The 72,089-nt window shown below is 41.9% G+C and overlaps 1 protein-coding gene across 2 annotated transcripts; it reads left to right on the forward strand.

Moving 5' to 3' along the window:
* Positions 1-10,515: 10,515 nt before the first annotated feature.
* Positions 10,516-56,205, forward strand: ATP2A2 (ATPase sarcoplasmic/endoplasmic reticulum Ca2+ transporting 2). Of its 2 annotated transcripts, XM_073676301.1 has the most exons (21): positions 10,516-11,072; positions 13,274-13,291; positions 13,372-13,454; positions 17,983-18,087; positions 21,889-22,027; positions 23,703-23,783; positions 24,230-24,315; positions 24,402-24,866; positions 38,400-38,488; positions 39,901-40,003; positions 40,377-40,508; positions 40,887-41,009; positions 41,225-41,443; positions 41,742-42,077; positions 42,311-42,531; positions 42,673-42,875; positions 43,078-43,163; positions 43,318-43,451; positions 44,356-44,473; positions 44,869-44,989; positions 55,494-56,205. In XM_073676301.1, the coding sequence occupies exons 1-21, from the start codon at positions 10,955-10,957 to the stop codon at positions 55,505-55,507; spliced, it is 2,994 nt and encodes a 997-aa protein (XP_073532402.1). In that variant the 5' UTR covers positions 10,516-10,954; the 3' UTR covers positions 55,508-56,205. The 2 variants fall into 2 exon arrangements, with proteins under 2 accessions (XP_073532402.1, XP_073532401.1); XM_073676300.1 differs by lacking the exon at positions 55,494-56,205 and having other exon boundaries at positions 44,869-46,454.
* The last annotated feature ends 15,884 nt before the right edge of the window (positions 56,206-72,089 follow it).

Here is a 72,089-nt window from a genome sequence, read left to right on the forward strand (position 1 = left end):
ACGTATATGTGATCTGTGTGACAGAGAAAACAGAGTTTTAAATACCTGGCCTGTAGGTAAGTAGTTTGCCTAAGTGCATTACCTTACATGTATCCCCATTAAAGCTCATTTGCCAATTATCAGCCCAAACTTCTAGTTTACATAGATCCTCCTGTAATATAAAATTGTCCTCCTCTGTATTGATTACCCTGCAGAGTTTAGTGTCATCTGCAAATATTGAAATACCACTCTGTATGCCCCCTACAAGGTCATTAATAAATATGGTAAAAAGAAGCGGGCCCAATACTGACCCCTGTGGTACCCCACTGTTAACTGAGACCCAGTCTGAGTGTGTTCCATTAATAACCACCTTTTGTTTCCTATCACTGAGCCAGTTCTTAACCCACTTACATATATTTTCCCCTATCCCCATTGTTCTCATTTTATGTATCAACCTTTTGTGTGGAACCGTATCAAAAGCTTTTGAAAAGTCCATGTACACAACATCCACTGCATTTCCTTGGTCCAGTACGGAACTTACCTCTTCATAGAAGCTAATCAGATTAGTTTGACAGGAACGGTCCCTCGTAAACCCATGTTGATATTGGGTCATGAAGTTATTCTTCTTCAGATACTCTAGTATAGCATCTCTTAGGAAACCCTCCAGGATTTTACCGACAGTAGAGGTTAAGCTTACTGGCCCATAATTTCCAAGTTCAGTTTTTGTCCCCTTTTTGAATATTGGCACCACATTTGCTATACGCCAGCCCTGTGGTACAGACCCTGTTATTATGGAATCTTTAACCCCTTTGCAACCCATGCCGTATTAGTACGCACATTTGGCATCCCCCTGTTCAATGAGGGCTGCTGCACTGAACCCGCACTGAACCGAGCACGTCAGCTGATTCTTACAGCTGACATGTGCCCGCAACAGCCCCGGGTGGAATCACGATCCACCCGCGGCTGTTAACATGTTAAATGCCACTGTCAATCTCCGACAGCGGCATTTAACGCGCGCTTCCGGGTAGCGCGTCATAAGCCCCGCCCATTGGCGACCCTGTCACGTGATCGCGGGTCACCGATGGGTGGGCATGACAACCCAGGGTCTGCAGCAGACGCCTGTGGTTGTCATGAGCTGGTTGCTATGAGCGCCACCTAGTGGTCGGCGCTCATAGCACAGGACCATTTCTGATGCATGCAGGGGATCTGCTCATCCCCTGTATGTAGCAGAGCCGATCAAACAAGTGCTGCTTCTAGTCTCCTATGGAGACTATTGAAGCAAGCAAAAAGTGAAAAAAAAACGTTTTTAAAAATATAAAAAAAATTAAAAAAATATAAAAGTCTAAATCACCCCCCTTTCGCCCCATTCAAAATAAAATATTTAAAAAAAAACCCTACATAGACATATTTGGTATCGCCGCGTTCAGAATCGCCCGATCAATATTAAAAAAGAATTAATCCGAACGGTAAACGGCGTAACGAGAAAAAAATTCTAAACGCCAGAATTACGTTTTTTGGTCGCCACAAAATTGCAATAAAATGCAATAACGGGCGATCAAAACATCGGATCTACCCTAAAATGTTATCAATAAAAACGTCAGCCCGGCGCGTAAAAAATAAGCCCTCACCCGGCCCCTGATCCCGAAAAATGGATACGCTACAGGTCTTAGAAAATGGCGCTATTTTTTTTTTTTTTTTTTACCAAATTTTGGATTTTTTTTTCACCACTTAAATATAAAAGAACCTATACATGTTTGGTGTCTATGAACTCGTAATGACCTGGAGAATAAGAATGGCAGGTCAGTTTTAGCATTCAGTGAACATGGTAAAAAAAGTAAATAAAAAACAACTGTGGTATTGCACTTTTTTTGCAATTTTACCGCACTTGGAATTTTTTTCCCGTTTTCCCGTACACGATATGGTAAAACTAGTAATGGCGTTGAAAAGTACAACTCGTCCCGCAAAAAATAAGCCCTCACATGGCCATATTGACCAAAAAATAAAAACGCTATGGCTCTGGGAACAAGGGGAGCAAAAAACGAAAAAGCAAAAACGACAAAACCCAAGGTTGCGAAGGGGTTAAAGATTAAAAATAATGGTCTATTTATGACTTTACTTAATTCCTGCAGTACGCACGGATTCAGCTCCCCCTTCATGTGTCCAGCCTGCTCCCCCTTCATGTGTCCAGCCTGCACCCCCTTTCATGTGTCCAGCCTGCACCCCCTTTCATGTGTCCAGCCTGCTCCCCCTTCATGTGTCCAGCCTGCTCCCCCTTCATGTGTCCAGCCTGCTCTCCCTTCGTGTGTCCAGCCTGCTCCCCTTCATGTGTCCAGCCTGCCCCCCCCCCCCTTCATGTGTCCAGCCTGCTCTCACTTCATGTGTCCAGCCTGCTCCCCCTTCAGGTGTCCAGCCTGCCCCCCCTTCATGTGTCCAGCCTGCTCCCCCTTCATGTGTCCAGTCTGCCCCCCCCAAATACCCACTGCGGGAAACGAGGAGAGGTGCGTATCTGAGGAGGAGGTGGGTGAGGTAGGGGTTCTCGTTCTCCCTCCGGGGGGGGTTGGAGGGCTCTCTCTCCCCCAACTGATGGGCCCAATAGTTTGCCGGTGTCCCTTCCCCCCGGGGCCCCAGCATTTACCTGGGTGCGCCAGGTGGTGACGCGGCCGCCGCCCCTGCCTTCCGCACTTTTAAAGGGTCGGTGTCCCTCAAAAAACAGGCATTCCACCAGTACCCCGCCAGGCCAGTCTGACCCTGTGTGTTTGTCTATTTCATGAAATAAAGAATTCCTTTTTAATATAACGGCTCGGGCCCTTTAAAAGCGCTGGCAAAGTATATGCAGGGACACTCGCACACGCCGTTCATTACCTGAAACGCCGCGGCTCACGTCCCGCTGAAGCTGAGCATTCGATGTCACTAGCATATGACATCATCGTCATGTATCTGCTGCGAACGGCGCACGCAAGTCAGCTGCCGGCCTCTGCAACAAGCACGCCAGATCTAAGCTGAGGAGGACACCGGACAGCGCCAGGGGCCTGGAAGGATACATGAGGGGGGGCAGGCTGGAGACATGGGGGCCTGGATGGATATATGGGGGCGCAGGCTGGACACATGAGGGCCTGAATGGATATATTGGGGGGGCACACTGGACACATGGGGGGCAGGATGGACACATTTGTGGCAGGCTGGACACATGGGGGCCTGGATGGATATATGGGGGCGCAGGCTGGACACATGGGGGCCAGGATGGATATATTGGGCAGACAGGCTGGATACAGGTGGGCTAGGATAAATATATGGAGGGACCAGAATGGACATATGGGGGCCAGGACAAATATATGGAGGGGCCAGACTGGACATATGAGGGCCAGAAGGGATATATGGGGGGGGGGTGGCAGAATGGATATATGCGGGGGGGGTGGCAGGATGGATATATGCGGGGGACGGTGGGCCCAGGATGGATATATGCGGGGGGAGGAGGGGCCACGCTGGACAAGGGACATGGGGGCCAGGCTGGACAAGGGACTTAATTATTGTTTGGGGGCAGATTGAGGAACATACATTAGTTTATGGTGGGGAACATTATCACTTTAGGGTCCAATTAGGGACATTATTATTTCTGTAATAATATTATGTAATATAATTTACTTTTTAGGAAACTGTTTTCCATGGGGGGGATAAAAGGGGGTCCAGTTACTGAGCAGAGCTGCACTATGTCACTTTTTTTCTTCAACTGGTGTAGTGTAGAAGTCGGGGGGAAAAGTGTGAATGTGCTCTAGAAGAGATCACTTATTGATAACTGTGTGTTATTTTCTGCAGAGATGAGTCCTTACTGGAAGAAGTGATGGCGGTCTGTGCCAGATGAAGAAGAAGAAGAGCGAAGATGAAGGACTTCACCTAGAGACGTCACTGGTGAGTCAGTGTATTACATGTACACTTACACTATATAGCATATACAGAGTTCCTGTGTATGTCACTGGTGACCACTGTATTATCTATACACTATATACAGAGCTCCTGTGTATAATGTCACTGGTGATCAGTGTATTACCTGTACACTATACACTTTATTCAGAGCTCCTGTGTATAATGTCACTGGTGATCAGTGTCTTACCTCTACACTATATACTATATACAGAGCTCCTGTGTATAATGTCACTGGTGATTACTGTATTACCTGTACACTGGCACTATATACAGAGCTCCTGTGTATAATGTCGCTGGTGATCACTGTATTACCTGTATACTGACACTATATACAGAGTTCCCATGGTAATAACAGTGTTAGTATTGTGGTTTGTATTCATGATCAGTATTGTAGTTGTAGCGTCGGCGTCCCTGCCTCCTGCTAGGCAGGGACGCCGTTCCCCTCACCTCTCCGCTCCGTGCCCGGCGTCCTCCTCCCGCTCTGCTGGCAGCGCGTGCTGCTTCCCAGTCACCGTGCTTAGGGCGCGCGTGCTCCCTCTCTCTTAAAGGGGACACGCGCGCCGTCCTAAGGAGTCCCCGGCCAATGGCCGGAGGATCTCACCATATGTAAGGCACCTCCTCCAAAATGGAGGTGCCCGAGCAATGTTGTTGCAAAGCCTTTCAACTCTGCTTCAGCCCTCAGGTCCCGTTGCCAGCTTGTTTTCCAGTGCTGTCTACCTGCTTGCAATCCTGCGGTCCGACAGTCTGCCTACCAGCATCTGCCAGTCTGTCTATGGATCAGTCCGCCTGCGGACCAGGAAGCACCTGCCAGATACCTGCCTGATACCTGCCTGATACCTGTCTGCCTGCTTGCAATCCTGCGGTCCGACAGTCTGCCTACCAGCACCTGCCAGTCTGTCTATGGATCAGTCCGCCCGCGGACCAGGAAGCACCTGCCAGATACCTGCCTGATACCCGCCTGATACCAGCCTGCCTGCCAGCCTGTCCAGAGACTCTTACCCGCTCACCTGGGAGCACTCACCTGCTACCCGCCTGCTAGCCTACCTGGAGGCTTAGCCGTCACTTGCTGTGACCACCTGCCTTTCCAGAGACTCTTACCCTGCTGTCACTTGCCGTGACCACCTGCCTGTCCAGAGACTCTTATCCTGCTGTCACTTGCCGTGACCACCTGCCTGTCGAGAGACTCTTACCCTGCTGTCACTTGCCGTGACCACCCGCCTGTCTAGAGACTCTTATCCTGCTGTCACTTGCCGTGACCACCCGCCTGTCAAGAGACTGTCCCCGTCACTCGCCGTGACCTCCTGCCCGTCTACCCAAAGACTATCCCTGTCACTTGACGTGACTGCCTGCCCGCTTTCCCTGGGAGCCACCCGCTTCCTTACAAGGACTGCCCCTTTGTATAGTAGCTCAGAGGTTCCACCTCCCAGACCCGTTACAGTAGTATTTGGTCACTATGTGGTTGTAATATGTGGTCTGGTACTGGTGTCTCGGTTTTTGTTCCTTGTATGTGGTATTATTCGGTCACTATGTGGTGGTAATATGTGGTCCGGTCATGGTGTGGCAGTATTTGTTCCTTGTATGTGGTATTATTCGGTCACTATGTGGTGGTAATATGTGATCTGGTCATGGCGTGGCGGTATTTGTCCCTTTTGTATGTGGTATTATTGGTGTTGGTATAGTGGATTGTGTTGTGTATGGCGGTAATTTGTTCTAGTATTAACTAGGAGAAGGTTATTTCCATTAGGCCACAGCTCCACTATCAGTATTTGCTCAGTATTTTTTCTCACGAGTGGGAGCCAAAACCAGGAGTGGGTGATAAATGCAGAATTGGTGACTTGTTTCTATTATACCTTTTCTCTGATAGTTCCTCACCTGATTTTGGCTCCCACTCCTGAGAAAAAATACTGACCAAATACTGATAGTGGGGCCTTGGCCTTAGAGATTAAATACTTGGACCAGAGCCGCAGAGATGCATTTACAAGGGTTCTCTGGTGAAAAGTCATCACCTCTCCACAGGATCAGTGATAATATTGATTGGTGGGGGTCTGACTGCTGGGACACAATCGGCAGAATGTGGAGCTTTTTTCCCCATTAGACTGGAGCGGCAAGTACGATTCGACCACTGATCCATTCATTCCCTCAGTGGCTGTGAGCGCTGCTCTTTTTTGGAAGCCCCCAAGAGAATGAATGAGGCTGCGGTCAGATACATCTGCAGCTCCATTTTAAAATGGGGATAAGTGTCCTGTCAGGGATAAAACTTCCCAATTTTTCTAATCGGCGCGGTTTCCAATGGTCGGACCCAAACGATCAATAAGTTACCACCTATCCTGTAGAGCCCATGGATCGGTGATAACTTGTTTTAACCAAACAAGCCCTTTAATGCAAACTCCCGTAATTGTACACCCCAGTTACGGTGGCGCACAGTAGATGTGCAGGAGCCGCCTGTGTTTTACAGTTAATGCTCCACTATAACAGGGATAACAGATATTTGCATATTGCTGTAGGGTGGGCCCTTAGAGTCAATTTTCCCTGTGGGCCCCAGACACCCCAGTACGACAATGTGCATAATCAGATTAAATGGAACATTATTATGTAGAATCGTCATATTATATATAACTGTGTACTTACAATTTGCCCTTCTGCCCTGTTAATTATTCTCTTCTTCATTAGGCAATTGTAAGTACACAGTGCTATATAATATGATGACAGCAATATATTAAAAGGATAAAAATTTTGATGGGAGTGCTTCTTTAAATATCAACCCTGAAATGCACTAAAGAATACAGAATTTCATAGAGCATGACACTGTTTTTTTTCACAAGTCCTCATAGAATGAAAGAGTGAAAAAAAAAACTCCATATTAACACTATACAAACGCCTATGTTAAATTTGAAGCACCAAACAGATTGGTACAATTCTCTGGTCACCTAATCACATATCTGTACTGCATGGATATGTAATACAGCCACGTACAGTACATAAGCCCATATGTAATACTCTTTATATTAGCCTGTATCCACATAATACAGCTGGAGAGGTATTTTTGTCTCCTAAAATACTAAAAATCAATATATCTGGTATCTGATTGGAACAATTGATTTTTGGGGCATTAAAGGGGTTGTCCGGCCTTAGGGTACAGGTGTGAAGTCACTTTTATGTGACTGCAGACTTGTGAATCCTCACATGGCGCGCTAAGCGGTCTATAAGGATGCTCCGGTATCGGGACCAGGCCGTCATGTGACCACTAGTATGCGATTTGCATACTACCAGCCACATTCCGACTAGACGTGTCCGACCTCGCTCAATACATGTGCATTGAGAGAGGCCAAGCACATCTACTGGTCACGTGACCTCATATATGCTAATCACATACTTACAGTCACCCACCCATCGCCCCTGGCATCAGAGAATCCTCACAGCTTGCAGTGCATGTGATGTGAGAATTCATAGTGACAGCAGACTAATAGCCTAAGGTTGGACGACCCCTTTAAGTGGGAACTATTTTCAGGCATTAAGTCGGAACAGCTTTTTTAACAATCCTGCCCTTATCAAATTTTACATTTATGAAATATATTCATATTAATCCTCATTACACCACAGCTATTACCATCCTACACAACTGAAGCACAGTCCTGTCTCACTGAATATTTGCTTTCCATGGAGAAGTTCCCATTACTATAGCATGAAGCGTTCTCGTCCTCCATTACTTTGCTCCACACGAGTTGACCTCCTACCTCCAGGCAGCACTCCGCATATCTTCAGGAAGAACATTGCTTAGCGAGTGCAAAGGTCTCTTTTCGTCAGTGTTGCATAAGAGCTGAAAGTAACGGGTTACTGCTCTTCCTTCTACTATTGTGGGAGGATTAAATGGAAATGGACAGACAAGTAGAGACATCTGTGTTGTATAATGCACTTTTAGTCCTCAGCGTACAGCACATGAATTAGATTTCTCTATGTCTCTAATTCACAATGGCTTTAGTTTACAGATAATATGGAGACACTCAGTGTAGGGTTGGAGAGCCTTGGGTCCATCAGAATAAATGATCCTGAAAGCCTGTCCTCCAACCATTCAGGTCAAGTGCTCGGCTACTGTATATGTCTCATTATGTACCCAGAGATCAAAGGTCAGAGAGATGATTTGTGAGACTAAAAGTGATAAAACCCAAAAACAAATGATTCACTCTCTGCTGTAAGCGGTTGAAGGGGTTAACTGCATTGTATGGTTATTGCAGTGGTTGAGCTCCATTACCACGGTGGAAGCCGGGCTTACCAAAGCATCCTCTGGTGCAAGACATACTGACCGTAACAGGGCTGGATCACATTAGTGCTAGGGTGGCCATCTATTTCTAATGGAAACCTCACACACACACACACGACTTCTGCAGAGCGTGCATGTGTTTTCACTAGGGAAAGGGGACGGAAGATCGGTTTACACAGACCGACCAGTGGCACTAGACGACCGCCAATCGGTAAACATTTACAGTCATTTTATAGTCTCTTTACACAGGCAGACTAACGTAAGCAATGCGCATTGGGCAATCTGTAATAGATCGCTGAGGGCGCAGCAGCTGCCATTGTTGTCTGCAGCACAAGTGCTGTTTACACAGGACGATGCACCCCCCACAACGATGATATGTTGTGCTTTGCTCGTTCATCGGGTGATCGGCAGCCTGTTTACACTGAAAGATTGTTGTTCATGATAATCCCCGTAAACGTAGTTTATAGGAGTTATCAGGGGGCTTTGCTTATTTTTCCTTATGGGACTAAGAACTGAGCGGCAACTGTCCGCCTGTTCTGCCTGGTGCCAAATCAGTGACTCTCCTGCATCCATTGACCTCACATCAATAGAGCAGTTTTTCCTCTTCTGGTCTGATCTGTCGACAGGGAGTCACCGCCAACGTCATGCTGATTGACAGCAGTTAGGTAGCGGGGAGCCGGCAGTCAATGAGCATGACATCGGCAGTGCCACCATGACCACTGAGCAGAGCAGAATATGTGACGTCAGCTGGAGCCACAGAAGTCCCGGCAGGAGTGGTCTCTGACCGCCTATTTTACGCAGCTTTTTTCCTGCCAAGAGATTCAGAAATGGTGCAGAAATTTCTGCACCAAATACTTAAAGTGTGCACATACTCTAAGGGGGAGACTGCATGGATGGTGCCGCATGTGATACACCGGTCTCGTGACCATAATGAGTCTAGTCTGCTTTACCGAAGGAAAGGAACTGCACCTCACTCCTACTCGATGCCAGGAGATTCACCCAAAATGGCCCTTTTTCCTAATTATTAGTAAGTATGCATCATTTTAAAAATGATGTCTCATGTAAAGCTGCATTTCAACAAAGCTTTGAGCCCATGAATCACTGCTCCTCAGCAGTCCTTCCTACATGGGGAGTGAGGGGTGTATGCAGCGCCACCTTGTGTAAGGTGTGCAGCTCGCAGTGGCAGCAGCTTCCTGCATGTCGCTGTGATATGGCACCTATAGCGGCATACCATTTTCAAAACTAAAAAATACAGAGAGCATATTCTATCAGACACCGTAACATGGCGGTATTCAGAGCCTCTGTGACACCATGAAGGCTGCCTGAAAACTATAATATGGAGATATATGTCAGGGAGGTGGTAATAACATGGCGGTATTGTGACTGTCATGGGAAAGATGTGGTGTAAATGCGAGAAGAGCGGGCAAGAGGGTCATCACTGGAAGTGGAGACCAGGCAAGAGAAGCCAATGGCTACAAATAGAGAATACGCAGATGTGTAACTGTAGCAGGTGCGGGATCTGGAGACCAGATGGGTCCAACCGCTTCTGATGGCTCAAATAAGACCAGTTCAGTTATGGCCTCTGATATTTGGGGCCCTGTTGGAGAATTGACATTGAGGCCGAAGAGAAGATGTCACGTTTGTCATTGGAATCTGTCACCAGGTTTCTGCTACCCCATCTGAGAGCAGCCTGATGTAGGGGCAGAGACCCTGATTCAAGTGATAAGTCACTTACTGGGCTGCAGTTTTGGTACAATCACTGTTTTATCTGCTGCAGATCTAGCAATTCTCTGAATGTTGTGTACTGTGCATAGGCAGAAAGCTGCTAATCAGTGATGGGGGCAGGGCTATACAGAACTCATATATATGATATGGAGGACTACATGGCAGAAGGTTCACTAGTCCTCCAGCAATGATCTGCTGAAAAACACTGATATTATAAAAACTTCACTAAGCAGCCCAATAAGTGACACATTGCCGGAATCAGGGTCTCTGTCTCTACATTATATTGCTCTCCGATTATGTGGTGAAAACCTAATGATGGATTCCCTTTCACAGTGATCCGCACAGTACAGCGGCAGTACTGGGTCACCACAGCGGTATTATAGCCGCTCTTCATGCACTTCTGTTGGGCTATTATTTGGAGCACTGTTTCTGGAGACGGACAGCATAACACACAGAGAGCAGTGACTATAGAAGGCTGTGCACACATGACGGCTGGTGACACACGAAGGATGGGAGAACTGGGATGCGGCTCCGCCCAGACAACCTCGGCCGAGTGCAGGTCGAGCTCCCCCACCGGGACACTTCATGCTACGTCATCATGATCCGGTATCCTGCTGAATACAAAGGGCGTGGCTTGATGACGCGAGCCTCGACCAATCAGAGTCGTCCACATGCAGCGTTCGTGAGCCCGGAGCAGCCTCAGAATAAAATGCTATAGCGGCTGTTCGGCAGTGCCACTAGCAGCGGCGGCAGCACCACCGAGCGCTCAGGCCGAGCACACCGAAGGGAGACACCATAAAAGGGAGGCCGCAGCTCCAGAACCAACACTAAGGGAACCGCCGCTGCCCGGGAAGCTACTGCAGAGACTCGTTGGCTCGTTCTGGTCCGGGAACACCCGAGAGCCGATATCATCGCGGCAGGAATTCTCCGGCATCGGTCGCTCTGTAAGAAGCAATCGTAACACCGAGCGGCTGAGAACGACCGGAAGTGCCCCGAGCCCAGACTGCGTGCCCGAGGCGGGGGGCTCGTATGTGAACACCGCCGGCCAGAGAACAAGAGTACGGGACAACCATGGAGAACGCACACACCAAGACGGTGGAGGAGGTGCTGGCGCACTGCAACGTGAACGAGAGCACGGGGCTGGGCCTGGAGCAGGTCAAGAAGCAGAAGGAGCGGTGGGGGCCCAACGGTACGTGCCCGGGGCTGCCCTGTAGTCGGGTGCCATGGGGGCTCCAGCCGGCGCCGTCACGTGGGCACTTCCTGTCCGGGCCTAGCCCTGCCCTGCCGGCATCACACGGAACATGGCTGCAGCCTCGTGTCTACTCCCAGCCGGTGCCTCCACCTCCCTGCACCTGCCGGTGTGTGCCCAGAGGTGTGCCCAGTGCCAGCACAGGCTGGAGGCCAGGGAGGCACCACAGGGGCTAGACAGGCTGCTGGGTGTGGGCAACCTCCTATTGGCCCCATGTTTGTGCCATATTATATGTAAGTGGTGGCTACATTATTACTAGCCATAGGATTGCGGTATATATTATTTGGTTACAATCTTTCTTATTGGCCGTATGATTGCGGTATATGTGGCGGTTACATTATTATTGGCCGTGTGATTGCGGTATAGGTGGTTACATTACTTATTATTGGCTGTATAATTGCGGCATATGTGGTGGTTATTTCTTATTGGCCGTATGATTGCGGTATATAATAATGTACCCAGCAAATACATTACTTATTGGATATGATTGCAGTATTTGCTGGGTACATTATTATATACCGCAATCATACGGCCAATAAGAAATAACCACCACATATGCCGCAATTATACAGCCAATAATAAGTAATGTAACCACCTATACCGCAATCACACGGCCAATAATAATAATGTAACCTCCACATATACTGCAATCTTATGGCCAATAAGAAATAATGTAACCACCACATTATTGGCCGTATGATGGCGGTATATGTGGCGGTTACATTATTATTGGCCGTGTGATTGCGGTATAGGTGGTTACATTACTTATTATTGGCTGTATAATTGCGGCATATGTGGTGGTTATTTCTTATTGGCCGTATGATTGCGGTATATAATAATGTACCCAGCAAATACATTACTTATTGGATATGATTGCAGTATTTGCTGGGTACATTATTATATACCGCAATCATACGGCCAATAAGAAATAACCACCACATATGCCGCAATTATACAGCCAATAATAAGTAATGTAACCACCTATACCGCAATCACACGGCCAATAATAATGTAACCGCCACATATACCGCCATCATACGGCCAATAATGTGGTGGTTACATTATTTCTTATTGGCCATAAGATTGCAGTATATGTGGAGGTTACATTATTATTATTGGCCGTGTGATTGCGGTATAGGTGGTTACATTACTTATTGGCTGTATAATTGCGGCATATGTGGTGGTTATTTCTTATTGGCCGTATGATTGCGGTGGTATATGTGGCGGTTACGTTATTTCTTATTGGCTGTATGACTGTGCTATACGTGGCGGTTACGTTGCTTCTCATTGGCTTTATGATTGTGCTATACGTGGCGGTTACGTTATTACTTATTATTGATCATATGATTGCGGTACGTTATATGTGCTGATTGCATTACCCATTTCCGGATCTAGATTTAAATTATCAGTTCTGTTATTTCGAGTGTATATTGACCTCTTATTTTAGGGACCATCTCTCTGAAAGACAGTTTTGGGTTTTGGAGTAGGTCCAAATTTTTTTTCCACTCTGAATTTCTGTACATTTGAAAGCAGATGAGATGGCAGATCCATAGTAACTATTTTAACCCCTGATATCAGTAGAATCCTACTCTAAATTTGGCTGCCAACTTGAGTTTTACCACGTTACAGGATGTATTGCTAGTGCCAGGCTGTCCGTGTGGTTATAGAGTACTAAGTATAGAATAAGGCCGGGGTCGATCGCCTGAATCAGGATCTCAACGGATCGTTTCTGGCTCTTTCACTCTTTTCTACGCAAAAACATGGAACTGTATAAAAAAATGCAACATGCTGCCATTTTGGATCAGATGTGCATGGGGATGTGACTGACCCCATAGCCCATCAGGATCTGTTCTTACATCAGAAGATACAGCTGGAAACAAGGCCTAAGTACTGGACTCAGTCCAGAATTCAGTCTAATAATTTTGATAGTAGGTGTTATGTATGAGAGCTATGGCTGCTTGCAGCCCCCCGAGTAATGTGAATAATGCCTTGGATGGTCAGGATATCTCCCTAGCAAGTGTAGTCTTTCCTGGATTATTTACTAAACTGTCTTGTTTTAGATAAACATTGGATACTAATGATTTCCTCTTCTTCACTCCCCGCTCCTCTACGCATGCTCCCCGGATCATCGGCCTCATCAGAATTACCTGCAGAAGAAGGTACGTGCCGCCTATACTGTGGCGAGATCTCCCCGCATTTCGCCAGTCCATGTGACCAGTGTTTCTTTCTCTTTCCTTAGGGAAAACACTATGGGAATTGGTGCTTGAGCAGTTTGAAGACTTACTAGTTAGAATCTTGTTACTTGCTGCCTGTATATCTTTTGTAAGTATATGGAGAAGTTAAAGCTGTTTTTAAGAGTCTTTCTTGTATTTGCAGATTTAGTAAGGGATAATCTACAGGTTATAGGAGCTGCTGATAGAACTTGTATATGTGCAGTTGTGTGAGAGAGACTGGTGGCCATGGGGGAATTTTTGGCGTCTCCCGTCCTGTTGAGTATTACTACCTGGCCTTATTCCAGCCTGCAATGACTATAGTGCCCCAAGACCAAATAGTTGATATGGGGAATGAATATGACGGCTAGACCAGTTGTAGTTCACTCTCCCCTCTGGCATGCGTAAGCTTTTTTTTTGGTGGGTGGGGGAGTTTGCCATGTAATGCCCACAAATGAAAAGACAATTGATGAATAATATTTCTCAATTATATTTTATTCCTAATTTAGCATCTTAAAGGGGTTTTCCAGGCATATACTATTGTTGACGTCCCTCCTTGGGACAAGTCCTCATTGTCAGTTCAGTGGGATTTCAACAATGGAGAATTGATGGTCATCGCCTATTTAAGCGAGTATGGGCTGCTCCACATTAGCCGCTGCGCTGCCCTGTTCAGTGTGTACACCTGGTGCTAATAACAGCTGAGTGATGGGGGTGCTGGGTGTCGGACTGCTACCAGTCTAATATTGATGGCCTGCATAAACATTTAGACTAAAGTTATCCAAACTCGCCAATATCTGTGGGATGAGCCAACAGACTAATGCGTGTGGGGTCTTCCCAACTCTCCATAGACATTGTCTGTTTGGTCGAACATTCTTGGGAAGGAGGGAGAAATGGCTGAATGCCATAAGCGTGCTTGGCAGTCAGCTATCGTTGTGTGTGGCCAGGTATATTATATGCCCCGAGACCCTCTTTAATGAGGGGATATTTGGAATATGGGGTCCAGTTACTGTGCTACAATCAATACTTGCATTTCACCTCAAGATAACAATCTGCAGGCTGCACCAACAGAGCGAGCAGTATTGTAATCAGAGCAGCCCGGGCACGCACCTCTGTGTTGTAATGTAAGCCATTAATAATGGTACTGCCATGGCACGATAGTTGGCATCTGCATTGGAAAAGTTTTTATTCAAGCACTTGGCTTAACGAGTTGCACAATTGCTTTAATCGAAGTTTGAACAGTTCTTCGTTTGTTCCATATTTCATGGATCATTGGAATGTAGGATATGCTTTGTCTAGGCTGTATATTCACTGTCTGGTTCAGGCTCCGCTATATATAGTAGTCGGAATGGAATATACTATGCTGTGCAGCCCTTAAGGAGAAATACCAAGGCTAGAAAGTTGCTGGCCGCTGCAGAGGTGGCTTTGTAAATGTGCAGGATAGTTTTAACTGCCCAGTTGGATGTTACAATGAGTCTAGTATGTAACATTGGTGATAAAATATTGCTGTATGTAGACTCTCATGAAGGGAAATAGTTTTGAATTAAAGACGCTGTAAGTCTACTTTCACTTGTATACCGTAATGCATATCATAGATTACTGCATATAATAAAACATTACCTCCCTTGGCAACTAAAACCCAGCTCTTGGCAACAAGCAGCATTGTGTTCCTTCTCTAGGTATTGGCATAGAAAGGGTAAAGTAGCGTCTGCTTAATGTGGACTTATGCTTCTTCATAATCCCAATTGTCAGTAAAAATCTCGCTGGGAGTAGATGGGAACGTGTTGGCAGCTGTTAGAATTGGGAATTCTGCTGCCTCAATCTGTATTGCATGGATGACTTGATCTATCATCTCCATGAAATTGGATATGAAAATTCCTCGGTTACCGTCCACACATTGCAGCATCTGATGAACTACATAGCTCTTTTTTTGAAGTATAGATGGAAATCCTCACTAGTATGGTGAACATGTTCCATGAATGGGTTGCTATAATCTGCCTTACATGCCCCCATCCCCAGTGCTGCCGGTCTAATGTGTGAGCCTGTGTCATGGGCTGCTGTAAATTGTACCAGATATTTATTGTGAGATGAAGAAATGAAGCTGTGGAGTCAATATGACACCAAATTGTGCTATCTAGTTATACCTGTATTCTTGAGCAAGACTGCAGGCAAACTTGAATCCTGACTGTTGCCTTCATAGGATCTGACTTGTGAAACGCACCTTCCAGACAGTCGGGGGGGGGGGGGGGGGGGGGGGGGACTCAGAGATGGGAGGTGGTGGATCTTGCCAATCCTTTTGTTTGTCAGAAGTTATCAGTGGGATGCCATCCTACTAAAAGAAGCAGTGCTTTACACCTGGAATCCGTCCTCCACTCCAGCGCTGCCGGACTAAAAGTGATAAGTCGGAGACTATTGCAATGGCAACTCTTGAATGGGGGGTGGACTGGGGGAGAGGTGGTAAATATATTTTTTTATTATTATTCCTGGATGACTTCCCATTGGTAACTTTTATTAGCTGAAAATCCCTTTTAACGTGTCTGGTTTTACAATTCATCTCTGCTCACTTAGATGCAATGCGCTTCTATTACTCCTATTTAAGTGAGTAGGGCTGGACTGCAATACCCGGCACAGCCTATATACCAGTGAGCCATTGTTTCTGGGAGACTACAAGCTGGCCCTGTTTTCTAAACCTGGCCAGTGGGTGCAGGCCTCGCTGCTCCTTTTTCCATGGCTTATTGTCCTGGAGCAGTGAGTACCAGTGGAGAACACTGTTTCCTCTAGTTTTGTTTTTCCTCTTGGGAATCTGTAGCTGACTTGCTGAGCGGTGGGAACTTTTAGGTTATGGATATGGGAAAGCTAATCAGAGGAAGAGTCATATGTAATATGTATATTGTATCCTTATGTATAGACCCCAAGCCTTGTATTCCTTTCTAGAACGATTTGTGTTAGTTCTTGCTTGTGCTTGTTTTATGGGAGCCCAGCGAGTGTTCTTTCTCCCCCTCCCCAACATCATTTTTATTTGAGTTTTCATGACACAAATACACAACATCCATCAAATATGTTACATAGAGAGGTAAGGTGTTACTTATCCGGGTGGTGGAACCTCTGTGCTGCGGTGCAAGGAGGGACCAGAGGGGCATAACTAGGTATCAACTCGGACTGACCAAGGTCACACGGCGGCTCAATCGACTCCGTGAAGCAGGGAAGGACCGAGCAGAGCGACCAGGTGCTACTCTGGGCCAGTCCTTGTATGAGAGCAGGTGACTCCCACGGGTCAGAAGGCAGGGACTGACCGGTACAGCAGATGAGCACGGCAGGCAGGTAGACGGCACGGCAGGTAACAAGCAGGAGCCTCCAGGTAGGCTGGCTGGTAGGCACGGCAGGTTAAGGCTCCCGATAAGCGGACTGGCCAGGCCCATAGACAGGCTGGCGGGCTGGACCTGAGGGCTGAAGCAAAGTAAGTACACAGAGCTACAACCTTGCACGGGCACCTCCCTTTTGGAGGAGGTGCCTTTTATATGAGAAGTCCTCCGGCCATTGGCCGGGGACTCCTTAGGACGGCGCGCGTGGCCCCTTTAAGAGGGAGGGAGCGCACGCCCTAAGCACAGTGCCCGGGAAGCTGCACGCGCCGGCAGCAGCTGCAACAGGAGAGCCGGAAGATGCTGGGCCAGGAGCCCGGCGTAAAGGGGCAGAGACGCCGATGCTACATAAGGGTGCCCGTACACAGACTGGGTCTATAACACCTCTATTCATATATTTTAACTAATAGAGTACAAAAAAAAAAAACACATCAAAATGAATAAGTTGACAGTATGTCTTATATCTCATTGAAGCCATCATGGATAATTAATGTATTTACTGTATATCTATGCCAGAAGTCCTGGCCCATTGATTGTTCTCCTCACCTTTCTCTTCATTTTAAGTTAAACGAAGTGGACCTAAGTTGTTTTTGAGATCTTCGAGTATATACCATGCTGTAGATGTAACGGGTTCTACCATTTTCCTTTTGTCCTCTATTGAACAGCAATTTATAATAAACTGTTTCCATTTTAGAACATAGGGCATTATTACATAGGGCATCTTGTTGTTCTACCTCCATATAATGCTTCATTTGTGCTATTAGTTCCGTAATGGGGGGGATATTGGGATCTAGACAATGTTTTAGGAGCTGTGTTTTAGTATGTAGTAACTTGGGGGGGGTTCTGGGTCCACTGTGGCCCTAGATGGCGTTGGCTGTGGCTGGCCATTGTATTGTGGTAAGCACAGTCAGTATATACTTGTGTGGTTTCTTGTTATGATCTTGGCTAAACATAACACTCACATTCCTCGTTTGTTAGGACTCCTATTATTTGGGACGTTTCACTTTGGGAATTTGGAGCCCTCTCCAGCTGTCTGTAACAGAAGGGCAGGCAGCTTACAGAGAAACGCTAATTAATTCATTCTTGAAAAGCCCTGGCCTGACGATAATTATTTTCCCCCGCATTTCTCTTGAAGTTTAGTTGTGCCTAAGGTCTCGTGCAGTAGTCAAAGCGGGCACCAGTCAAGTGTGTCTATTGTGAGTGCATGGTAATGTGGGAAGCAAATTCCACATGAGGGGACGCAGGTCTTGGCATTGTTTTGATTTATTTCCTTCTTTCTTTCAGGTATTGGCATGGTTCGAGGAAGGTGAAGAAACAATCACAGCCTTTGTAGAGCCTTTTGTAATTTTACTTATATTAGTAGCAAATGCCATTGTGGGCGTGTGGCAGGTAAGTAAATATCTGCGGTATGGCACTGACATCAGTCACCCTGTGTCTCCCGGTACGACCTCAGAGCTGCGAAATAATAAAATGATCTGTCTCCAGTGTTGATGTTCTGCCCCTTTCATGAGAAGTGTGATCTCTACCTCTAAATAAAGATTGTCTTAAGTAATCATCCAGGAAAACTCTTCTGTTGGTTTTGGGCATGTGCTGCAATTTCCTGTTGCACAAATCTTGGTTTTGCAAACCGCCGACATATCAGTGTCCCCTGATGTCATATACTATATTTTTTTTTTTTTTTTTTTTTTTTTTTTTTTTTCTGTATGCTGTCTGGAATTACATAAAGCATTATTTTTCCCAGAAGCTGTGACCCGTACAGTATCTATGGGATTTGTCTGGTATCACATCGTATCCCCATTTAAATGAATAGGGCAGGACTGCAATGGAGCATTTAAAGTGTACATGAAAAAAAGTATTATCCCACCTGATTTTCTTTTTGGGATTGCCTATGTTCACACATTGAAGTACAGGCAGTTATAAAACCCTTCCATAATACATTTTTAATGGTAGATTCACCCTAACCTACTGATGTATAGTATAAATTGGGAATGAGACTCTCCCCTGGGCATCAGTTAATAATGATGGCAAATAGCTGGGATTTGCTGTCACTTCTGATTGGTGGGGCCTCCGACTGATCTGAGAATGAAGGGGTGGCCAGCCTTATTCATTGTCATGTTCCCATCACTGTTCTTACCTGCACAGGCGGAGGCCAACAGCGCAGTTCTTGGAAGAACTTCCTATGAATTGGTGGGGTTCACTGAAGTTGTATACCCCCCCTTCCCACCCTGATCATAAAATCATGACATATCCCAGAGATTTGCCATTACTTAGTGAGGATGGGAATAACATTTAAGCTTGTCCTCTTTCAGACATTGATGGGGGGCAGTTTATGTTTGAACACCTTTTAATGAAGGTTGGAGTGTGGTTACAAACAAGGAATTGCCATTTGTATAGATTTTTAATTGAAGTGCTTCTTTTTCCAAAGAAAGCCACATGAGTTGTGAATGGCTGTACGGAGTTAATTATTCATAACTTGGACTTCTTTTTCTTACATTCAATCATGCCATAATGTAATGATGCTCCTTTATGCTGACTGTTCTGCTTTCTGTAGTAGGTTTATCCTACCTGAGTATGTATGTATGTATGTATGTATGCATGTACAGTATAGACCAAAAGTTTGGACACACCTTCTCATTTAAAGATTTTTTTTTGTATTTTCATGACTATAAAAATTGTACATTCACACTGAAGGCATCAAAACTATGAATTAACACATGTGGCATTATATACTTAACAAAAAAGTGTGAAACAACTGAAAATGTCTTATATTCTAGGTTCTTCAAAGTAGCCACATTTTGCTTTGACTGCTTTGCACACTCTTGGTATTCTCTTGATGAGCTTCAAGAGGTAGTCACCGGAAATGGTTTTCACTTCACAGGTGTGCCCTGTCAGGTTTAATAAGTGGGATTTCTTGCCTTATAAATGGGGTTGGGACCATCAGTTGTGTTGTGCAGAAGTCTGGTGGATACACAGCTGATAGTCCTACTGAATAGACTGTTAGCTGCTTTTTTCTTGCCATAATACAAATTCTAAGTAAAGAAAAACGAGTGGCCATCATTACTTTAAGAAATGAAGGTCAGTCAGTGTGAAAAATTGGGAAAACTTTGAAAGTGTCCCCAAGTGCAGTTGCAAAAACCATCAAGCGCTACAAAGAAACTGTCTCACATGAGGACCGCCCCAGGAAAGGAAGACCAAGAGTCACCTCTGCTTCTGAGAATAAGTATCCGAGTCACCAGCCTCAGAAATCGCTGGTTAACAGCAGCTCAGATTAGAGACCAGGTCAATGCCACACAGAGTTCTAGCAGCAGACACATCTCTACAACAACTGTTAAGAGAAGACTTTGTGCAGCAGGCCTTCATGGTAAAATAGCTGCTAGGAAACCACTGCTGAGGACAGGCAACAAGAGACTTGTTTGGCTAAAGAAGACAAGGAATGGACATTAGACCAGTGGGAATCTGTGCTTTGGTTTGATGAGTCCAAATTTGAGATCTTTGGTTCCAACCACCGTGTCTTTGTGCGACGCAGAAAAGGTGAACCGATGGACTCTACATGCCTGGTTCCCACTGTGAAGCATGGAGGAGATGGTGTGGGGGTGCTTTGCTGGTGACACTGTTGGGGATTTATTCAAAATTGAAGGCATACTGAACCAGCATGGCTACCACAGCATCTTGCAGCGGCATGCTATTCCATCCGGTTTGTGTTTAGTTGGACCATCATTCATTTTTCAACAGGACAATAACCCCAAACACACCTCCAGGCTGTGTAAGGGCTATTTGACCAAGAAGGAGAGTGATGGGGTGCTACGCCAGATAACCTGGCCTCCACAGTCACCAGACCTGAACCCAATCGAGATGGTTTGGGGTGAGCTGGACCGCAGAGTGAAGGCAAAAGGGCCAACAAGTGCTAAGCATCTCTGGGAACTCCTTCAAGATTGTTGGAAGACCATTGCCAGTGAATATCTCTTGAAGCTGATCAAGAGGATGCCAAGAGTGTGCAAAGCAGTCATCAAAGCAAAAGGTGGCTACTTTGAAGAACCTAGAATATAAGACATATTTTCAGTTGTTTCACACTTTTTTGTTAAGTATATAATTCCACATGTGTTAATTCATAGTTTTGATGCCTTCAGTGTGAATGTACAATTTTCATAGTCAAGAAAATACAGAAAAATCTTTAAATGAGAAGATGTGTCCAAACTTTTGGTATGTATGTATCTTTTTTTTCTGTTTGCACAAATGGTTACATTTGAATTTGCTTCATTTTTCTATAGATGGGACTTTAAATACTCCTCTTCTAATTCATTATTCCCAGAACATTACGTTGAAGGGGTTGTTTGGGGACGATATACACACGCACACACTTAACTGCATTTATTTTTGTCTAAAAATTATTTTTACAATTGGGCTTCAATAAAAATTTTACTGTTTGCCTTCTATAGCCTTTGTGTCTATTGGTGGCTGTAGAGTCAGTTAAATGAGGGTCCATCAGTGAGCATGGTCTGGTGGAGCTAGTAATTGTTATCTGTGAAACACTACAACATTTTTAATGACGCCCAGTTGAAAAGATGATTTTTAGCCTGAAAACCCCTTTTCAGGTGACTATACACTTTGGAAAATTCTAAACCACACGTGTCAAACTCTTGCCCACACGGTGATTTTATTTGGCCCTCGACACCAGAACCACCACCCCAGTGTGGGGGCCAATAATACTGTATACTGGTTGGCCTGCGACTTTGTTCAAGTTTTTCATTTTGGCCCTCTGTCGGCTAAATGTTTAGAACAGGGATGTCAAACTCAAACACAGTAGTTGTATATTCGTGTTAGATAACTGTGTAATGGGCACTTTTAACCAAACAAAATATACTGTCATCCTGTAAAATTTAAAGGGCTTTAGTATTGCACCTAATTCAAAGGGTTGGGTCACATTTTTAGATGTAGGCTGCAAAGTAAATGTCCCTTACTGTCCTTTTTGACTTTTTTTTTATTAACATTGTCCTGAACTCCAGCCTTCCTATATTTTTTTTTTTTATGCAGTGTAATGTTTCATCATTGCTTGCGGAGTTGTATGGGTTATTGGTGTGAATCTGTGTGGAAATGCGATGTGTGCATGCGGCCTAATTCCTCATGCATTTCACTTTGAAATGTTGATTCCCATTCTTTGCTGCAATCATATCGTTGTCTTTCCCTTAACAGGAAAGAAATGCTGAAAATGCCATTGAGGCGCTCAAAGAGTATGAACCTGAAATGGGTAAAGTTTACCGACAAGACCGAAAGAGCGTCCAGAGGATTAAAGCCAGGGATATTGTCCCTGGGGACATTGTGGAAGTTGCTGGTGAGATTTTATTTGTGATCCTTTAGTGGTGTCATGATAGAAACCAGTCGTGTGGTGATTAATACGTCCCATTTGTAAGCTTTATTTCTATGTGGAAATTTAACCCTTTTTTTTACTGTAGCTGTGATAACTGGCTTGCAGTGTACATCTTCCATTGATGGATTTGCTGTGTGCCGCTGAGCTCTAATATATCTATAAATGTCAGATTGCTTTTAACGAGCAGACATCGGGGCAATTTACTGCAGGTCTACAGCACTCATGTTAAGTAGCTGGTGTATGTGGAGCACGTTACTAATACCTTTTCTGTTTAGTATTGTATGGACTTTGCCATAGAATTTGTAGAGATGTCCATGTAGGGACTTGCAGCACTTCACACAGGGATGCATATCTTGAGATGGAATTCTAGGCCGTATGCCAATGACATTTGTGTGTCGAAACCAGTTTGCCTTCTGTGACAGCGGTGAAAATGACTGACTGCGATAGATTTAGGACTGTCCAGTGTCCTGTTCTTATTGTACATTATTATACCTGTTGGCTGCTGTAGAGGCTCTTCTGATTTATCCCTTAGTGTAGTCTGGCACACATGTAACTGGCAGAAGTCCTTTCTAACCTTTTGGCATCACTGTAAGCTTGGTGCGAGGTATGACAGATTACGTATAATGGCCATACACCGCCACGGACATGTTTTCCCGCTGACTATTTATATGACAGATCCATTATTTTATAGGAGCCTCATAGGTGTTTTATTGAACCTGCTAAGATTTCCTGCAGGTGTCTTAAGAACGCAAAACAAACTATTACTTGTAATTGCATAAGGACTCCCACTAGGGACTGCTCGCACATGCCGCTCCCTGTGGTACCGAGGAGTGCAGCTCACCATGCCAGCCTTTGTATATACCTTGCAGACAACGATTGAGGTCCTAAATGTTGTATTAAAAGCTCTGTATAACACATCGGTGATATCACTTGCTCCCTTTATCAGAGCGCAACATCACTTGGGATAACTATAAAAGTCTGCCTTATCTTTTGCAGACATGCTGTATGCATCTCAGTATACTAGGAATTAAGTGTAGCTTTTCTACTTCAGTCACCGGCCTGTAGTCATTCCTAGGAAACCTGCTATGCCTCAACCATATTCATCCCATGTGCAGCAGTAAACTCTATTTGTAATGCTGATAGGTGGGAAGCTGAGGACGTTCTCGTACATTGTTTGTGTGCATCGGCTGCAGGTGCCACAGCTTACCTAAAATCCAACTCTACAACTGCCTGTTAGTAAAGTTTTAGCAATTTTTTTTTTTTTTGTTTTGTTTTTTTTTTTTTTTGTTTTTGTATAGGGGCCACTATTGTATCACATTAATGTTGCTTCTCAATCTGTATTTTTAGAGCAAACTGTTATTACATCTTGTGGTATTATAGTGGTTGTCTGGGACGTTAATATTAATGGCCTTCAGCTGTATAGTGGTCGGGTACCGCACATTCTCCATCTACTCAAATCAATAGGGGGTGAATTGCAGTACCCGGCCACTATTTCGTTGACTGATCTGTGCTGTGCGGCTCCGCAGCTGAGATGTTCCAGCCCACACTGGGAACAGCTGACTGGTGGGCCCACTGGGTGTAGGTCTTTAATGTTAAAGTCCTGGACAACCCCTGTAATACATAATTTGTTTATTTCTAGTTGGAGATAAAGTCCCAGCAGACATACGGCTAACTTCTATCAAATCCACCACATTGAGAGTAGACCAGTCAATCCTTACAGGTATGTATAATGCAACACACTGGTATGTACCTTAATGAACAGGAATTAATATCTTTAAAAGAAGTCCCTGAAGATTTATCATATAAAATAACTTGGACTTCATAGAATCCCTATAACTGCGAATTCCGACAGCACAGGGGGCCACGTTTTTGGCATGGTGATAGTCACTTCAACCATTGCCAGTGTGGCTCAGGCAGTTGCTTTTATTGTATTTCTTCTGGAAGATTTCCCCCCTGCCATCTGAGCTAACTTCTAGTATGAGATGGGGAAACTGTTTGACCTCCCAGCAGAGGAAGGCCAAATGCTACATTCATATTGTTCGGCGTATTTGTTAGACCAAATAATTTAAACCGTTAAAGGAAAACTTGCGCTGTATTGTCTTAAGATGTATAACGACCAAGTATATATGATGTAAATTATAAATGTACCTTTTTATTTCTCTCTAGGGGAGTCTGTCTCTGTAATAAAGCACACGGACCCAGTCCCTGATCCTCGAGCTGTAAATCAGGATAAGAAGAACATGCTGTTTTCTGTAAGTTGGTCCTCTAGTGCAAGCTCTTTTACGCCATGGATTAGTGTGGAATGATTTTCATTTTTTTTTTTTTTTTTCTTGATCAGGGTACAAATATTGCTGCTGGTAAAGCCATTGGTGTAGTTGTCGCCACTGGCGTCAACACTGAAATTGGCAAGATTCGTGATGAAATGGTGGCTACAGAACAGGAGCGGACTCCTCTGCAGCAGAAGCTGGATGAGTTTGGGGAGCAGCTTTCTAAAGTGATCTCCTTAATTTGCATTGCTGTGTGGATCATTAATATTGGACACTTTAATGATCCTGTACACGGAGGCTCTTGGATAAGAGGAGCAATTTACTATTTCAAAATTGCTGTTGCCCTGGCTGTTGCTGCTATTCCCGAGGGTTTGCCGGCTGTGATCACCACTTGTTTGGCTTTGGGAACTAGAAGAATGGCAAAGAAAAATGCGATTGTCAGGAGCTTGCCATCCGTTGAAACACTGGGCTGTACATCAGTTATCTGCTCTGACAAGACCGGTACTCTAACCACTAACCAGATGTCAGTCTGTAGGGTAAGGAATCGCATCATGTTTACTTTATAAGAAATAGAAATGTCTTATGCAGCTTTATTTGCATACCACAGATATTACACCATTATGCTTGTTTTTTTATGTCCGTTGGGCATGTTTTTAAGAGACCTATTGTTTGGATGGCAGGAGCCCTTACCGATTTAGGATGGAGGGTCCTGGTCTATGCTTATCGGGGTATTCTCAAGTTTAGAAGGTATCCCGTATGCATGGGACAGGGGATAATTTCCCGATCATTGGAGCTATCACCTTTGAGACTCCACTGTTCCTGAGAAACAGTGCTTTGAAAAGCCCCATGTGAGTGGAGCAGTGGTTGATCATGTGCACTGCCGCGCCATTCATTCCTAATAGGACTGACATGGTTATCTCCTATCCATTGCTTGGTTAATAAATTTCTGATCACTGGGGGTCCTACCTCTGGGACCCTTAACAATCTCGGTGTGTGTGTGTGTGTCACGGAGGCTGATTAATTCTTATGGGAATGCCAAAGACCATCTGAGAACAGCGCTCGACTATCTCTGGCCAACCCAATAATAATGAATGGAGCAGCAGTGTGTGTCTATTCGACCACCGCTCCATTCACAGGGGGCTCTCCATAGCCCCAGTTCTTTGGATCAGTGGGGGTCCCAGCAGTTGAACCCCAGAGATTGGGAAGTTATCCCCTGTTCCATGGATTTGTGGAAAACTTCCAAACTGGAGAAACGTTAATGTTGTATATGGAAGCATGAGTGAGATCCCTTGTAGTTTGTCTGGAGCATTATCGGTGTGAGCCCTGCTGCTCCATTCAGTGTCTCTAGGGCTGAGACATTCCAATGGTGATCAGCTGTTTCATTCAGCCCCATAGATATTATATGGAGTTCAGGGTACTACTAAAACTCCTAATCCACTCACTCCTCACTGTGCTGATACAGTGGTGAAAAGCAAGGTTTGGGGTTCATGCTCTAGTAATTAGTGTGCCCCCAGTAATTGGATAATTGTTTCCTACCCTGTGTATAAGAGATGATGCCTTGTGACACATCCCCTATAAGTACTACTTTGCAGTTGTCTTGTGTGCTGGTAGACCTTTTGCTTTAGGTTTCTGGTGGTTTAGTGACAGCAGCGTTTTGCCTGCTGTCAGTGTCACCTTGAATGTCAGCGAGGTGCAGTGCTCTTCTTGTAGACGATTCAGCCTCATCATTCTGCTCATCACTTGTGCCTGTGGTGCATTGCCTTGTTAAGCGAGTCATGGATGAATGGGCAATTTCTCCTTCCATCTCTTGCTGCATTCTAACTAGAAATGAGCCGAGTCTTTGTCAGAATATTAAAGAAACCTAAAATCAGATTTTTCTGTGAGCTGTAGGGGTAAACTGACGTATATTTTTCCTGTTTGCTCCATTATCCATCAGTGTAATGCGCTGCTTTCATGTGGCAGTTCAGCATTGTAAATCTTACAATGAAGAACTCATTAGGCTTTTATAGAATTCCTCTTTGGATAGGACTGGCCGACTGTCTTGACCTAATCTTGCTATGTAGAATTGTAACCTCGCCAGGGAGCGGGCGCTGATCAGTATTCAGGAGGAGACCACTTGCAGTCTTCTTGCATAACTGCTGTAGTTGGGGCAAGGCTTTTTTTTTTTCCCTTCCCAAGAGGTTACACTATATTAGCGTTAAAGGGGGAAGCCACCTGATATTTGTATGGGCCAGCTTCTGATCTATGACTGGGTGCAGCGAGCGTGTATTACTAGTAATTTCTCCATGTATATTCCTACAGCAGCCCTGCGCAGTATACTTTCTTGCATTTACCCTCTGCCAACTGTTCATCATAGATCTCCTCCGTTTGTACCCGGGCTAATGCAGCCAAGCTCTGAGATTAATTGCTATGTGCAGAGAGTGTGTAGCCTCTTACCAAAAAGTCACCGGACAGGAAAGTCAAAAAGCCGCTCATGTGGCCTTCATTATGCCGTCTGTTTTCTTAAGGTCCTGTGTATACATAGGTCTGTCATGTGGAACAATTACTCATCCCAACGCTTTGAAGTATTTACAAAGTCAGGAAGAAGCATGTGAATATTGTGTGTACACAAGACACAATGATAGGAGTACTGTAGACTGCTTACTATGGAGACGGCATGTAATGGGGTTGTCAAGGATTAGCCGGCTTTGTTACCCAGAAACACTGACTGCTCCTGTCCATCTCTATTCCAGCGAATGAGGCTGAGGTGCAATACCAGAGACTGCCTGTGGACAGGGATGGCACTGTTTTTTGCATCAAAGCAACTAGTGACTAAAGATTTTTTTTGTTTTTGCTGCCTCTTCATTTCTATATTTCAATCTACAGTCTTGTGTGGGCTTTTTTTTTTCTTTTTTTTGCAAAGAGTTTGTTTTTAAGGACACCATACATCTTGCCATACAATGTACTGTAAAATATGAGAATACCAAGTGCAGCTAAATTGTGGGGGGAGGGGCACAAACGTAAAAAAGCAATTGTGACGTTCATCCTGAAATAAAAATGAACTGGCAACGTAATTCTCCAGGTTGGTACTATTGTGGCAATACCAATTATTTATCCCCCTCTATGAAAGAGAACTTGGAGAACGTTCAGTCATGACGATACCAAGTATTTTTAATTTGTTTATATTTGAAGAGGAAAAAAGGAAGGGGGGGATTTTAAACTGTGTATGATACAACAAAGATTGGCTGCCATGGTAACCAATTGGTTCCCAACGATAACATGGGAGCCCGTTCGTGTGACAGCAGTATTTAAATTATGCCATTGTACAGATTGACAGCAGGATGTAAATAGTTAAACTACAGTGATCACATGCAAGCTCTGCTCTCTGCAGTTTAACCCCTTAATAACATCTGACGTACTAATACGCGTCTGTGCCCTGGGACTTAAGAGCCAGACCCGTATTAGTACGTCATGGCGATCGCGCGCGCACACAGGCTGTGCGGGCGCGATCGCCGCCGGGTGTCAGCTGATTGTCACAGCTGACACCCGGTACTATGTGCAGGGAGCGGTCACGCACCGCTCCCAGCACATTAACCCCCGCGATGCTGCGATCGAAGTCGATCGCGGCATTGCGGGGGCAAGGGGAGGTGATCGCCGATACTCACCTCCTCTTCCGGCTTCCAGCGCAGTCTGCAAAGGCTTCCCGGGTGTTGCCATGACGACCCGATGTCGTCATGACAACATCCGGGTCACCAGAGAGCAGGAAGATTGCTTGGACATGCGCAGTGCATCTCCAAGCAATCTTCACACTGTGCACTTCTGACAGCCTTCATGGCATAGGGATGGTGCTCCATTCCTGTGCCATGCAGGCGATCAGAAAAAAAAAAGTGAAAGTCCCAGAGTGGGACAAAGTAATAGTGTATAAACTGTGTGAAAGTGGAAAAAAAAAAAAAAAAAAAAATGTGCAAAAATATTATAAAAAAATAAAAAAAATAATACACCAAAAATAAAAATATAATGTACCCATCAATATTATTATAAAAAAAAAACAATAAAAGTACACATATTTGGTATCGCCGCGTCCGGAACAACCTGACCTATAAAACTGTCCCACTAGTTAACCCCTTCAGTGAACACGGTAAAAAAAAACAAGCAAAAAACAATGCTTTATCACCATACCGCCAAACAAAAAGTGGAATAACACGCGATCAAAAAGACGCATATAAATAAAAATGATACCGCTGAAAACGTCATCTCGTCCCGCAAAAAACAAGCCGCCATATAGCTCCATCAGCCGAAAAATAAAAAAGTTATAGCTCTCAGAATAAAGCGATACTAAAAAATATTTTTTTCTATAAAATAGCTTTTATTGTGTATAAGCGCCAAAACATAGAAAAATTATACAAATGTGGTACCGCTGTAAACGTACTGACCCGAAGAGTAAAGCTGCCTCATCAATTTTACCACACGCGGAACAGAATAAAAAAAAAAAAAAATTCCTGAATTGTTGGTTTTTGTTTATTCTGCCTCCCAAAAATCGGAATAGAAAGCGATCAAAAAATGTCACGTGCCTGAAAATGGCACCAATAACAACGTCAAGTCATCCCGCAAAAAACGAGCCGTCACATGACTGTCTGCCAAAATTTGGAAAAATTATAGCTCTCAAAATATGGCGATGCAAAAACTAGATTTTACAAAAAATGCGTCTTTTAGTGTGTGACAGCTGTCAGTCATAAAAACCCCATATGATTCTGGCATTGCTGTAATCACACCGACCCGAAGAATAAAGTCGTCTAATCACTTATACCGCACAAGGAACGGCGTCAAAAATAAACTCTTGAGTTAGGATTGGGCTAGGGTTAGGGCTGGGTTTGGGGCTAGGGTTGTGCTGGGGCTAGGGTTGTGCTGGGGCTAGGGTTGTGCTGGGGCTAGGGTTGTGCTGGGGCTAGGGTTGTGCTGGGGCTAGGGTTGTGCTGGGGCTAGGGTTGTGCTGGGGCTAGGGTTGTGCTGGGGCTAGGGTTGTGCTGGGGCTAGGGTTGTGCTGGGGCTAGGGTTGTGCTGGGGCTAGGGTTGTGCTGGGGCTAGGGTTGTGCTAGGGTTAGGGCTGGGGTTGGGATTTTTTTCAAAAGTAAGAAAAAAAGATGACGATATGGCGACTAGTGTTGAGAGCAAGTGCTCGCTACTTGAGTTTGCATCGGGTGCTCTGGTATGCATTTAGTATCGTGGGTATTTGAGTGACATGCTCGAGTCTCTGCCCCATATGCTTCGCGGCCAAAAAACTTTACGGGGATTGCCTGCCATGCACGAGCGATCCCCGCATGTTTTTTTTTGGGTGTCTAATAACCGTGAAACATGCGGAGCAGGGACTCGAGCATGTCACTCGAGCACACGCTGTACATGGTGCATACCTGAGTACCCGATGCAAACTCAAGTAGCGAGCACTTGCGCTCAAGAATAATGAAAACTTATTCAATATGATGACCTAATGTAAACAAATAATGTGCCGTACCTCTGGGTTCAAAATGTTCACTATACACCTTAATAAAATCTTTGAGGGGTATAGTTTCCAAAATGGGGACACTTGTGGGGGAGCTCCACTGTTTAGGCACATCACAGGCTCTCCAAACGCGACATGGTGTCCGCTAACAAATTGAATGGAAAATCGGCTCAAATTGTTAGCGGACGCCATGTTGCGTTTGGAGAGCCCCTGTGTGTCCAAACATTGGAGCTCCCCCACAAGTGACCCCATTTTGGAAACTAGACCCCCCAAGGCACCTATCTAGATGCATAGTGAGCACTTAGAACCCCCAGGTGCTTCACAAATTGATTCGTAAAAATGAAAAAGTGAAAATAAAACACTTTTTCATTTTTATGAATCAATTTGTGAAGCACCTGGGGTTCCAAGTGCTCACTATGAATCTAGATAGGTGCCTTGGGGGGTCTAGTTTCCAAAATGGGGTCACTTGTGGGGGAGCTCCAATGTTTGGGCACACAGGGACTCTCTAAATGCAACATGGTATCCGCTAACAAATTGAATGGAAAATCGGCTCAAATTGTTAGCGGACACCACATTGCGTTTGGAGAGCCCCTCTGTGCCCAAACTTTGGAGCTCCCCCACAAGTGACCCCATTTTGGAAACTAGACCCCCCAAGGCACCTTTCTAGATGCATAGTGAGCACTTGGAACCCCCAGGTGCTTCACAAATTGATTCGTAAAAATGAAAAAGTGAAAAAAAAAACACTTTTTCATTTTTATGAATCAATTTGTGAAGCACCTGGGGTTCCAAGTGCTCACTATGAATCTAGATAGGTGCCTTGGGGGGTCTAGTTTCCAAAATGGGGTCACTTGTGGGGGAGCTCCAATGTTTGAGCACACAGGGACTCTCCAAATGCAACATGATATCCGCTAACAAATTGTCGGCTCAAATTGTTAGCGGATATCATGTTGCATTTGGAGAGTCCCTGTGTGCCCAAACATTGGAGCTCCCCCACAAGTGACCCCATTTTGGAAACTAGACCCCCCAAGGCACCTATCTAGATGCATAGTGAGCACTTGGAACCCCTAGGTGCTTCACAAATTAATTCGTAAAAATGAAAAAGTGTTTTTTTTTTCACTTTTTCATTATTACGAATCAATTTGTGAAGCACCTGGGGGTTCCAAGTGCTCACTATGCATCTAGAAAGGTGCCTTGGGGGGTCTAGTTTCCAAAATGGGGTCACTTGTGGGGGAGCTCCAAAGTTTGGGCACAGAGAAGCTCTCCAAACGCAATGTGGTGTCCGCTAACAATTTGAGCCGATTTTCCATTCAATTTGTTAGCGGATACCATGTTGCATTTAGAGAGTCCCTGTGTGCCCAAACATTGGAGCTCTCCCACAAGTGACCCCATTTTGGAAACTAGACCCCCCAAGGCACCTATCTAGATGCATAGTGAGCAGTTGGAACCCCCAGGTGCTTCACAAATTGATTCATAAAAATGAAAAAGTGTTTTTTTTTTCACTTTTTCATTGTTACGAATCAATTTGTGAAGCACCTGGGGGTTCCAAGTGCTCACTATGCATCTAGATAGGTGCCTTGGGGGGTCTAGTTTCCAAAATGGGGTCACTTGTGGGGGAGCTCCAATGTTTGGGCACACAGCGGCTCTCCAAACGCAACATGGTGTCGCTAACAATTTGAGCCAATTTTGCGTTAAATTTGTTAGCGGACACCATGTTGCATTTAGAGAGCCGCTGTGTGCCCAAATATTGGAGCTCCCCCACAAGTGACCCCATTTTGGAAACTAGACCACCCAAGGCACCTATCTAGATGCATACTGAGCACTTGGAACCCTCAGGTGCTTCACAAATTGATTCATACAAATGAAAAAGTGTTTTTTTTTTCACTTTTTCATTGTTACGAATCAATTTGTGAAGCACCTGGGGGTTCCAAGTGCTCACTATGCATCTAGATAGGTGCCTTGGGGGGTCTAGTTTCCAAAATGGGGTCACTTGTGGGGGAGCTCCAATGTTTGGGCACACAGGGACTCTCTAAATGCAACATGGTGTCCTCTAACAAATTTAACGGAAAATCGGCTCAAATTGTTAGCGACACCATGTTGCGTTTGGAGAGCCGCTGTGTGCCCAAACATTGGAGCTCCCCCACAAGTTACCCCATTTTGGAAACTAGACCCCCCAAGGCACCTATCTAGATGCATTGTGAGCACTTGGAACACTCAGGTGCTTCACAAATTGATTCATAAAAATGAAAAAGTGTTTTTTTTTTTCACTTTTTCATTGTTACGAATCAATTTGTGAAGCACCTGGGGGTTCCAAGTGCTCACTATGCATCTAGAAAGGTGCCTTGGGGGGTCTAGTTTCCAAAATGGGGTCACTTGTGGGGGAGCTCCAAAGTTTGGGCACACATGGGCTCTCCAAACACAACATGGCGTCCGCTAATTATTCAAGCAAATTTTACAATCAAAAAGTCAAATAGCGCTCCTTCCCTTCCGAGCCCTGCCGTGCGCCCAAACAGTATTTTTTCCCCAAATATTGGGTATCTGCGTGCCCAGGGGAAATTGCACAACAAATTTTGGGGTCCATTTTTTCTTGTTACCCCTGTGAAAATAAAAAAAATTGGGTCTAAATTAACATTTTTGTGAAAAAAGTTAAATGTTCATTTTTTTCTTCCACATTCAAAAAATTCCTGTGAAGCACCTGAAGGGTTAATAAAGTTCTTGAATGTGGTTTTGAGCACCTTGAGGGGTGCAGTTTTTAGAATGGTGTCACTTTTGGGTATTTTCTGTCATAAAGACCTCTCAAAGTGACTTCAAATGTGATGTGGTCCCTAAAAAAATGGTTTTGTAAATTTTGTTGGAAAAATGAGAAATCGCTGGTCAACTTTTAACCCTTATAGCTCCCTAACAAAAAAAAATTTTGGTTCCAAAATTTTGCTGATGTAAAGTAGACATGTGGGAAATGTTATTTATTAACTCTTTTGTGTGACATATCGCTCTGATTTCAGGGCTTAAAAATTCAAATTTTGAAAATTGCAAAATTTTCAAAATTTTCGCCAAATTTCCGTTTTTTTCACAAATAAACGCAAGTGATATCGAAGAAATTTTTCCACAATCATGAAGTACAATATGTCACGAAAAAACAATCTCAGAATCAGGGGGATCCGTTGAAGCGTTCGAGAGTAATTACCTCATAAAGTGACAGTGGTCAGAATTGTAAAAATTGGCCCGGTCATTAACGTGCAAACCACCCGCGGGGCTTAAGGGGTTAAAGGCAGATGCCTACTATGCAACACAGCCGGCATCTACCTGGTGTGAAGCTGGCTCCGCTCTTGAGCCGAGTATGTTAATGACCTATGCAAAAATTTACATCATGTGTAGTTAGCCTGTTAAAGGTATTATGTGGGCGACTTTTTTATTTTTACTCATGGGGCAATGAACGGACAGGCAGGTAGCTACTAACTTTCTGCCCGGTGCCGGTTCAATGCGATCAGACTGCTCCTGCTGGTGATTCTGTTGCTTTGTCGACAGGGCATGACTGCTGACGCCATGCTGCTTGACAGCCGGCTCCCCTTAGTTATGCAGCGTGGAGCTGGCTGTCAATCTGCATGATATTGGCAGTCACGTCCCATCAGCAGAGCGGAAGAAAAGCGGCTGCTCTGTCCACATGATGTCACCAGAAACCGCCAGGGTGGTCCGTGACCGCTCTGACCCGGCAAACCTCAGCGTCGGGCACAATAGGCTTGGCAACTACCTGACTAAGTTCTTGGGCCATAAGAAGAAAAAAAAAAAATCAGATAACCCTCTTTAAGCATAATGTCTAATGACTGTGGGTGGCTGTGTATACTGTGGCTATAAACACTGCTGCTTACATTTAGATTTTCATTACACTTGGGAATTTTACATTTTTGTTATGCCCTGTAACATGCTTTTTCTCTCTGTACAGGGACTGATGCTTTTAATACATTACTTAGATCAGTTGTAGACAACTACTGTACACTTTACACCACAGCAAAATGTCTGTACGCTCCAATAGAAAAAAATGTTAGGTGCCAGCAAACACCTCTAACTACCTGCTCCTGGGATGATCAGATGTGCTGTAGTGTCTGTAAGGCTCAGTTCACACTACAGTGTCAATCGAGGTATAAGGCTGGATGAGCTTGACGTGTGTTTATACATCAGACATGTGCCTCCATATATACAGTGGTGTGAAAGTGGTTGCCCCCTTCCTGACTTCTTATTCTTTTGCATGTTTGTCACACTTGAATGTTTTAGATCACAAAACAAATTTAAATATTAGACCAAGATAACACAAGTAAACACAAAATGCAGTTTTTAAATGAAGATCTTTATTAAGGGAAAAAGAAATCCAAACCTACAGGACCCTGTGTGAAAAAGTGATTGCCCCCACCTTAATTTCTGTTTTAACTGTGGTTTATCACATCTTTGGGAAGCTGAGTTGAATTTTCCTACCCACACACAGTCCTGATTACTGCCACACCTGTTCTCAATCAAGAAATCACTTAAATAGGACCTGCCTGACAAAGTGAAGTAGACCAAAAGATCCTCAAAGGCTAGACATGCTGTGATCCAAAGAAATTCAGGAACAAATGATAAACAAAGTAGTTAAGATCTATCAGTCTGGAAAAGGTTATAAAGCCATTTCTAAAGCTTTGGGACTCCAGCGAACCACAGAAAGCCATTATCCACAAATGGCGAAAACATGGTACCGTGGTAAACCTTCTCCGGAGTGGCCGGCTGACCAAGTTTACAAGAGTGCAGCGACGACTCATCCAAGAGGTCACAAAAGACCCCACAAGAAGATGCAAAGAACTGCAAGTCTCACTTGCCTCAGTGAAGGTCAGTGTTCATGACTCCACCATAAGAAAGAGACTGGACAAAAATGGCCTGCATGGCAGAGTTCCAAGATGAAAACCATTGCTGAGCAATAAGAATATAAAGGCTTGTCTCAGTTTTGCCAGAAAACATCTTGATTATCGCCAAGACTTTTGGAAGAATACTCTGTGGCTTGATGACACAAAAGTTCAACTTTTTGGAAGGTGTATGTCGCATTACATCTGGCATAAAGTAAGACACCATTTCAGAAAGAACGTGACACGAAGAACTAAAATGTGGTGGTGGTGGTGGTAGTGTGATGGTCTGGGGCTGTTTTGCTGCTTCTGGACCTGGAAGACTTGCTGTGGTAAATAGAACCATAAATTCTGCTGTCTACCAAAAAATCCTCAAGGAGAATGTCCGGCCATCTGTTCATGACCTCAAGCTGAAGCTCACTTGGGTTATGCAGCAGGATAATGATCCAAAACACACCACGTCCACTTCTGAATGGCTTAAAAAAAACAAAAGACTTTGGAGTGGCCTTGTCAAAGTCCTGACCTTAATCCAATTGAGACGCTGTGGCATGACCTTTTAAAAAGACGGTTCATGCTCGGAAACCCTCCAATGTGGAGAGGTAGTTTAGATTTTCCCATACATTCTGGATATGTCAACAATCTCTGATCGGTTGGGTGGAGGAGATGATATGTTATCTATACCGGCCTGTTGCCACTTTGAAAATTTGTTTTCAATGCCCTGTGGAAATTCTGGATTCCGCCATAGCGGTAGGTGCTTAGAAATTCTGAATGAAAGGCCATATTTTTTCCTAACCGCCTTCCAAGCGGAGATGGTGTCTTTAAAAGTTACTGATCTTTTGATTTCTAGGGGTAGGGAAGTGTATCGAGTGTAGAAGTGCAATCAAATTGAAGGGGTAAGCATAATCTGATTCCCACGTATAGTCAATCTATTATGTAGTGAAAGAGGCAGGCGAGGTTCTAATTCCTGATGCTTGGAAAATTAACGTGTACAAAGAGGATGGCGAGCGACCTATTTTGATACCCAAATAAGTGATTTAAGAGGGAGCTATAGTTATATTGTTGAAAGATCCTCTTGGGTAAAGTTTTATTCCTTTTTCAGTTAATGGTAGTAATTCACATTTTTTGGCATTTATTTTAAACCCAGAGTAAGCATTGAAATTTTTAAGCAAATCCAATACTAGAGGTAAATGCAGAATGGGATCAGACATAAACAGAGTGGTATCGTCTGCAAAAAAAATGCCTCCTGAATTGATGATTTTATTTATATTTTTTTTTTTTTTAGTAAATTGGATGCCTGAAAGTTTTTGGGTCCGACAGAATACAAACTTAAGGGTTCTAGTGTTATGTTAAAAAGTAGGGGGGACAAAGGGCAGCCTTGTCTCGTTCCCTTCTCAAGGGGGAAGGGAGTGGACAGAAAACCCGAGGTATATACCTGAGCTTTTGGAGACTTATATAAATTGCGTATATAGTTAAAGAAGGGGCCTGATAACATCTTAGTGAAGATCTTATATAACCAATCCCAGCTGATGTTGTCAAAGGCCTTTTCGGCGTCTAAGGAGACAATCGCCGGGGAACCTTTTAAATTAGGTGTATGTGGCTGAATTATAACAATTTTGAAAAGATGAGTGGGCCAAAATGCCTCCAGAGCGTTGTAAAAGACTCATTGCCAGTTATCGCAAATGCTTGATTGCAGTTGTTGCTGCTGAGGGTGGCCCAACCAGTTATTAGGTTTAGGGGGCAATCATTCTTTCACACAGGGCCCTGTAGGTTTGGATTTCTTTTTCCCTTAATAATAAAGACCTTCATTTTAAAACTGCATTTTGTGTTTACTTGTGTCATCTTTGTCTAATATTTAAATTTGTTTTGTGATCTGAAACATTTGTGTGACCAGCATGCAAAAGAATAAGAAATCAGGGGACAAACACTTTCACACTACTGTACATGTAATATGCTGTGCAGTTTTCGTTAATGGTTTCTACAGCTATTCCATACAGCAATAAAGGTAGAATATAAATTAAACTGGTGTCTACTATCCAGGTGGAGGCTGAAAGGGCCCTTAATCTTTAAGACCCATTCACCAAATGAAGCTATGGCTTGACACTTGTGCTGGGAGCTTTCCAACACATACGGTGAATGGACAGTGTTCATGGCTTTCTGGTGTATTCTTCAATCTCTTTGCTAAGGATTAATATGAAGCACATGGACTCTGTTTTGGGTTCTGTAGTTTGAGCTTGCAGGTAATGCAGCAATTTCAGGCTTTGGTCACTTCTTGCTGATCTTTTAACCTGAAATATTGTGATTGTAAAAGTGTGAGATTTGAATGGAAAGTGCTGATATATCTGCTGCTATGGATGTCAGGCCTCGCTGCTTGGATATTCATTAATCAGGAGGAATACGGCGTATTATAGATGCAAATAAAAACAATTTTTATTAGGTATATATTAAACATGAATGGATAAAATACAGACAGAACAGACAGGAAAATTGGTACAAAAAGTGTGCACAGCGATGCATATAGTTATTAATGTGTATATATTTCAATCCTGCACAGACCTATACTAGAAAAAAAATTATTTTCCTTTAAGATACACAGGTGTGTGTGTATATCCCAAAAATTGGCTAAAGTTAGCAGATTAACACCACACAGGGTGATAAGTCAAAATAGCACACCAATGTTTCATGAGTCGGATAGGCATAACCAGGTCATTATGGAACTTTTAGGAGTACATAAATGTCTATCCAATATAATGACCATGGCTCACCAGAGAGCAGGATGAGGAAACCGAACAGTGCAGCAGGCTGGCACACAGGAACCCCCTTGGACCCCAACGCGCATTTCGCTTTTCAGGGTTACTGCTTCATCATGGGGGATCATGAAGCAGTAACACTGAAAAGCGAAACACGCGATGGGGTTTCTGTGTGCCAGCCTGCTGCACTGTTCCGTTTCCTCATCCTGCTCTCTGGTGAGCCATGGTCATTATATTGGATAGACATTTATGTACTCCTAAAAGTTCCATAATGACCTGGTTATGCCTATCCGACTCATGAAACATTGGTGTGCTATTTTGACTTATCACCCTGTGTGGTGTTAATCTGCTAACTTTAGCCAATTTTTGGGATATACACACCTGTGTATCTTAAAGGAAAATAATTTTTTTCTAGTATAGGTCTGTGCAGGATTGAAATATATACACATTTATAACTATATGCATCGCTGTGCACACTTTTTGTACCAATTTTCTGTCTGTATTTTATCCATTCATGTTTTTTAATATATAGGTAATAAAAATTGTTTTTATTTGCATCTATAATACCCCGTATTCCTCCTGATTAATGAATGTCTTAACTTGGAGTTGGATGGGGGTTGCAGGGCTGTGATTCCCCGGCTGTGCCCCCGGTATTTACATAAATAATGCCTGATCTGGGATTATTAGTGTTAACTCGCTGCTTGGATGTCTATTTTACATATGTGCTGGAATATCTGGACCTATATTTTGGCTCTGTCATGGTCTAGCTCTAGATTGCAGGAACAGGACTAGCTTTGTGTGCTGGAAATGCAGTGTGAACAGGGTCAAAATAAACCAGCTCCAGACCAAATGTATCAATTGAATGCTAAAAGTTTTCAGGTTATGTTCTCATGGTTGTCCCAGTGGGCTTACTATAAAGAACTGTAGACGAGTGTGCCATAAAATGCTCCTTACTAATACCATTTTTTTTCCACCTTCTTCCAGATGTTTGTTGTTGATAGAGTTGAAGGCGATAATTGTTTTCTGAATGAGTTTTCGGTCACCGGCTCCACTTATGCCCCCATGGGAGAAGTGTAAGTCTTTCTTTTCTTTTCTACTTTTTTGGCTTCAGTCCCACATCATTTATGTTGGTATTTTCCTTCTTTGCTATTTTCGGAGTACTTGTCATTCTTCTTCTCTTTAGCTCTGTCCCTCTTATAAGCTGAAGCTTTTTTTCGGTGTCATTCCAACTATTTTCCAGTGCGTTTCTGTTGCTAATGTCTATAATAGCTTTCACTCTATAATAATGAGGCGGATATCCTATGTTCTGATCTACCCATAGAATTTGCCATAACTGTCTGATCATGAGACTATGGTTCCTACGTGCCATATCACTACTGTGAAGGTAAAGGGAGAAGGATCATTAGTCTCCATTGACCCAAACATTAAGAGGACTGATGGAAGTGTTCTTTGGGGCTGATTCATCCAAGCTTTTGTCAGAAAACTTGCAAAAGCTTTGAAAAGTCGAAAAAAAATTGTGCAAAAATTTTGCAACTTTTAGCGTTATAACACCAGTTTGAATCTACTCCACAGCTCTGACCATTTCGGGAATGAATGTGAATGTGGTCACGCTAGTTCGCCCGCCAAATTAGTTTACAATGCCCGCTTTTTGAATGCCAAAAAATGCTACTATTAGCATTTCTGGCATGGCACATGTCACTTCATGAATATGGCACTTCTTAATGAAATTGACACCTTGTGCTCCTGCAAGACTGGTGTAGCCCAGGAGTGCATTGTGCCAGGCTTGATTAATTGGCTCCTTTGACTTCCATACAAGACAATTGTCCCCTTCACTTTTGCATTAAGAGTGGATGGAACCTCCTCTGATCAGACATTTTGAGTATGCTATAATAGAGTATTCGTTAAATAGTATGAAACTTTGTAATATATCTTTCCAGTGAATTCTGCTGCTCTCTCAACAAGTCTTGCTCATTCATTTGTATTCAGTGAAGACAGATTTTCCCATTACTGAGACAGGAGATGACAGTTGGTGCTCATAAAGTTATATGGAAAACTAACTTTCATTTCAGGAGAACTTTTCTGCTTCTAGCTCCCCCCTCTCTATGGAACTTTAAATGCATTTTAAATGCACCGACTGTCATCTCCTATCTCAGTTATGGGAAAATCTGTCTTCACGGACCACAGATTTTCTATATTATTTTAAAGGGGGTTTGTAATATATAATATTCATATTCCCCTGTTTTAAAATTCCAATGGTTGTCATGTGGCCGCTCCTATGCAGTTTACTTATCGACCAGTTTCCCTACCTACTTTTTATACCTTCCCTAGAAAACCCCCTAATGCAAACAACCAGCTCATCTGATCCTGCAATGTAAATCTGTCTGAGGCCTAAAATGTAATGGAAATTCTTCCTCCTTCCTATTCATATATCCATATGCTCCCACTAGAACTTGTCTTCTCATACGCTTTTCTTTTTTTCTATTAGGCTAAAAGATGACAAACTTGTGAAATGTCACCAGTATGAAGGATTGGTGGAGCTTGCCACCATTTGTGCACTTTGCAATGATTCCTCCTTGGACTTTAATGAGGTTTGTATAACTGATGATTGAAATCTATTTAAACTGGTGTAATGTCATTGAAAGTATGAGAATTTTTGAATGGCATGGTTGCGTCCAATGTTTCCACTATATGCCAACTAGGCAACGTTCTTATTGAAATGAATGAATCCAACAGATATACTTAAAGCATCACAGCCCCAGACAATGGTAAATGCTGTGTGCAGGACTTTGCCAGTTTTTGGCGCTACATTGGTTTTATGCAATATGCAAACATATCAGACTCTCTTTAGGAATGATTAAAAAAAAAAAAGTCTAGGCACACGGAGTTATTAAAGTGACCCTTATATGAAGTGATTTTCACCTGTTGTAAATTTTATACATTTTTCTTCTCCTTGCAATATAGGTTAAAGGAGTTTATGAGAAAGTTGGAGAAGCTACGGAGACTGCTCTTACCTGCTTGGTTGAAAAAATGAATGTCTTTGACACTGATCTTAAGGGACTGTCCAAAATTGAGCGTGCTAATGCTTGTAACTCGGTAAGTTGCTCTATTTTTATAGTCGAGGACAGATGTTGCAGTAATTTTTTGCGTCTTGTTAAAAAGTAATGAATGATTTCCTCACCTGTTATGACATTTAAGAACCAGGGTCACTTGTCATTTCAGAAATGGTGTAATGTCTAGAAGGGAACTAAACCACTATAGACAAATGTGTTTACTTAAAGCATTCTGTAATTTATCATAGACGAGACTATAATTCTTTTACTGCTGCTTATCTACATACCTACTACTTCTGCTCTTTGTAGCATCACACAATGAGGGTGTACAGTGAATGACCTGACTTTCTAGAGTTGTAAAGGAGGGATGACATTTGATTCAGAACACTAATAGTATTTTTTTTTTTTTTTTTTTTTGCAGGTTATAAAACAACTCATGAAGAAGGAATTCACATTGGAGTTCTCAAGAGATAGAAAATCCATGTCTGTGTACTGTACGCCGAATAAACCAAGTCGCACCAATATGAACAAAATGTTTGTAAAGGTAATATCGAACTCCAGATAATTATGTAAATGCCAGCGTACTTTTCAGTATTGTACCGGTGCGATATTCACAACTTGCAAATATTTAGGTCCATGTAAGAGGAGGATATAAATGAAGATGACCCTTTTGCTATTGATGACGTACTAGTGTTTTGTAGCAGGTATGAATGTAACTAGAACGGTAATCGCTAACACTTTTTTCTTCACATTTTTTAGGGCGCTCCCGAAGGCTTGATCGATCGCTGTACCCATATACGTGTTGGTAATGGAAAAGTACTTCTGACTGCTGGGATTAAACAGAAGATAATGAGTGTGATCAGAGAATGGGGTACAGGCAGGGACACACTGCGCTGCCTGGCATTGGCAACACATGACAGCCCTCCACGGAAAGAGGAAATGAATCTGGAAGAATCTTCCAACTTTATTAATTATGAGGTGGGACGCCTAGTATTAAAGTAACCTTAATTTCGCCTAATTAACATGACGCATGGCTAGTTGGGGACTAGATGCAATGTCTGCATCACATGCAGCTACAGATGTTGCACTGACTGTATAACACGTAGGCTCGACTTATATAAAACTTGTGTCACGGGCTGACTTGCGTAGTTTAATTGAACTGTATAGAACAAGTGTAAATCCCATCTTATGGCTCCTGTAAAATTGTACTAGTCTTTTAAAAAAAAAAAAAAAAAAAAAAAAACTTTCATTTTATTTTGGCATCTCTCCTCTTTAGGTAAATCTGACATTTGTTGGCTGTGTTGGAATGTTGGACCCTCCAAGAACAGAGGTGGCAGCATCAGTAAAAATGTGCAGGCAGGCTGGCATTCGTGTCATCATGATCACTGGTGACAACAAAGGAACAGCAGTAGCAATTTGCCGTCGTATTGGTATCTTCCGTGAAGATGAAGATGTTTCCGAAAGGGCTTTCACTGGCCGGGAGTTCGATGAGCTATCTCCAGCTGCACAGAGGGACGCTTGCATGAATGCTCGGTGCTTCGCCCGTGTAGAGCCTTCACACAAATCAAAAATTGTGGAATTTCTACAGTCTTTTGATGAAATTACAGCTATGGTAAGTTTTGGGGTTTTTTTTCATATTGGATCTAGTCTTGCTCTAATTGAACCATGTGTTCACAGAATGGTACGAAACTTTGTTGCAATGGTTGGGAATAATTCATATTTACCCACCTTCATCCAAAAAAAGCCATCTAGTTCCAAAGTGAATTCTTTGTGCTAAATTCAGTGGTGTGTTTTGGGGCTTTTTTATGTTACAAGTGTGAGTAACCTATCATTCTATCCTTTCAGACTGGTGATGGTGTAAATGACGCCCCTGCTCTTAAAAAAGCGGAAATTGGAATAGCTATGGGATCTGGCACTGCAGTTGCTAAAACTGCCTCTGAAATGGTTCTGGCTGACGACAACTTCTCCACTATTGTAGCTGCTGTTGAAGAAGGACGTGCAATTTACAACAACATGAAGCAATTCATCCGATACCTCATTTCTTCCAATGTTGGAGAAGTGGTTTGGTATGTATTCAGCTTTTAATGAAAGGATATTTTGATGGTTAACAAATTTTACCAAAATTTTTCGAAAGTCCACATTTTTTAGTGAGGCCCTCTTACTATGTTTTGTAATTGTGTCATTAAAATATTTTTCTGTTTCTTCAGTATTTTCCTGACTGCTGCTCTTGGATTCCCAGAGGCATTAATTCCTGTTCAGCTACTGTGGGTAAATCTGGTAACAGACGGCCTTCCTGCCACTGCATTGGGCTTCAACCCTCCGGATCTGGACATAATGAACAAGCCACCACGTAATCCCAAGGAGCCACTGATCAGTGGCTGGCTATTCTTTCGTTACCTTACAATTGGATGTAAGTTTGCTTTGTCTCACTAATCCAATAGGGAAGTGAATGGCTTTGAACCAAATCTTGTGTGCTCTGCGGTAACAGTGCTTGAAATGTTCTCTTTTTTTTCCTGGAACTGTGACTGAATAAGCCACAATTGAAATTTGACCTTAGAGATAAATAAATAGTTTGGAGCTCATGGATGATTTTGGTTTTATCTCTTAAACAGGTTACGTTGGTGCTGCTACAGTTGGAGCTGCAGCCTGGTGGTTTATTGCAGCTGACGATGGACCAAGAGTTACTTTCTACCAACTGGTATTCTTCTCCACATTTTATTTATATGAAATTTGAGACCTTGCTTTTCAAGGATTACTGCACATGGTTCAAAGATTAAAATCATAGTCTGCAACACCCCACACATCATGCAGACTATCTGGTAATCCTTACAAACACTGATTTCTCATTTTAGAGCCACTTTCTTCAGTGCAAAGAAGACAACCCAGAATTTGCAAACGTGGCATGCGAAGTCTTTGAATCTCCATATCCAATGACCATGGCATTGTCTGTCCTAGTTACAATTGAAATGTGCAATGCATTGAACAGGTAACCTCTTTTGAGAAGTACTAGTTCCTAGACGTACCCTTTGCTTGTTAAATACGTTTTTGTTTTTTTTGTTGAATGAGAAATATTTGGGATCTTATTGAGCGGTATTTATCGATACTTTCCTTAGTTGTCCCACTCCTCTGTAATATGTCCAATATCCCTCTCCCAACTGGATGTAACTGCAGCCATGGGGTTTCCCAGGATTTTTAGTAATAAGGAATTATACATGAAAGATATAAGGCCTTTAGTATTTTTTTGTATTTATCACAGTCCAACACCTCATTGAAGGAGATGGATAGATTGGGGAGACTCCTGAGATCTAATCGCATGCCGTAATTGTAGATACTTTAAGAAATCCAAGTTACACCAAGGTCTGTTTTTTTTAAATGCTCAAATTTGGAAAAATAACCCTCCTTATATAATTGATGTAGGTATCTCAATGCCCTCTTTTTTTCCATTCCCCAAAACCTTCCAAATGTCGCAATGCCCTCAAAAGGGTTATTGCAGATAAGGATGTGCTTAAAATATGGTGGGCATGTAAGAAATGGTTGGGAATGGGAGAATATTTTATGGACAAGTATTAAAGTCTGGAAGCATCTGGGCTTGGACCGAAGACTCCTTGACTCTTAATCCTAAATCACCTCCCACCCCCCAAGAAATTTTAGCACTGGGCCGCCTGCTTCATTCTCTCATGACATCATTGTAGCTAGAAGTAACTTGGTGACCTGATACAGGTTCAGTGGTATGGGCACTGCAGTGTTGGGTCTCTGGACTTCATGATTATGTGCTTTAACCTGTTGCAAGCTGAATATTTTTAATATGCAACTTTTTCCGCTCTGGTGAGCTGGGAAAGACTGATAGTATTGCTCTCCTCTAATTCTGTTTCACTTTCCCTCTATTTTAGCTTATCTGAAAACCAATCCCTTCTGAGAATGCCTCCATGGGAGAACGTTTGGCTTCTGGGCTCGATTTGCTTATCCATGTCTCTTCATTTTCTAATTCTTTATGTAGAACCATTACCGGTATGTTCAGATTTCCCAGACAGCAGAGTTGGCGAATCAATTTGCACATCCCGCTCCATCGTCCCGGACAGTGGTCTGTGGCTACTGGAATGGGAGGGGGAAAACTACCTCTTCCTTAATGGCGTCCACGGCTCTCCTTGATTAGCTGATTTGGCGTGATATCAAACATGCATAACGCAACAGTGTCATTGTGCCAGGATGGCTGACCGATAGAAGAGCCCAGACGCAGTCAGGTGAGAGGCTGTACTGCCTCTCCCATTCCAGTGGCCACAGACCATCGTTGGGCCGATGCAATGGGGCGAGCAAATAAATTTTGTGCCAACTCTCATAAATGAGGTTATTTAAACATGTGAGTGGACACCTTGCTTACTTTTTTTTTTCTCCCCCCTTTATAGCTTATTTTCCAGATTACTCCGTTGAACTTGATTCAGTGGTTGATGGTGCTGAAAATCTCATTACCCGTTATACTTCTGGATGAGTCACTTAAATATTTTGCCCGTAACTACTTGGAACCTGGTAAAGAGTGTGAAAAGCCTGCAGCCAAACCGTGCACTTTTTCCGCATGCACTGAGGGGATTTCTTGGCCGTTTGTGTTCATTACCTTACCTTTGGTTATCTGGCTTTACAGCACCGACACTAACATTACTGAGATGTTTTGGTCTTGACTGACATTTTTACAGAATGGAAATGTTTAACTTAACCCATTTATTTTTTTATTTTTTTTTATTGTTTAAAGCAACTGTCTATTTCTGCTGAAATTTCCCATGAACATAGTGCTGGTGAAGGCAAGTTTGTTTCTCATACTAGGTCTTATTTTCTCATTTGGCTCCTATTTGACCCACCCAAGCCTCTTGACAGCAGTGCGGACAAGAGGCTTTTTTTTTTTTTTTTTTCTTTTTTTTTTTCACATAATATTCATTGATATGTACAGAGGACTAACACTATTTTATGCAAATATTTTTTGTAGATGGAAAAAAGCATGTACAGTGTTCGGTTTAATAATATCCATTCTCATTAAAATAAAAAAAATAAAAAACACAAAAAAAAAAGGAAGCGAAAAGGAATTATAATTTGATCCAATGGACATTATCTGCAGAAAATTGTTAGCAGATTTAGGGAACGTGTAAAATTGACTAAAATTATGAAGCATGATCTGTGTTTCTGCATGGTCATTTGGATTTGGTTTGAGATCCTTATACTGTCTAATGGGCTTTATTTTTTACTTAGCCATAAGCCATTTTTTTCCTGCACTAAGCAGATAATTGCTACCTCAGTCAGTATTTTGTGTTCCCGTCTGTCATTTCATTTATTTTTTTTCTTGTTTACACCCGTCTGATTCTCTGTAAGAGGTATGCCTATTCTTGCTTGTGCAGATTTCCCCGATTTTAAGTTCAAATCATGTTTTCCTTCCATATATTTTTAAGGTTATTTATTTAAATGTCTAATGTATTTTTATTGTAGCCGACCTATTTTTTTTTCCCCAATTGTCGCCCATTCTATGGGCTATGCTTCACAGCCTAAAAATAAAACCTTTTAATGGACAGAGAAACATGTCTTGTCTTACAAATGCTTTATCACCATAAGTTCCTTATTTTTTTTTTTCCTACTTAGAACATTTTGTTATGTACGCGTGTGATCAAAAAATTGCACTGCAAAGATAAAGCTGGATTATATTTCACAGTTGTTGGCAAGCAACCATCCATCTGTTATCATTGCAAGTTATTCTTCTAACCTGCATTAACCAGCGTTGGGGAAATAACCTTGTATTTAACTTTTGTTTTATTTTGTAAAACCTGTAAATAGCACATGACCAAATGAACATATTGTATAGATCTATTTTTATTTTAAAGTGACACTAATGACCATCATTTAACTGTTAGAGCATGTTTTCAGGTTGACTTCCCTCAGCCACCAAAGTTTAGGTCATTAACCGTCCTAATTGTGGTGTTTTTCTCCAAATGCCTTCCAACACTCAACTAAAGTGAGTATTCATTGCCTTTGAAACACTCCGTCGTAGCCGGTTCATGTAACGATGCAAGAAATTCCAGTCTGTATTGTTGCTAAAGAATAAAAGTGGTTAAGTTTCCCAATACTTTGAGTCTGTCCCTGTCCTACACTTACATTTCACATGCAGGATAGAGGCCACCATTAGGGTTTATCTTGACTTTCAGATCATATAACCAGATTTATGGGTTCACAAACAACCAAGATTGGACTATACATGTTTCTTTGTGACCAACCAATAGTCTCATTCTTGCATTGAATTCATTCACATACATAGTAGGGTTCTCCCAATAAGCATCTGTAGAAAGGTTTGAGAATCTGTTTGGTTCAGAGCAGTGTTGCAAGGGTGGATATTTTAAGAATTAGTACAGTACTAATAGTATAGGTTGAGGAGGCTGCTTTAGTCTGCTTGCCTGACACACTAGTGGCCGCAACACGGTAAAGAACAGCAGTGGATCTCTGGACAGGTTCTGATCAGGTAAGTGGAACTTTTTGGACATGTAGAGCTTTGGGAATTGGCCTTTTGACATTTTGTGTTTTAAGTACAAGAAGTTGAATACTGTAAGAAAATACCAGCATGAGGAGGAGTTTGAAGTAGTCGATCTTTTTTTACTAGAAGTTCATTAGAACACATCAGAAATCTGGAATAAAACACTTTGACATGCTGCAAAAGTTTTTTGCATAACCTGAGGTTGCTCCAAAATTTTGCAACTTGTAGTTTTCATGTCAGTTTGGTCCTGCTCTGCCAAAATGACCATGACTCCACAGCTCATATAATAAATGAGCTGTGCTGTACCTTGCGCCAGAAATCTTACTCCAGTCATTGACTGGAATAACATTTCTGGCACGGTGCACGCCACTCTTGGTGAATCAGGAGAGTCTGACTGCAATACCTTCCCACGTTGTTCACACCGGCCTTTATTAATCTGGGCCTACATCTTTTGTTGACTCCCAGCTTTTGCGTGGACTGTATTCCATATGAATGGGGACTAAAGCAAATGGTTTATTTGCAATGGGCTGGTCAGTATTTAGCACATCTTTACTCTAACTCTAGGGGTTTTTTATTTTTATTTTTTTGAGTTGCCGGGTTATTAAAGGAGTTTATAATTGATACTTTTTTTTTTTTTTGCCTCATCTGCTTGCTGTCATTAAAATTAATGATCAGCTGGACTTTCCTTCACATTTTTAATTCCCACAAGTCAATGAGGTTTAAAATAATTCTGGGGGACGTGATGGTGTGCAGTGTACTGAATTAGATTTTGTTTTTTGTTTTTGAAGGCTTCTTGCTTGGCATTATGCATGATGCTTCTGGAAAGCGCTATGGCAGATCAGCAGCTTTCTATCTAGTGACTGTTTGGCCTCCCCTCCCTTATACCTGGGATGCTTTTCTTTTCACCCTCTGTTGGCAACTCAAACATTGGGAGAAATGACTGGTTTGTGAAGGAGTTAGGCTTTAGTCTGTTTAAAAAAAATTGCTTAACTTGCATTATGGAAGTAAATGAACAATAAAAGACTGCAAAGGTTTAAATTGTCTTTTAAAAGTATATCTTCCCCAACACCCTCTAATACGTAAGTGACCAGGTTTAAAATGCCCTATGGATTGGTGAGATCCCCTCTGATTAGTCATGTGTGAGACGCTGGTGGGCATCTCTGGCCCAGTCGCATGTTAGAAAAATACGTACTCTAATAAATGAAGTTGGTAGGAGGGAGGGGGGGGGGGGGGACTTCAACTACTCTCATACCCACAACTTACTTTTTGTAAAGCTGTTCATTAGTTTGACATGAGAATTGTGTTCCATATAAGCAGCTAAAGCTTACTGTTTTAATTCTGTTCATTTAAACTAACAAGATGGAAAAAGAGGTTTGGTGCAAAATTGTGTTGAACTATTGAAAATGATGTTCAGATTCAGCATAATAGGCCTGACTCATCTGCGGCTAAACTTTTTAGTTTTATTTCATTAGTGACATTATTTTTAGCTGAAGCATTATTGCTTTTTTTTTAAATTATCTGGTTAGACTTGGCTGAAGATACAGCTACCATCTTTAGCAGTTTGACTCTAAGCATTTTTGCTAGAAAGAGGTTGAAGCCTACGATGTCCATAAATGGCTACAATAAAAGCAGCATTCCCAGTGACCAAGCTGTGTTTAACTACAGTCTGAAACATCAAAGTTCCCTGAAAGTCTTGTATTACTACTTTTTCCATTGCATTTCATCAATCTTTCACAGTATATTACTTAATTACTCTCCAATTTAAGCATGAAAATTCCAGTTCTCTGTACCTTGACTAATTTTAGGGGATTTTAGATTATTAAAGTTTTCATGTTTTGGTTTAAAGTCTGAAACTTTACTTCCTAAAACAGTAAATCTTACCGTTGGCATAATATGCCTTTTTGGAGTGTGACAAGCTATTGGTTTAATGTTCAAACTAATATGAGGGTAGGATTACTCTGGTAACACTGTAATGTTACTGTGCAACTTTAGGGTTTCACCAATGGAAAACAAGTTCACGGACAACCTTGCAACAATTTTTATTAGAATGCCGAAACCTTGTCCTTTTTCAAAGGGGTTTTCCAGGCGCATAATATTGATAATCTGTCTTCTAGGTCCTCAATATCTGCTCTGTTCCATGTCTTCCAGATGCTAGATCCTCTCATATTCTGTTTAAAAAGTATCATTTTAACTTTTTTTTTTTTTTTAGTTCATGCCCAACATGCAGCAGATCAGTGAGCATATGTGATCTGAAATCCCAATCAAACATTTAAAAAGTTTTTCCTGCAGCGTGCTGCACAACATGTAAGAGACCCACCATAGAGCGGTATACAGGCTGAATAGAAAGTCTGTCCAGAGTCCTGGAAGTAGGGCCTGCAACTATCAGACACTTATGGCATCAATTTTTAACATGTGGAAATACACCTTTTTATATTTTTAATTTGTCACTTGGGAGTGGTTCAGTATAGCAATGTGACCATTAGACGAGGAAATGTTGGGCTCCCATGTTGGAAAAAGTTGAAAGTTTTGGTTTTTTTAAATTTTTTTAAAATCCTCGAAAACCATTAAATTTGACATCTAATCTGTACAGAAAATGGAAGAAAGCCTGCATGAATGCAATTCATGTTAGAGGAGCATTTTATTTGGCTAAGATTTATTAGAAACTTTTATGTATCTTTTAAATGACCATCAAAAAAAAGAACGAGTAGGGTGAACAGGCAAAGGCCAAAAGTCAAATTTCTAAATTCGTGTTGAACATGAACCCCAAGTTTAGAAAACAGTATACAGAATGATTAACTATGAAATCCTCTTGCCAATCTAAAAAGTACATAGAAGTATCAAGTGCACGAGAAAGATAAATGACCACAGAAACAGAATATGCATGGAGGCACAAGAAGGAATATGCCCCCTGTGGTCCAACAAAGAATGGAGAACACACTCAGTGTTTCGCCAACGGCTTAATCAGGGGGTCAGGTTGTTTTTTTGTTTGTTTTTTTTTTTTATTTTTTTTTTTCCCTTCCTGGACTTGACACTTTAATGTATATTGTAGGCTAGCAATTGATATAATTTCTGATAATTTGGTATACTGTTTTCTGATCTCCTGTTTTATTCAATATGAATTTTGTAATTTTAATATATTTCTTTGGTCCTTACCCTAGAGCTGTGCTGTTTTTTTTTTATTGATCATTAATATGTTTATTTTTATGCTGTTACTTGGCTTGTTTCTGAAGGTGCATTAATTTATAGGTGAATTTAGCCACTGTTGCTAGCCAGTTATACGGCTTGTTTAAGATTTATTATAATTAGTGATTTTATTAACAGCTCCCTGCTTGCAACAATGTCCAATGCTTCATGTATTAAAATATCACCTGGTCCTATCGTACAGGGCTTGTCTGGTCAGAAGATATTGATTATCTATCCTCAGGAAGAACCCATGTTAAATTTTGCCACATCAACTGCACCATATACAAATACACTTACAGCTCATTCACATTCAGTATGTGATCAATAATTTTTCATTTTTTCATTCACTTATTTTGTGGCAAAACCAAAATTGCATTGTAAATGCAAAAATATAATGCAAACATTTCTTTTTCTTGAATCCACATTTGTTTTTGACCTTGAATATAAATATATATTGCAATACACACTGAAATAGAGGCTCCTAGGGTTCATTAACTTTTTTTTTTTTTTTTTTTTTTTCTCCTTCTCACTGGGAAAAAAAATAAATAAATGCTAATCTAATTAGACTTAACCCTCTTCCCGGTATGTGATGTAAATGTATGGCATGTCTGATGTGGGTTTAGGAAGAGGCCGATAGATTCCAGATTTTATGCCTTGAGCCTAGTGAAGGCCCTTGCCGCCGCTGTCACGGTGTAACGCCTATCAAGTCCTGCTTGTGACTTCATAAGTGTTAATTTGACAATCTACTGCAAAGGTAATTTATTGCACTATACTGTAGAAATGATCATAGGCTTTCAGAATATTTAAAGGGGAAAAAAATTAAACCTGAAAGTTGAAATGACTCCATTTTCCCAATTCGTTCTTTCAAAATATAATTTTTTTAACCCATACTATAAACGACAGGTGCATCTCACTAGATTAGAATATAATCAAAAAGTTAATTTATTTCAGTTCTTCAATACAAAAAGTGAAACTCGTAGATTATGTTGAGTCATTACAAACAGAGTGATCTATTTCAAGTGTTTATTTCTGTTAATGTTGTGTTTTCATTGGCTGTAAGCCATAATCAAGTCATTATCTCAGTAAATTAGAATACTTTATAACAGCTTGAAAAAATGTTTTTAAAATCCGAAACGTATGTTCAGTAAATGCACTCAATACTTGGTCAGGGCTCCTTTTGCATCAATGTGGTGTGGCATGGAGGCGATCAGCCTGTGGCACTGCTGAGGTGTTATGGAAGCCCAGGTTGCTTTTGATAGCAGCCTTCAGCTCGTCTGCATTGTTGGATCTGGTGTCGCTCATCTTCCTCTTGACAATACCCCAGTGAGTTTGCTGGCCAATCAAGCATAGTGATACTGTTGTGTTTTGGCAGTGTGGACAGGTGCCACGTCCTGCTGGAGAATGAAATTTCCATCTCCAAAAAGCTTGTCGGCAGAGGGAAGCATGAAGTTCTCTAAAAATTTCCTTGTAGACGGCTGCGCTGACTTTGGTCTTGATAAAACACAGTGAACCTAAACCCACAGATGACATGGCTCCCCAAACCATCGCTGATTGTGGAAACTTCACACTAGACCTCAAGCAGCTTGGATTGTGGCCTCTCCACTCTTCCTTCAGTCTCTGGGACCTTGATTTCCAAATGAAAATTGGAACTCTGGGACCTTGTGGAGTGTCAGTGACTGCCTTCTGGACATCTGTCAAGTCAGCAGTCTTACCCATGATTGTGGAGCCTACTGAAACAGACTAAGGGAGGGACCTTTTTAAACGTGTAGGAAGCCTTTGCAGTTGCTTTTTGTTAATTTTTAATTTACTGAGGTAATGACTTGTGTTTTCATGGTCTGTAAGCCATAATCATCAACATTAACAGAAATAAACACTTGAAATAGATCACTGTTTGTAATGACTCTATATAATGAGTTTCAGTTTTTGTATTGAAGAACTGAAATTAACTTTGATATTCTAATTTAGTGAGATGCATCTGTATATACAAAAACCCCAAAGTGCAATTTGTCTGACAGTGTCTCCCCAAGAATTAAATAAAAAAACAAACCATTGTAGAAACTACAGCTTGCCCCTGAAATAACGAGCTATTGCATTGCATACTTCAACAAGAAAATAGTTATTGGTCTCAGAAAATGGTGACACAAAGCAAATTTGAACTTTGAATATTTTTTTTAAAACAAAATTTATATGAACAAAACACTATATGAATTTGGTATCGCACCAGTGGTACTGATTGGCCATAAAATAAAAAATTTGTTGTCCTTTCCCGTCCGTATGGGCTGTGGAGTCTCTAAGCCAAACCACTGACTCCTCAATTTACCAGACTTCCGACTCCTCTAACTCCACAGCCCTGCCTCACTACTGAGCGTGTACATAAAGTGCAGCACAGATTCATCTCAACTAAAAGCCGAGATCCTTAGATCAGGAACAGAACAGACATTTTATAGGACATTTCATAACTTTCCCAAATTCTTATGAAAATATTTAGAGCACATCCTGCATTGTACTACTGAACCCATTTTATGATATATTTTAGGAGTCGGTCCATTTTATACAGACTCCATCAAAATCGACTCCGACTCCACAGCCCTGCCTTCAATCCTGTTTTTTTTGTACATGATATGGCAGTCGGTTGAATCATTCAACACCTCTTTTGTAGTAGTAAAAAAAAAAAAAAAAAAAAAGCCCTTGTACAAACTGACCATGGAAAAATAGTGCTATGACTTTTAAGAGGGGGGGGGGGGGGGACAAAGGTGAGGAAATTAGTTTTTATGCTTTTAAGAGAGGATATTTTTTATTTAGTGCATTTTTAAATTTACTGTTCTTTTTTACTTCATGACATAAACATCTGTTTGTCACTTTATGGTAAAACAAACTGCTGTTACCATTACCCTTAGAAGTAACCTCTGATTCTCAAAGATTTATTGAAGATTGGTTATGTTGATACATTACAAATCGTTTTTGGTCCACAATGTAGATGCATATTACTCAGTAATCCAGCCTCCTCAATGTTGTATGGTCCGTTTACAGCTAACATAGTCTTTTCCTCAAATTGCCATTTCCATTCTTGAGCTGACAAGTTGCCGTGACTTTGGATACACCGATGTTGGATCCCATAGAATAAAAAGATTGGGATCAGTCTCTTTTTTTCTATGCTCTGTGTTGAGCATGAGACTGTAAAAGAACACAGGTCACTTAAATACACGGCTGGTTGTATTCTCATGTGTGAAGTCACTACTTTTAACCTTTCACCTTTACTACTTTCCCTGGGGATAATTAACACACTTCTTCATCCACACACTAATGAACATGTTTGCCATTTGAAATTCACTGTGCACATGAATGCTGCTAACCACTGTGATCTCCAGTTGTGTCGGGTCACGACACCATGATGTGGCATTCCGATACGGAGCTGAGCACAGTGCCAGTGCTTAGCCCTTTACACTTGGTTGCCAAGTAAAGCTTTGACCCTTTGAACCATGTTGACTGCTAAATTAGTATAACATTACTTCTCCATGGTTTTCAGGATGCTAGTAATCTATTCTGGTTGGTGGTATGGAGATTGAGTAAAATTAAACCTCTCTTTAAAATAAGACATACAAAATATTTTCATTTTCACTACTTTTAGAGCATCCAGTAAACAATATATTCACAGCAATAGAAAAAAAAACTTCCTATTTGTAGGTCTGAATTGTATAGCTTTCACTAGACAATCATCATTTACACGTGCAAACTGTGGATCTGTAGAATATTGGTCCCAGGTGTGCATGCATTCTGGATTTTCACTGCACCGCATGGTCCATGGAATCGTATCTAATGGTTCCTCTCCCCTCTTAGAGGAATTGATTCCGAAAACATTTACTTCCTACTGTAAATTATAACTCCCATTCTCAAATTATTTGGTTTCATATTATGGGGGGGGGGGGGGGGGGGGACTGAATTCATAGCATGTACTATATGATCAACCCCAATTGTCTGTTGAAGCCCATTGTTTGCCAGAAAAAAAAACATGCTGTACTTTTTGTTCTGGGAAAATTACAAATTGTGATGGAGGCTGCAACAGCCAAACAAAAAAGGGGCCAAACAAAAAAGGGGCCACACAACATCTGCTGTTGCTACTGTAGAACCCCTTTTGCGAGGGGTCACAACATGTCAGACCGTGAACTTCTGCCAAAGATGAGCAGCACCTACATAGTGCCACTCTGTAAAATCGATACATATAGATATTTATGATTTGTCTTTCATAGATCTGAACCTTATTTACAATATGAAAGAAAATAAACATGCCCATATAGATAGAAATACAACTGAGATCCCTTAAAGCGAACCTGTCGGCACGATTTTGCATTGTAAAGACATGTCTAATGGCACTGTAATACTGATTACATTGATAGCTTTGGTGAAGAAATCCGCTTTGTTCTTTAATCACCATTTTTTAAGTTTTCTTCTAAATAAATTTCACTGCACAGGGGCCGGCCTGTATACTGGGTCTTCTCTTCCCGGTCTGTGATTCCCCGGTCCCTCCTGCCTCCGGTCTGTGAATGACCTCCATTCTCTGTTTGAAAACTCAGTAGTGACCGGTTATTTACAGAACGGAGGCAGGCGGAGGGGCTGGGAATACCAGAAAGCGAGAAGAACAAGTGCACAGTCCGGCACCGAAATCTAGCAGAAAACTTCAAATAGTGAGTAAAGTAGAACCACAAGGTGGATTTCTTCACTAAAGGTATCAATGTAATGGTGCTGTAATACTGATCACAATGTATTTACTTACAGGTTCTCTTTAAGGGGGTGGTCATGCTACCACTTATTGCTGACTTATCTATAGTCATCAGATCAGTGGGGGTCTGGCACTCGCCACTAAAACCGATCACCTATATGCTCCGGCGGCAGCCCGATGTAACTACATTGAACACAGCTGCACTGCACATCTCCATTCAGTGTGTAATGGTCACTGCCAAGTACTGCAGAACAGCTTCTCCTACGGGTAGGTCATCAATATGTGATGACCAGACAACCTCTTTAATGAACAAAGCTAAATATGTCAGTGTTAAACTTTAAAAATTTTGCACGTGTGAATGTAAGATTTCTATGTGACCAAATAGTGTGAGCATCACGAGATCCTAGAGTAGACTTGTTTCTCCGTGTAGGGATTCATCTTGCAGAAGGTAAACCCTAGCAAAGACCATATGGGGTACCACTTGTGTATAATCCTATACATAGAGGAAAAGCTCTATTCCTAGAATGTAATCTTGGCCTCATCAATATGCATATTCAGGTGCAATGTATTCTGATGTCCTGCAGACTTCTAAACCACTGATGTCTTATTTCTTCTTTCCTTTTCAGAACAACTGGAGTAATCCTCTTCTTAAACAATTGTGCAGAGATGTAAGGTTGCTTTGTTGCGTGCATGTGTGTGTTTAGAGGCAGTTTTCAAAGTAAATGGAGACAAGAAAAGGCATGTGCTTCAAATAGTGCTAAAATCCAAAATCGCCTTCACAATGAGATGTGTTGGAAGATTTCATGGAGGCGTTTGATTATTCAGTGCACAGTAAAGATTCTTTTGCTGCTAGAGGGTAAAACCGGAGCTGCGGTGTTAGAGGCCCCTCTAGCAACAAATGGAATGAGAAGATAATCTAAGCAGCCAAGCCAAGTTTCTGTGTTTTGCCATGTAAGATGTCATCCATCCATGTACAATATCATTGTAGTGCATGCTTTCAGTTGTAAGTAGTCAGATATCTGTACTGTATAATTTCCTTTATAAACAGCTATGTACAATATGCACTTGTTCTATTTATAAACCCATTCAGAACCTACAGATGTTGAATGTTGAAACTGTAAATCTCTAGGTCACCATTTCTTAAGTTTTTAGGATTTTTTTTTTAACTTGTTTCCAAGTGTGCAATTGTAAATTTTTGCACTGTAATAATGTAACTTATTAAATTCTAAAGCAGATAATCTTTTGGTGCAATACGATTTACTGTGATGCTTCTATTACAAGAAAACAATGTCAGTTGCTGCAAACGCATGTTTGGCCCCTAGACAATTGTAAATAAATTCAGTTGTTGCTGACATAAGCATCATTCAGACATGGTTTCCGATAAATAATAAAAGTTTGTTCTATTATAGACTTAGTGACTGACTTGTCGTTTTTTTTTTCCCTCAAATTTGTTTTCCTTATATGCAATACATGAGCTGATGTCCGATTTAATAGTAAAACGATTTAAAATAAACATGACAAAATAAAACCATATGCCAAGAAAAGAGAATTCCCTGAACCAAGACTGGACGTTTTAGGCTATGTGCGCTCAGTTCGAGGAAGGTTTTGGAGCACTCCGAAAAAGAAAAGAAAAATAAAGGCAGTCTGTCGGTTTGAACAGTCATTCTGTGCTAAGTTCAGGCACTTGGTGCACCTTTGGTGTGGCCAAACATTTAATTACACCTTCTCAACTACTCTTTCCCTCTGGTTCACAGCTCAAGATTGATGGAGCCAGTGAAGTGCATTGTCTGGAGGTTAAAGCAATTGAAACATATACCAAGATGTGCCCCATTGCTTTACAAGAGTTTTTGACTCTGCGGTGTAACAAAATGCTAAATATTTTACCTTGAATTACTGTTTTTTTTTCTCTTTTTTTTTTCATCCATAAAAACCTATGTTTGTATAATATGTGGTTTTGCCATGAATTGTCACAAAGTCTCATGTAAATGTACTCCATATGTCTTAACCCATTCACAACGTAGGATATTATAATATGCCCTATGATGGACCCCCCCCATGTATGGAGCGTGTTCAGAGGCTGAGTGAGCCTGCACCATACCGGCATCTTCCTGTGCCTATTTTATATTTTGATAGATTGGACTTTTACAGACCCAACAACACCAAATATATGCTTTTTATTAACTGGGAAAAGGTGTGATTCTCATTTATTAAATATATATACTTTTTTTTTTTTAATTTTTAGGAGGGTTATCAGGCAGCTGGGGGCCTTCTGATGCCCAGCCTACGGTTGAGATTTGTAGAATGTTATTTTCTCTATATACTGCAATATAGTAGTATTACAGTATATAGAACAAGCAACCATAGCTTCAAATCCCTTAATTTTTTAGTGCAAAATTAACTGCATGTATGTTGCTGGGGTCACTGTGGAGGGGGCTGCAGCTGTTAGCCTGTTAAATCCCGCTGTCAATCTCTGACCGGCATTTCACAAGCTCTAGCAAGGGGGTGCATCGTTCCATGCTCCCATCTGCACACCCGTGACATGATCACTGGTGGGTTGTCATGTCAGCCGGGGGTCTGTTGATCACCCCAGTGCCTGTTATTACAATCCACTTGTGAAAGCCAACCCATGGCTGGCATTCATAGATCATGAATATATATTTTTATAGCAGTGCTGATGTACTGCTATATGTATAGTACAAGGGACCAGGCAATCACAGCTTCAAGTCCCCTAAGGGGACTAACAAAGGCTTTTAAAATTAAAGGTTTTTAAATATGAAAAAAAAGTTCAAATCCCTTCCCTTTTGCTCCATTAAAAATACACAGATATCGCTACTTTTGTAAATGTCCGATCTAGCAAAATATAAAGTAAATTGATCTGATCAATAAATGGTATCAGCATTTTAGGGTAATCAGTAAAAACGTCAGGTCAGGGCGCAAATAATAAGCCCTCGCACAGGCTCATATCCCAAAAAATGAAAATGTGATGGGTCACAGAAAATGGCAACAAAAGCAAAATTTTATTTTTTTTCTTCAAATTTTCACTTTTTTTTTCCGCCAAGTAAATAAAAAACAAAAGCAAACTATACGTGTTTGGTGTCTGTGTACTCGTACTGACCTTGAGAATCTTATTGCCAGGTCAGTCATACCACTTAGTGAGCATGGTAAATATATAAAAAATAAAAAAGAAATTTTCAGCGCACTTGGAATTTTTTCCCGTTTTCCAGTACACTATATGGAAGAATAAATTTTGTCATTCAAAAGTACAACTTGTCCTGCAAAAAAAACAAGCCCTCAAACAGCTGTATTGATGGAAAAATAAAGTTATGGCTCTTGGTAGAAGGGGAGGAAAAAAACGGAAAATCGCCATGTCAAGGAGGAGTTAAGAAATTAAAAAATATGTACATATAAAAAAAAAAAAATATGGTATTGCCACTCAAAAATAATAAACCCTCAACCAACGCCATTGATGGAAAAATAAAAATATAGTTTTCTGTTGCTATTTTCTGAGACCTATTTTTTTTTTCTCTATTTTATACTAAAAGTGGTGGTCCAATAACTATAAAATCCTAACCACTTTGTAACTGGTTTTATTAGTGCGTGCCCTCACGTCACCTTATCCTGCTCTTTCCTATGTGTTTGGGGTGTTTTTTTTTTTTCCCCTTCCTTCAAATGGGACATCACAGGAGGCAGAAACTACACTCCCCTTCTGCGTCATCAGTCCTAATGAAACAGTACGTTCTCGGGGCAGTGTTGCAATTTCTTTCTACAGTTTTTGTCCAGCCATCCCCTGCTGATGTCTTGGTTCAGCTGAGATGATCGAGAAATGACCACATCTTCAGTCGCCGCAATCAGTGTCTTTCTCTGAAATGGATCGTCATCAGGAGGCGGTGATGGAAGCAGTGTGAGTGACACCAGCACTGCCCTCTGATAACTATTCATTTGAGGGTGGTGATAAAAGCACCACTTCTAGCATCACCCTCAAACAAATTGTCATCAAGGGAGGGGGGCACTGGGGTCACCTTTCCCGGATGATTCTTTTCAGGGAAAGAGACTTGGAATTTTTTCTTCTATTTGGTTCACTGCTTCTACAGGGTTATGGACAATAGGACTACATAGCAGCTTATGAATGGTTAATCTGCAAAATGAATCTGCTGCATAAAGCGATGTGTCTCACTCTATATTGTAGAAAGACCACCCCCAGGTCTGTTACAGCGTTTACCTCAGTTATTGTTTCTTGACTCTTCCTGATACTCCAAAATATACTGAAATCCACCTTACGGTTTGCTCACACAGGGTCTTTAAGATGTTGGTGGAACCACTGAGTTTTCCAAGGTGAAAGTGCTTCAGGAAAACACTGGTGGTCGTTTTACTGAAGCTTCTTCACCACCATCTTTTCAGTTGTTTTGACAGCATTCCACCGAGGTGCCATTGTTCTATATTTTAAAAGTATTGAAACCGCCCAACGAGAGAATGTTACTTTTTTTTTTAACCACTTAACGGTTTTTGAACACTGCATACATTAAGAAAAGTGACATAAGACATGTAATTTTGACTTTTCTGTGCATTGTCCATTTTTTGCACTTTTGTGTTGTGTGCACATACCCTTATATCTATAACTTCCAGTGTGAGATAAGATATCACAGGATTCCCCTGTATTTTCTGTAGTGAAATATTTTTTTGCATTATAGTATAGTTAACATGTGAAGTTAAAAAAAGTTACATCTGTACATGCATAAAGTTTAATCTTGGCACATATGGTCCGATGCATTAAGACTGGCAAGAAAAAAAGTATGCAGACAGTACAGCAGGGATCGCGATTCTTTTTGTGAGGTAAAATATTTTCCTGCCTGTTTTAAAATTATGTTTGCAATCCCATGCTGTCCTGTCTGTATACTCTTTTGCTCTCCTCCATTACCCAGGAGCTGTGGTATGATCAGACCATGTTCCTGTATGGTCAGACACAGCCATTACACAGTACACAGCAGGGGAACATTTATAAGATTATCTCAGCACAGGAACATTTTTTTAAAACATCCAATTGCAGAATTTATTTTTATTCCAAAATCTATTAATTAAAAATGTTCTTTGTTGTGGGAAAACCCCTTTAATGATTCAGGTGCATTTATCACTGGCACGTGCTTTGCTGTAGATGTTGGATCCAGTTGGATGAACACGTAAGGTGGGCTGTGCTGCTGGAGTAAATGCAGAAATGATGATGAGAATAAGGCTATTTATTGACAATGCATTTCAACACCATACTGGCGTTTTGAAAAAAAATGTGCAAAACATAACATAATGGGATTTTAAAGGCCCAAAATGGATGCCAATTACATAGGGAGCACCCACAAGAACACTTAAACCAATAGGGAAGGGGAGAGAAGTTCAACTGGCAATTTGAAAAAAGGGAAAAAAAGGGAGACCATACTTATTGATGATAAAATGTAAATAGATGAATAAGTGTTGAGGAGCAATGATTGGAATGTAGGAGAAATGTGATTATTACCCAGGGTGGGCCAGTGAGTAGAAGCCAGAAAGGAAACATCTAATAGAGGAACCACCTAGGCAGACGAAGGAAAGGTAACAGAGGAAAGAAGGGAACTATGCATATAAATGAGAGCACGTAAATAAAGGACAAATTGTTGAGAAATGATTGGAGTGTAGGAGAACTGAGATTAGAACCTGGGAAACGCGTTATTCCATTTAGGGACTGGAGTAATGTTACTGGTGAATGTTATGCCATAGCGTAACTTTTGAAGGAATTGTCAGGTAGGCATTGCCATACCCTGATCCACCCATAATCTGCCAGCTTTGGTGGATTTTGTCGGGACTGGCATGAAAACAGCAAAAATTACAAAATTTTGCAACTTTTCGGGGCCATGGTGTCTACTCTGTTAGCCACAAGCTGAAGTCATTAACCCTGTTAATTGTTTTCTATTTTCTGCAAGATTTCTTTAGTTAGAATTTTGAAACTCTAGGTATTCCTCAGGTATATTGTTGTTTGTCATTTCCAGTTGGTCATTTATTTATTATTTGCACACGGGCCTAAAAGGCCCCAGGTATGTGAAAGTGTAGATTTTTATGGTCATGCGTTCTAGGGTTAACTTACTACCATTTAACATTTCCTCCATTCAGACATTTGTAAATGCTGTTATTAAGTAGAAATTAGCATAGCTGTGATCGGGAAAGAAACATGCAGTTCTTAATAGTAAACTGAAATAGTAAAAATCCCAAACTAAAATGAACCCTTCTTGTTTTTCAGCCTATTTTTACCAGCTTTCCAAAATTATGGTTCTGTGCTTAGCTTCAATTGTAGCCTTTCTAGGATCTATTTCTTTAAGTCCATGACTGCTATTCCTAAAGCTATGTGCACACAGATATGGTCAGAAAGGACACATTTTCTAATGAAAACCATTTCAGGAAAGAAATTTCTTCTGTGGATGAGTTTTTAGTTTCTTGGAACAGTTTTGAAGAATTTTTGAGGCATTTTGGACCAGGCCTCCTCCACGCATCCATGTTTTCAGCACGTGTGGCATCCGTTTTATTCACAGATACCATATATTCCCATTATAACCTATGGTGATATGCACATGTCCATGTTTTTACACAGTGTTGATCCCCACCTCACCACCCACCTGACGTCACTATTACGTCAGACGGATCACATGATACGGATCTGCCTTTTACACCAACGTGACGTTCCACACCCCCTCGGAGGACACGTAAGATCAGATTGGTACAGTTTTACACAGACACCCCCTGTCCACACAGGCACAGGAAGGTACCGGGAGTGAGAAGAGGTGGCCCACTAGACAATACACTATATACATAAGGGTTATACATACATAATGGTCAGAGATGCAAACACAATAGTAGTGGTAGAAAAGATTTAAGCAGATATAAAGAGTCAGTTACCAGTCAGATGGAAGGCCTGGCTTGCAGGGGAGGGGCTGCCACATGGGAGGCTTGTGGGTCCCTCTCTATTTTGGGTGACTTCCCTCCCACAATGTGTCGTCGCGACCTCCCAGAGAAAAAGCACTAGGCTAGAGCTGTAGGAGCTTTTAACCTCTCTGGGTCACTCCCCCTCCTGCTCCCTGGGCTAGACCTAAATCTCCACCCCTGGCCTCCCTCAGCTATAAACTCCAAAAACTAAAATGGATTATACTCCCTTTTAATGGATGGTCCTAGGGAGCTGGTTCTGGTGTCATCGGATCCAGCCAGGCCTCTGCTACGCATGGAGACTAAACACAGTAGCCCTAGGGGTTTCCAAAAGGCTGGGCTGTGCCCTGTATCTCCCGATCCCTACACGCAAGACTGGGCTGGAAGCCAGGGTGACATTCCTCATGTTTGTGGGATTTCAAAAATCTATTTGGTGTATAGCTGGGATGTATAGTACTTCCATAATTCGGTATTGAATTATAGTCATCTGGCACAAAGTGAGCCACATGGCTTGTATCTCCAGAGGGTCTTCCTGTTGAAGCCCACCAGCTAGCTGGTGAGGGTGTAACTCCTTGGCTTGGAGTAAGATATTTGTCACTGGCTGTCTCTCAGGGCCCCCTCCCTCCTTCTTTTCTGCAGAAGTGTCCAGTTACAACTGTATGCTGTAGATCTTTATAATTCCCCGCCATATAGAATAATGATTGACATGGGATTATATCTCCAATATTCTTCACACACAGACTATGTGTTCGTGCAAAACACACGGAGACATGTCTTTTTTTTTTCCCAGCAGCATGGATCACAATGGCCAATACAAGTCTATGGGTTGGTGAAAAACATGTACAGCATACGGACGGCATCCATGTGCCATCTGTGTGTCGTACGTGTTTAACATTGCAAAGCATAGGAGAAGCTTTGTAATTTAGTTCTTTCTTTATCCATACTGGAAAACACTGATGGTAAAAACGAACACATGGACCAAACACTGATGACACACTGATGGAAAAGACTGATGACACCTGTTTCGGTTTTTTATGTATGTGTTTTGCACGGACGTGTGAAGGAGGTCTTAGACAGTGCCAAGTTTACAACTGATTCCATCCGGACCCTCTTTAAAAATGTGACATTCACTTTCATTTTTCCAACCAGGTGGTTTTCAAAACCAGAAGTGGAAAAATGTGCTCAAAATACTGAACTTATGAACCAAAAAACGTGATTTTAGAAATTTATAGGAAGAGTCTTTCAAGCATTTGTGAACCGATTTTTCAGACTATTTTTTTAAATGGACCTGTGTTTAGTTTTGAGCGTTTTCCATTAGGAGATTCTTCAAAGACGTGACATGCTATCTTTTCTCTCACCAGGCCTTTTAAAAACCTGAATCAAAAGAAAAATGCATTAAAACACTGAATATATGATCAGCAAGTTATTTTACAATAGAAATAGTTTTCAAGTGTTTTTTTTTTTTGAGAAAAAAAATGTGTGCACATACATTAATATTCCCTGGTAATAGCAAGATCAAGCTTAAACACTGTCTGGGGTTCCAGTGCCCCTGTATCTTTTGAATTCTGTATGGCTCCTCTCCGCTTCTTTCACCTTAGTCATAATATAATTTCAGTACCACAGTGAGTAATAAAATAAATGAACGCTGCTCCCAGATGAAAGCTTTTCAAAAATAGTAACTCCAGACTGAATTCCAAGACAAGTTTACATTTCTGAGGTGTGTGCTGATCTGTGTCCCCTACGACTATTAAATTACAGAGGCGCGGATTCCTTGCCAGGGTTATGCTGGTTGAATCTACTCTTTGGCATACCAATCATTTGTATTAAGAATAGCAATGACTGAAACAAACACTTCCACACGATTCAACCTCTGCACATAATAGTGTGGGGTCTCAGGGTTCTTTTCTTTAATTATTATTATTTGTGATAATTTACAGCATCCTTCCTATATTTACCTTCAGGCCACGGCCCCACTATCAGTATTTGGTCAGTATTGGGTCAGAGGGAGCCAAAATCAGGTGAGGAATAATCAGAGAAAAGGTATAATAGAAACAAGTCACCAATTCTGCATTTATCACCCACTCCTGACTTTGGAGTCGCTCAGCAAAAAATTGCTTTGTGTTGTCACTACATTGCAGATGAATAGAGTATCATTGTGACCCTTAAGATACAATGACCACAAAAAGCAAATTTTAAAAAATCTAAATAGTTCAGACTTTTTGTGATCTACTGGCCCCGTGCCCTCGGAATCGCATTGTGACCCCATTTATCTGTATTACACTGCAATGTAGCAGCAGCACAGAGCGATTTTTGGCCGTGTCACCTGTGCAGCGGGCGAAGTCACCATATAGCCCCATAATAACTGGTTTTTTTTTTGGGGGGGGGGGGGGTTATAACACACAGGTTAAAAAAAAACAACTGTTAATAACTATCACACTTTATTATTCTGAAAAAAAAAAAAAATTATATTGTCATTGTTTAATAATCTGAAAACACTGATAATCCAAACAGTGTGAGGCCTCATTCAGGCGTCCAATTTTTGCATACGAGTGCTATCCGTGGTTTTCAATGGATAGCACTGGTACCTGAGATAACCTATGAAGCCTTTCACATGTCCGGGATTTTTTACAGACTGAGCACTCTGTGCAAAATCGCGAAGACATATCCAATTTTAATCCGAGGCTCGGATCAGAATGGGTTATGCATGTCTATGGATCTGTGAAAAAATCGGACCATACTTGTATACCATCCAAGTGCTGTCTGATTTTCACGGACTGTCAGCAGAATGTGTACAAACTTTTTTTTTCTCCACGTATGAGAAAAACGGATGACACTCGGACCACACTCTGATCAAAATAATTTGCCTGAATGAGGCTTAAGACTGAATTGCAGAAAATAAAAAAATAGATATTGGAGTGTTACTTCCCTACAATACAAAACACATTTCCATTACAGTAGGTGAACTGATGTTGGGAATAAACAAGTCAGGAATTTAAATAAATGTTTGAGATCCCTGTCATTGCGAATAACAGGAATATTCAAAAATGTTCCTCCTGAATTCAGTCTTATCTAAATGAACAAAACCTTATGTTGCCTGTACAAGTGTGCTATGTTATACCCAACATATACATATGTCTATATGTACACATATACTACTGTTTACATAAAACATATATATTCTATTTATAATAATCAATTTAAAATTGGGTGAATAGATACAAATTATATGTAGCAGAAAAGTATAAATTTGGTAGCCAAGTGTTGTAGCTAAAATCAACATGTATTCATCATAAGACACATTACAATAGACAGGGTGGTGTAATGGTTACAGCTCATGGTAAATTGGTGGTTTATAAAGACTGCATAGCAACTGAAAAACATAAATAGTCCATGAATGTTGTACATTAGAAAGTTGTAAACCATCTCTTCTCCGCATAAACATGCAGGATTGGTCTATCCAAGAGGTAGGTAACATATCAGTGGTGTGAACAGGACTGCTTCTTGAAAGTGTTCAGCTCATAATGCAAACAAGAATGTATCTCTACGGCGACAGCAAGAAGATATCTTGGAAATGGTGGGTAATCGAAATATAAAGTATATTGTTGCCTATCTTTTAACCCCGTTCTGACATAGGCCATACTAATACGTATCTGTGCCCTGGGCCTTTTGTGCCAGATACGTATTAGTACGCCCTGGCGATTTCGCCCGCACACATGCGGGGCGGGGACTTGAGCATGTCACTCGAGCAATACATGGTGCATACCCGAGTACCCAATGCAAACTCAAGTAGCGAGCACTTGCGCTCAAGACTAATGACAATTATTCAATATGATGACCTAATGGTATCAAATTCTGTGTTGTACCTCTGGGATCAAAATTTTCACTATACCCCTTGGTAAAATTCTTGAGGGGTGTGATTTCCAAAATGGGGTCACTTGCGGGTGGTTTCCACTGTTTAGGCACATCAGGGGCTCCCCAAACGTAACATGGCGTCCGCTAATTATTCAAGTAAATTTTACATTCTAAAAGTCAAATAGCGCTCCTTGTCTTCCGAACCCTGCCGTGCGCCCAAACAGTGGTTTTCCCCCACATATGGGGTATCGGCTTACTAAGGAGAAATTGCACAACAAATTTGATGGTGGAATTTCTCCTGTTACCCTTATCAAAATGCAAAATTGGAGGCTGAAAAACATTTTTGTGGGAAAAATGTGAAAAAATTTATTTTTACGGCTCAATGTTATAAACTTCTGTGAAGCACTTGGGAGTTCAAGGTGCTCACCACACACATAGATAAGTTCCCTGAGGGGTCTAGTTTCCAAAATAGTGTCACTTGTGGGGGGTTTCCACTGTTTAGGCACATCAGGGGCTCCCCAAACGCAACATGGCATCCGCCAATTATTCAAGCAAATTTTCCATTTAAAAAGTCAAATGGTACTCCTTCCCTTCTGAACCCTGCCATGTGCAGTGTTTAGAATGATGTCACTTTTGGACATTTTCTGTCATAAAGGCTCCTGAAAGTCACTTCAAATGTGATGTGGTCCCTAAAAAATGGTTTTGTAAATTTTGTTGGAAAAATGAGAAATTGCTGATCAACTTTTAAAACTTATAACTTCCTAACAAAAAAAAAAAATTGGTTGCAAAATTGTGCTGATGTAAAGTAGACATGTGGGAAAAAAAAAAATCTATTAACTATTTTGTGTGACATATGTCTCTGATGCAAGGGCATGAAAATTCAAAGTTTGAAAATTGCAAAATTTTCGTCAAATTTCATTTTTTTTCACAAATAAACGCAAGTCATATCCAAGAAATTTTACCACTATCATGAAGTACAATATGTCACAAAAAAAACAATCTCAGAATCAGTGGGATCCGTTGAAGCATTCCAGAGTTATTACCTTATAAAGTGACAGTGGTCAGAATCGTAAAAATTGGCCTGGTCAATAACATGCAAACCACCCTCAGTGGTAAAGGGGTTAATTACACAGCATTATTTATATAAGATTGGATGGACCACTCCTGTAGCTTGATCTTTACCATGAAGCATTAAAGGGGTTGTCCACTACATAGACAACCCCTTCTGAATCCCTATGTTTCCCTCTTGTAAAATAATATAGCCTATACTCACCTTGGTGCCCTTCCAACTGTGTCGGCACTGGCTCTCCTGGGAATTGCGTAACATTATGTCACGCGATCCCTGCAGCCAATCAGTGCTTGCTTCATTCTCCCTGCCTTCGGACGTATCTCATACATCTGGAGGACGTGAGAGCTGCTGCTGTGATATGTCCAAGGGCAGGGAGAGTGAAGCCAGCGCTGGTTAGCTGCAGGGATCGCGTGACATAATGATCCCAGGAAAAGCCAGTGCCAACACTGCTGGAGTGGCACTGGCACTGGAGATGAGTCTAGGTGTTATTATTTTACAAGGGGGAAACATAGGGATTCAGAAGGGATTGTCCGAGAAGTGGACATTCCCTGTTATGTCAACCATTCATTAAAGAATTAAAATTAAATGGCTGTGATGTAAAATTATACAACTCCAGTATAAATGTCTAGTTTATCAGGCAAAGATGTAAATAACTGCTGCATCTGGGAGGGTACATTCACACAACGTCTATCTGTGTTGAAAGCAAACAACAAATGTACCCTATGTTAGCCTTTATACTAGTTCACATGAGTTATTTTTCAAGTGGAAGTAAATTGCAGCATGTAAATAGCAAGCACAGCCTTCAAAAATAAAAAAAACACCACATCCCTCACCTGTCCGCCACAATCCACGTAATCCAGAGTGTCCCACGGCAATCAGATCTGCAGCCGGCGATACACTGACAGGAAGGTGATCGCTTCTGCAGTGTATAGCACTGAGCTGCCGTGAGAGAGGTCATAAGAGTTCATCAACTGACGAGCTCCAGTGATCTCACTTGCGGCACTGCCACTACATGAGAGAGCTCTCATGCAGTGGTGGTGCCGTAAGTGAGGTCACCGGAGCTCATGAGCTGATTGAACTTCTGTGACCTCTCTCACGGCATCTCAGCGCTATACACTGACACAGGAGCTTGTGTCAGTGTCAGTCTGCTGTCATGTAGATCAGTCACATCTGTTGATGTGACTGTTCTACAAGTGAGATCATCGCGGGACACTCTGGATTATTTCATCACCTCGGACAGGTGAGGGATATGGTCGTTTTTTGTTTGTTTTTACAGGGGACAATGGCTTTAAATGGATTGGGCATTTATGTGAGTATAAGGTTGCTTTTTTATTTATTTTTTTTACAGGGGAAAATAGCTTCAGGGCATTAGCCATTAGGTGAGTATTAGTGTGTTTTTTATTTTTAAATAAATGTGTAAAAAATTATGTGGACTTTTATTTAAAATAAAGGATTTTATTCTTGCTGTGTCTTTATTTAAAAACTTTTACTATGGGGTTAGTAATGGGGCATTTTTTAGATGCATCTCCATTACTAACCTGGGCTTCATGTCAGCTGCCAATACAAGGCTGACATGAATCCCAACCCTATTACCCCACTTGCCACCACATCAGGGCAAGTGGGAAGAGCGAGGCTAAGCTGTCTGTTTTAGCCTTTGCTGGTTAGATTTTATAGGGGGATCCTACGTCAATTTTTTTCCAGGATCCCCCTTTAATCTAGCCAGTAAGGTTACGTGCCCACTATCAGGAATACCAGCGAATTGGACGCAGCTCACCTGCGCTGAGTCCAAAATGCTGTGTTCTACAGTAAAATCACAGTGGATGGGATTTATAGAAATCCCAAGCCCACTGTGCTTATTTTTAATGCTGCATAAACTCACCCGCGGTGCGGGTTTACAAGCCGCAGCATGTCACTTTCTGTAGCAGAGAAGCAAGTCTCCGCTGTGGATTTTGACCGATTGAAATGTTATTACATGCAGTGGATCCGTATGTACTGACAAAACAAGTGCAGCATTGCAACGCAGGGCTTTGGACGCAGCGAAAATACGCTGCGTCCAAAGCACTGCTGGTTCCTGATGGTGAGGATGTGCCTTAAAGGCTAATCAAACAGCTGTGAGCTGTTATTAATAGCCAGAGAAAATGTTGTCTAATAGGCCCCTTCCTATGCTAAAGATAGCAGCCTTAGGCTGCCCCAGAAATGGCACATCATATTTGAAGTGCCAATTCTTGCACTTAGCCCAGGCTCATCCCTATGCCCTGGTTGCAGTTGCATAGGGGTAATGGGATTAGGTGTCCATGACACCAAGCCCTAGGTTTAGTAATGAAGAGGTGTCAGCCAGACACCCTCATTACCAAACCTGTAAGTAAAGAGTTAAATAAACACACACACTGAGAATATAAACACTTTATTTGAAATAAAACAGACAAATTCTTTAATCATTTAAATTAACCCAATATACTCACCCCAGGTCTGACGGTAATCCAAGGGTTAAAGCGATGTCCCACGTTTCTTTTTCAAATATCTTTATTTAGCTCCAAAAAGCATTTATTAATGTACAAAAACTCTTTAAAAAAGCATGCAAAAACACACTTTTTTTCCACAGCGTTTTTGCTGCCAAGAGATGCAGAAACGCTTCAGAAATTTCTACAATCAAATATTCAACGTGCGCACATACCCTAAGACGTACCGGACCATAGCACGCACACCAAATTTTGAGGAGTAAAATAATTTTTTTAATATGTCAAATGGGGGTCTGTTTTACATTACAAATTAAGCTTACTGGGAAGGGGGCAAAATGATGAGCCAAAATCTCAATCTACGCATGTGCCGCCTCTGTTGGCCATTTTCCTGAAGCCCACGTCTGGGAGAGCAATGTGCAGAGTGGGGACTCCGCTCCTGCCTGCACCGCCGACATTTTCTTGAAGAACACTGCCGGGACACCCCCTCCTCCCAACCCAGGGTCCGCAGCATTGCCCTACTCCTGCCGCCGCTAGCATCCTGCAACAGTGACCCTGCCTCCTGTGACCCCACTCCGCCGCCGCCACAGCCCCTACCCTCGGTAAGCTACATTCGGCCTATAATATGCACCCCCATTTTCCTCCCAAATTTTGGGGGGGAAAGTGTTTCTTATAGTCTGCAAAATACGGTAATTTCACACAAAACCCAAAAATGGGCTTGACAAATTTGTTGGCACCTTTCCAAAATTGTGGGTAAACAACTTTGTTTCAAGCATGTGATGCTCGTTCAAACTCACCTGTGGCAAGTAACAGGTGTGGGCAATATGAAAATCACACCTGAAACCAGGGGAGAAGTTGACTCAATCTTTGCTTTGTGTGCCAAATTAAGCATGGAGAACAGATAGAGGAGAAGAGAACTGTCTGAGGACTTGAGAACCAAAACTGTTGAGAAATATCAAGAATCTCAAGGTTACAAGTCCATCTCCAAAGATCTTTATGTTCCTTTGTCAATGGTGAGCAACATAATCAAGAAGTTTACAACCCATGACACTGTAGCTAATTTCCCTGGACATGTACGGCAGAAACAACTTGATGAAAGGTTAAAACTCAGGATAGTCTGGATGGTGGATAAGCAGCTACAATCAATTTAAAAAAAATTCAAGCTGTCCAGCAGGCTCAGGGTGCATCAGGGTCAGCATGAACTATCCGTCAACATTTGAATTAATTGAAAAGCTATGGCAGGAGACCCAGGAAGACCCCATTGCCTACACAGAGACATAAAAAAGCTAGACTGTAGTTTGCCAGAATGTACATGATTAAGCCAATATCCTTCTGGGAAAGTGTCTTGTGGACAGATGAGACCAAGATAGTTTTTTGGTAAAACACATCATTCTACTGTTTACCAAAAACGGAATGAGGCCTACAAAGAAAAGAACACAGTACCTACAGTTAAATATGGTGGAGGTTCAAAGATGTTTTGGGGTTGTGTTGCTGCCTCTGGCACTTGGTGCCTTGACTGTGTGCAAGGCATCATGAAATCTGAAGATTACCAATGGATTTTGAGTCGCAATATAGTACAGTGTCAGAAAGCTGTGTTTGTGTACTAGGTCATGGGTCTTCCAGCAGGACAGTGATCCCAAACATACTTCAAGAAGCACCCAAAAATGGATAGAAACAAAGCGTTGGAGAGTTCTCAAGTGGCCAGCAATGAATCTGAATCTAAATCCCATTGAACACCTGTGGAAAGATCTTAAAATTGCTGTTGGGAGAAGGCACCCTGGAAATATGAGAGACCTGAAGCAGTTTGCACAAGAAGAGTGCTCCAAAATTCCCGTTCAGAGGTGTAAGAAGTTTGTTGATGGTTATAAAAAGCGATTGATTTTGCAGTTATTTATTCCAAAGGGCGTGCAGCCAAATATTAAGTTGAGGGCGGCAACAATTTTGTCCGGCCCATTTTTGGGGATTTGTGTGAAATTATGTCCTATTTGCCTCTTTTTGTGTCGCTCCAATACACACAAAGGAAATAAACATGTGTATAAGAAAACGTGTAAATGCAATAATTTTCTGGGAGAAATACTTCATTTTTTTGAACGGTCAGTCTTTACTGAACGGAAATTTGATAAGAGTTATGCACAAGGGATAGCGGATACAAAGTCTTATGGACCTTTCTTTCACAGTGAAAAGCATTTTCACACACATTGTTTCCTTCCTGTGTAGTTAATTCCAGGGCAGGTGAAGCACACTGTCTTGCCAAACTTCGATACAGCCTATGATGTCGCCACAGTCAAGGTCAGCAGGTCTCCATACTTAATCAGCCGTTCTGTGTTCTATTTCTTCCACTACTGGCACCCTGGATCTAGTGCTCGGGACCACCCACTAGTCCCACAAACTCAGTCCTGTTTAGGTCCATTACCTTTGGCGTTTAGAAAGCTCAGGATTTCTCATGGCATGTCAACCTATCAAAGGACCACGTTAAGGTGGAAGGCCTTTCTGTCTCTTCAGTCAGTTCCAAGTCACACTACTCTCTTGTCTTTTAGTCTCTTCTTCTCTTAGTAGTTCACCCAAATGGCAGCACTGCTCACAGACACTTCATAATACAACTTGAACTTGTCCCTGTCTAACTATCTATAAGGAAGCAGTCACTTGCCCTAACAATAATCCCCTCCCACTGTGGGCTAGCCTCAAACATTAACTCTTATCTTACCCTAATGTCACTACCTAACCACAGTCAACTCTCTTATCCTACCTATCTTATGTGCTGAGTCCTAAAGTCTTACCCTGTGCTATCTTATACTGTACACTACCAATATTAGGCAATACCTTACAAACGCAACAGACTTTATCCACCACCCTTAAAACAGCATCAGTAACACCAGTGACCCAATTCCATTGGAAGCTATACATCCCAT

Source organism: Phyllobates terribilis, unplaced genomic scaffold, assembly GCF_046119375.1.
Source record: "Phyllobates terribilis strain yellow unplaced genomic scaffold, ASM4611937v1 Scaffold_1__5_contigs__length_1240528914, whole genome shotgun sequence".
Taxonomy (NCBI): domain Eukaryota; kingdom Metazoa; phylum Chordata; class Amphibia; order Anura; family Dendrobatidae; genus Phyllobates; species Phyllobates terribilis.

What these genes read in the sequence shown, in the direction of transcription:
- ATP2A2 (XM_073676300.1), top strand. Translation starts at nt 10,955, where the DNA reads ATGGAGAACGCACACACCAAGACGGTGGAGGAGGTGCTGGCGCACTGC. An exon ending in GGACATTGTGGAAGTTGCTG is followed by an intron (nt 22,028 to 23,702) that starts GTGAGATTTTAT and finishes GTTTATTTCTAG; the next exon opens with TTGGAGATAAAGTCCCAGCA. An exon ending in TTGATGAAATTACAGCTATG is followed by an intron (nt 42,078 to 42,310) that starts GTAAGTTTTGGG and finishes CTATCCTTTCAG; the next exon opens with ACTGGTGATGGTGTAAATGA.